The sequence below is a fragment of the Prosopis cineraria genome, unplaced genomic scaffold (genome assembly GCF_029017545.1).
Source record: "Prosopis cineraria cultivar Desert tree isolate PC_DT_omini unplaced genomic scaffold, ASM2901754v1 PC1, whole genome shotgun sequence".
Lineage (NCBI taxonomy): Eukaryota > Viridiplantae > Streptophyta > Magnoliopsida > Fabales > Fabaceae > Prosopis > Prosopis cineraria.
The window spans coordinates 53,959,080-54,010,369 of NW_026555332.1; the positions used below are offsets into that span (position 1 = coordinate 53,959,080).

The window sequence follows — 51,290 nt, forward strand, 5'->3', positions numbered from 1 at the left end:
TTTAAGATTTTTCTTAATTTTAATAAAGCACATTAGAAATAACTTATAAATAGAATTAGATGAATATATTGTTAAAGTGTGCATATTTAATAAGGGTAAGGCTAAGAACCTACTAAAATTTTAGATAGATTTAATGCGTTTTGAGGATTTACTTAATTCTAGTGAAATATGTTAAGAGTAATACATAAATAAAACTAGAAAAGTATGAGCTAATTAATAATTATGTAGTAATTAATTATATTCTCATGAGGTGCCACCATATATGCACGTATATATGTATGAACTCTAACAGTACAATGAATTAAGGTATTAAAATTGAATTGATTATTGATTCAATCAAAATATTGACTTAAAAGTTAATGATTAAAATTATAGTCGAATCATGTTAGATCAATTATAAACAATATATTTTATTAAATCGGTTAAGATATTAGTTTAACGGTTTATCAGTTCAACCAAAAACGTTAACTTGGATGTCTATACTAGGCAATGAGCAAAAGTAAATAGTAACAAACACCAAATAGATTGACACAATAATTAAGAGAAACATCCATTATATCTAATTATAATCACTCAATTACAAATGGAGGGAAAAAATTATCAAATCTTCCTTGGTCATGCAAGGTCCGTATTACATTTTACAGCCACATCGACAAGGTAAATGCATATGTATCTCAATACGTATGCTGAGGAAGCTCTAAGATACAATGAATGTGAGGAAAAGAATGAGAGAGATGAATGAAGCAAGACAAGGTAATTAATTTTCACAACATCATGACTTTAAACTCATCAAAAGTGAGGACACCATCACCGTTGAGATCGAATCTAGAGATCATGAGTTGACATTCATCGATACTTCTGGACTGACCTAATCTGCTAAGCATGCTGCTCAGACTCTTCGGAGTTATACATCCACTCCCATCCATCTCATACATCTTAAACGCTTCTCTCAAGTCTTTCACTTTCTCCTCCTCTTCCCCTCCCTCCACGAACCTCACAAAGTCCTCAAACCCCACCAGCCCATCCCCGTCCGCATCCAAATACTCCGTCGCTGCCTCCGCCTCCTCCTCCGTCAGCTCCCCACCTATCGCCTCCACACATTGCCGCAGCTCCTTTGCCGATATCCTACCGTCCCCGTCCTCGTCAAAGTGATCAAACACACGCCCATATTGCGTCACCTTATCCATATATAATTAATGTTGATGAGTCTGTATATATACACGTCGGTAATGGATCTCAATGGCATCAAAGAAATGAATTAGAGGAAGCAACAAAAGGGCTTGGAAATGGTAAGAGGTAGAGGAAGGAGATATACATATATATCAATGAATTACGCGTGCGTGGAATGAGTTGACCTGACCGGCCTGGTTGATTCAATTGTCTGTATATATATATTTTTCTCTTTCGTAAGGTGAACGAAGAAGTTGCATGGCACTTTCGTAATTAAAGGCGAATAATGGAGAAGGAATCAATTAGGTTCGAAGATTTTGGAGGGAAATTAAGGAAGACTCATTTGTAGCGATCCATGGGACACGAGGAGCCGTCGAAGACTCTTCCCCCACAAAATCACAAGAGGAAGAATAAACGCTGAAATCAACCTCGAAGATATCACATGTAAGATCAAAATAAAGCAACTATTGATTCTCCTCCTCGACTTGGAATTCAAAATTAAATAACAGTTTTCATCGCTAAAACATTTTATTCATGCATCAGAATTAATTTAATCATGAAAATATACTTCCAGCTGTACTTTTTATAAAGCCTTGTTAATGAGATTAAAAAAATTAGGTCGAAATAATTAAACATCAAAAAACTTTTACAATAACTTCGCAAGGTGTCTTTTGATTGGTATAGGAGAGGATAGAAAAACTATTGATTGAAATTGAAATTGAAATTGAAAGTGGCAAGAGTATTTTTAAACATATTAGATGAATATTTCATTAATAATCTTATATTTAAAATTAGAGAGTATTTAATTTGATAAAAAAAACTAATGGGTAGAGTTTTATAAATAAGAAGGGAGAAATTAATTGGAGCATTGAATAGCTGCAAATTAAATAGTTAACTTTGACATCATGATTGATTATGATATCTTTGCTTATAAATTATACTAGTAGTTATTTGTATTTGTTATTATGTGTGTTTTTCATTGTTGAAATTTTTACCACAAGCGACAATTTGAAGAAATAAAGCCGGATCTTGTATCACAAATACTAAATTAAGGGTGACATTCATAGAAATTCAAAATGGATGTTATTGGGTATATTTTGCATGTATTGGTTGACATCCCTCGCGTGCTAGACTGTGGGCCGACATAATTTTATAACACTGTTAGCGTGCCAGAAAGGACTTGGCAATTGCCAATTGTAGGGCAAGAAAGAGCAAAGAGGCTTCCACCGTGTTTTTTATGGTTGAAAATCTAGAATTTAGACCTTAGCAGTGTGAAAATAAGAAATAAAATTTTCATTAATTAAAAAAATAAGGTATTATTAATCAAATATCACTTTTAATATAATAGTTAATTTTTTTTAAATTAACATAATTTTTTCATACTTATCTCTATTTAATAAGATATTTCACTCTAAAATGAATATAAAGTAATTTATTTATTAGCAGTACTTTTAAAAAAATGCAATAATTATACATTAAAATATTAAACATGTCTTATATTTTTTAACATATAATCTCTTAAAAAATATTTTATATTTTTTTAATGAAAGAAATAAGTATTTATTGGTGGTATAAATTTGAGAGTATATCAATAAAATACCTTGAAAAAATTTAACAAATAAACATTAATAAATTAATAAATAAATTTATTATTTTAAATAATATTAAATAATTTTAAGATTCTTTATAAATTTTTTGATAAATTTTTGGAGATGCGATCAGATTTAATATTTAATTTTATTTTAATTAAAAAGGGGCCTGTATTTAATCAATTAAAGAAAGTGTTAATGGGTAGCTCCTGAGATATTGGAAGACGAAGGCCGGTCTGTGTACTGTGTGCTAATAAAGACTAATTGACGTGCCGCTTCGGCGACGAAAAAGTCATATGTGCATCACAGCATCACCGTACTTATTGGTCGACGGAGTACACCGCAACTTCGTGCTCCCCCCCCCCCCCCCTTTTTTTATGCGCAATATGTTGACTGCCTCTAATTCATGTGTATTCCATTTAAAAAACAAAAACGATTCAAAATTAATACAGCAAATTATTTTAGGCCCTACAGAGCCATGTGCGTTACTTAAAAAATTTAAAATAAATTATAAATATCATCACTTATTGTAACTTTTATATTTTTTATTTTTTATTTATATTGATGATATTTGTATTGAATGTCAATTAATATTTAATAGTGAGCTGAATTGAAATAATTGATCAGATCTTGTTCACACGCTGTTTAAATTGAATGAACGTAACTTCTAATGACAAGTTTAGAATCTTCTTTCCTTTTTTGGGTCGGCTGATCATATAATTATATGCTGGATATCCAAAGCAAAGCCATTTTAGCAAGCAAAATGGTTTATGATGTGGTTGCCAAGGGAGAAAAATAAGAAAAAAGTGGAATTAGTGCTACACAAAAGATGGATGGGAAAAGATTTCAAACTAACTTGAAGTCTAGCTTCTTTTATAAAAGAATTAAGTTAAACAATCAATAATTTTGTTTGATCCAAGTTTAATTAACTCGAAATTGAATGAGATCAAATTTGGTCTATATGGCCAGGAGATTGATCTCAATAATCTAATACATTACTTTGCTTCTTTTCTCCATTTTCCTCTATGAAATATAATGATTCATTTTAATGTGACAAACTTAAGTAAGATAACAAATATATTTATAATCACATAAAATTTATCATAAGACTTCAAGAGTTAATGACAATCTTCAATAAAAATACATTTCAATTATAATTCAAATAATTTCAACTCAACTCAGCATTCAGGCTTCACAACATGTTATGATTATAGTTATATTAAAGATGATTATAATTGTATCAAAATAATTTTACATAATAAGATAAACCAATTGGTATAAAATTCAATTCCCTATCAAATCCAACTTGAAGATAAAAGTTCAATCTTACTAATTTTTTTAGTCATTTGAATTCATTTTATTTAAGGGTTAATTGATAATTTAACCCAATATTGATTTGGAATCTTTGGAGAATATGTTATTTGCTTTGATTATTGCTTCTGCATTCTAGCAAGTGTCAATAGGTTGACAATAAAATTGTAATAATTTTTTTATTCAAATAGATGAAAGATAATATTTTTTTTTTGGGAATTTGCATTGAAGAACTTGTATAGCGATTTATTCATGAGAAAATGTCAAAGGGTTCTCAAAGTGCTTTGCAAAACTGAGAGACCAAAATAAAGTTAAAATAAAAAAAATTATGTATAAGCTTTATGAAACTGCTTTATTTATAAATAAATCATATGATATTTAAAAATTACAGTCAGTTTTATTGAGATTTGAATGAAATTTAAAAATGAGGTGTGAGGATAATAATGTCCCTATTAAAAAATACATTATATCAATCAAATAATTTACAACTACCTTGTAAGTAATTTATAGCTATTATTTCAACTCTTTACAACTGTGGCTTTACATATTTAATAGTTAAATTGATCATATATTACAAATTTGATACTAATTATATGCAACTACCTCATCAATAATTTACAATAATTACTCCAATATTTTACAATGATAACTTCACATATGTAACAATTAAATGAATTATGTGTTGCCAATAAAGTTTAACACTAATTATCTACAACTGCTATGTCAGTAATTTTTAACTTACATTTTAATATTTTACAATTGTAATTTTAGTATTTTTAATGAGGACAGTATTGTCTTTATATTTTAAATTCAAATTACACTCGGGTTTTAAGAAAATTTGCTGCGGTTTCTAAATTTTACAATACTTATTTGTAAATAAGTATGTTCTATGGGATATATACCTTATTTTTTTATTAAAATTTAGTGTGAAAAGACAAAATTATCTCTCTTTTATTTTTTAAAATAATTCCCCCATTGTCATCGACCTCTGAAGTTCCAATGCCAATAATCAAATAGGCAAGGGAGGTGAACTAATTTTTTTTTCAAGGTGGTTGTGGGATTTGAACTTACAGCACAAATCTTTATATATATTTTTAACTTTGTTTCACTCTTCATGATAACATTTGTTATGAACTTTATGGTTATTTGTTATTCACAAATGGTTAATTGTTAAATTAACAATGAGACTTATTAAATAATTTAATGTACATTAATTTTTATAAATGTTTACTTATTTTTATTATCAAAAGTTTACATATCAAAAGCCTATATGAACTTATTATTTTACAAAATTTACCTGTCAAATTATTAAGAAAAAATTTCAAAGCAAGTAATACCTGCCATTTTACAAATGTTTACTTGTTAAATTATTAATGAGAATTTGTTAAAAAATTTTAATATGTGATGATTCTTATAAATATTTACTTTTTGTATTACAAGAAAAAAAAATTACCTGTTAAAAACTTGTATAACTTATTATTTTGTAAAAATTTTTAAAACTTATAATGAGATTTATCATTTCACAAAAGGTTACTTATTAAATCATCAATTGAGACTTGTTAAAACACATTTAATATGCACTAGATCTTATAAATGTTTAATAAGTTTTTATTACCAAAAGTTCACACGTTGAAAGTTTACTCTTTAAATTAACAATAGGAATTTGTTAAAAACCAGTGCATATTATTTTTTTATAAATTTTTCATTGATAATTTAATAAGTAATCATTTATAAAATGATAAGTTTCATTACTATCTTTAAAATTTGTTCTTCATAACTTGGTAAGTAAATTTTAGTAAAATAATAAGTTTACACAAGATTTTAACATGTAAACTCTTAGTAACAAATCTGTTAAACATTTATAAAATCCATTGCAAATTAATTTTTCGAACAAACCTCATTGGTAATCTAACAAGTAACCATTTGTGAAATGACATTTCTCTTATTAGTTTTAAAAATTTATTTTAATAATTTGATAAATAAATTATAGTAAAATAAAAAATTCAAGCAAGCTTTTAACATGTAAATTTTCTATAATAAAAACAAGCAAACATTTATAAAAATTAATGCATATTAAATTTTTTAGCAAATTTTTTAATAATTTAATAAGTAATAATTTGTAAAATGATAAGTAATCATTGAACACTTGACAACTATTGACATGAAAGATGAAAATAAAATTAAGAATATGAACAAAGATTTGCATCACATAACTAAAATTTAGTGGTTGGCAATCATCTTGAGTAGTTAAAGAGCTGTGAGTTCAAACCTTTCCTTGACTACCTTAAAAAAAATATATCTCCTTTACTGATCTAGTGATTGTCGCTAGAGCTCCAGTGACTGATGACAATGAGGGAACTCTTTAAAGAAAAGTAAATCAAAATTAATTGGTCCTTCACATTGTTGTCATACAAATTGAATTGCGAGAATGATAGAGATGTTTCAAAATGACTAATTAATTTAACTCATGTCCCAAGCTTTAAACTCTAAGAATTTATAAGCTTGACTGGTAACCACTTCATTATAATGAGATAATTTATTTTTAAAATTTTAATATGCTTGAAGAATAAATAAATTTCTTTTTCTGTTAAAATTTGAAATATAAATTACAAATTTATTATAAAAAAGTTATAAAATTGAGAACTGAACTTTCAAATTCATGAAATTTAGCATTTGATATTTAAGTTGAATTAATCAATCATTTTGAGATTTCTCTATCATTCTCCCAATTGAATTTAGTGATTCTTTGCTTTATAAGTGACAGAGTTTTGTCAAGAGCCACCTTAAAAATGTTAATATATCGAGATACACGTGTCAGTTCCTTAAGTAATAAACTTCCAACACCATTAGACACCTCAAACAAGCTTCGCACGTGATCGCTGGTAGTATTACTTCTACTCCTTCTAGTTTTGGGGTTGGATTTGCTCTTTTGCAAAGAAGCGAAGAAATTAGAATAAATTTGGATTGTTAAATTAAATCAAAAAATTTAAATTTAATAATTTTTAAAAGTATAGAAGTGAAGAAATTAACCAAGGAGTCATGGAATCAAATTCCTTAACCACTTTTACCATCTTTGAATGAAAGTGTCACCAGTATTGAAGCTTCGATGATCGGCTGTTGATAACTTTATTAGTGGTAAGAGCTTTAGTAACCTCATTGCCAGCAGGGTCTCTAACGACCAGCATTGATGATAATGTGGGGGACTTTTTTACTATAAATTTTAGGGGCAATTCTGCCATTTTGTGTAAGAAATTAATATAAATTAATGATCAAGGACTGCATGGAATTTCAGAATCTTTAAGGTCCTTAGTTGATATAAACTTGTTAGGGTTGTCCTTAAGTGATATTGTCCCAATATTTTTTACAATTAATTATTGATTTTTTTTTTATTATTATTTTTCTCCGTCCTCGGACCGGTTGGGCTCCCCGACATCTCTGTGGGAGTGCTTTTATAACTGCCAACCAGGAATTGACAGCTGGCAACACATCGCGCGAGGCTCGCTTTCCCTCGAACTCTCCTCATTACTATGAGCATATCCTCATAGTATTTTCGTAATTAACGCGATTTTTTATGGCATGTCCCCAACTTCTAGGTGACATGAGATCGTCCTTGAGCCTCGTGTCGAAAGTCCTCTTTCCCTCTTGCGCAGCTTGCTCTTCTCGTTTTCCCTTGTCGTGCGGGACAGAAGCCCTACTGCCAATCGCCGCCGCTGCCAATGGCCGCGATCAGCCTTAGGAGACTGGTTTCACCACCCTCGCTCGGAGCCCTTGGATTCCTTTCCAACCGAGCTCTCGGATCGGCGGCTTTGGCCGTTCAGTACGACTATGATGATGACGAAGATGAGTACGAGGCGTGCAGGCCTAGAGCCATGGCCGAATCGGCGGGTTGGGCGCCGGAACGTGGAGTTCAGTGGGTAATGATTGGGGAGTCGGGCGCCAAACGCCACGTGTTTGCCGAGAGGCTCTCCAAGCTTCTTGAAGTTCCCCATATATCTATGGGCAGTCTTCTTCGGCAGGAGCTGACCCCACGCTCTGCTCTCTACCAGCAGGTAATTTCGTCTCTTGTAAATTCAGAATACGTGGTGCTGCATTTTTTTTTTCGTTGTTCGGAAAGTTGCGGCAAGAGCGTTCGAGAGGGAACAATTAACTGTTGATGCGAGGAAAAATGGGATGAGCTAATTTCCTGGATATTTCTTTTCCAAACCTATCTATCTATCTATCTATCTCTGCCTTCATCCTCTCATAAGGTTTAGTTACTGATGCTTTTATGTGCGCCTATTTTGTGAAGAGAGGAACACACACACAATAACACCTCGAGCTCGTGTCAAAATCGAGCAAGCTTAGGTGTTGATTTTGCTTTATAGTTTGAAGGTTCGTCTGGCATGGTTCAGCTCTGTTGATTTAATAGTTTTCCCTTCCAATACATGTCATGCTCCTGTATCTTACGCAAGTTTCTCCATTCCAGATAGCGAATGCCCTGAACGAAGGAAAGCTTGTTCCCGAGGAAATAATTTTCGGGTTACTGTCGAGAAGGCTTGAAGAAGGATATTCAACAGGTGAAACTGGCTTCATCCTGGATGGAATTCCTCGTACAAGGATTCAGGCTGTAAGTTTAATTTTTTCCGCTTTCGGAAGTTATAATTACTCATGATATATTATTTCTCTATCGGCGCGAATTATTTTTCTAGTAACTGATGTCATGCCCAGGAGTTAAGCGACATACCTATAATTTGACTCCTTGCATTTGTAATGATCAGTTGCTTATCTATTACAGGAGATTCTTGATCAAATTGTTCATGTTGATTTGGTTGTGAATTTCAAATGCTCGGAAGAAAACTCGGCGAAGAAAACTCAGGAGTATATTCGAATGAGCTGCTGCGGGGCTTCATCTGAGCAGTTGCAGGATGAACTATTAAAATCCCGTTGCGGAAGTTCTCGTAAAGAAAATTTCGGCAACCTTGGAGAACAGGTAACGATAACCTTTTCCTCCTTTTTAGAAGTTACACTTGGATATCAATTACATGTGGTTCTATTATGAGTTATTGCGTCTCATTATTTGTCTTGTTTTTGTCTTTTCTAGAGCAAGATGTTGGAAGATTACTACTGTAAGCAGAAGAAACTTATTAATTTTGAAGTAGCCGGTGGACCTGGAGAAAACTGGCAGGGGCTTCTGGCTGCATTGCATCTTAAGCACATTAATGCTACTAGTTCTACACAGAAGTTGACTGCTAAATAGGTCATCAATCTTCCCACCCAGCATTCATATTCCTTTGCGGCGTTCTAGTACTTGTGAATATGAGAGCCAGAGTTATTCGGAAAATTTTTAAATAATTTCCGGAAGTTTTGTTTTGTTTGTTCGTTTTTCTTTTCAATTTTTGACAACCTGGAGAGTTTACCTTCGATGTGTTGCCTCAAGTAAAGAAAGGCAGAATACGGCCCTGTATGACCACTATTATTTTACAAGTGAGCATGTTATCTTCTTTTCTGTTTCTGTGCACTTTTCCCCTTCAGCTCGTTAATTTTGGGTTCCATTGCTATCCAATAATTATGTGACGATGGCTTTTGGGTTCTAAGGATCTGAACTGGTTTGTGCCGCTCTGCTTTCCCGCAACTTCCCTATCCAGTTCCAGGATGGAATGACTTCACGCAGAAATTCTAGTGCAACAAAATGGCAGAACCAGTATTTTTGCCCCCTTTTTAACTACTTTACGGATCCAATCTGCGGGGCTATCTTCTGATGTAGGTATGGCATGGCATCCGGGGCTACTTGATGCCACTACATCTTTCAGTCAGGCAGAGGCCAAGGAGGATATCATATCACCAAGCATCCTCAATCAGGTTCTTAATTTTTTCAATTCCATTGTGTCATGCTTGCTTAGAATTAGATTGTTAAGGAATCAAAAATGCAAATGCTTGCTACCTATTTGTTCAAATAGGTCAAAGGCTCAACTTCTGGTCGGACTTGCTATCGTTTTCTTTATGCTTATTTCAACAGCGCTTGAAATAAATCATACCACCACTGATATTCGAATCTATTTGAGACTTTCATTCCACATTTCCATTTTGGGACCAGCTGTTTTCAAACAAAATTAGAAACAAGCGTATAGGATAGAACGGCCTCAATCTAACAGACGTCTGTTCTAGGACCCTGTATTATGTACTAAGCTGTATGTAGTGATCGTCTAAATATTATTAATTTACATAGTGTTATCAAGTTATTTCTGATCTGCCCAACTAAGGGGAGATAGCCGTTTCTTTTGTACAAGTGGTATATCGGAAAGGTAGCAGGCAGAGAGTAGCATCTTTTGGCAGATTCTGCGGGACTATTCGCTGTTCGCCCATACATCCGTAAGGAGTTTATATCTGACAGCAAATGAATTTTGAATTTCTTTCGACTTCCAAGTGGGTTTTGTAGAATGTGCTTTGGACATGAAACCATCGTTAGATATCAAAGACACGGGAGAGTTTAATTCATCGAGCTCATCATCGCTGGCGTATGCCTTCCTTAGAACGGAAGATCTACTTCTCAGTTTAGGTTCGCTTCCGACCTCCCCAATTATGTTTGCTATGGAAGATACAGCGGGAGTTATATAGACTGTGGGGGTCGCAATGCATGGGAGGTTTTTGACACGCACTCCATCATCCTCGAGATCATCCTGTAGAAAATTGAAAATAGAAAAAAAAATCCAGAGATTACAAACAAATTCCGCAGAAATTTTGGTACTTCATTAATGGAACATTGCATGTCAAATAACTCAATATCTAACGCGGACAGGTCTTTTACGCTGAGCATCGCTACCAGGCAGTCCAGGCTTACAAACTAGCCAATGACCAAGGAGTCAACCATATGATAGAAAGGAATGGAATTATGATGGGTCGCCACTGCTTAAGTGAACCAAAAAGCAAATTTCATGAAATATGATGTACAGTGAGGAGGAAATTCATCGCGACATTAAGCGAATTGTGAAGAAAATAAGTGCACATTTGCTTATCTAACCTCTGAATCTAGAGCTTCAAAAATAGCAGTTGGAATTGGATCAGGGCAGAACTCATCTGAGGCAAAATTGTTTAAAATCCTCTTGATTACTGGTGCGCTAAACATAGGGCATACCTTCACAAACAAAATCCGTTTCAACATGACTACCATGACTGATGAAAGAAACTTTTTGGCAATTAAGTGAATGAGGAAAAATAGAAACATCTCAAGTTCATGGCCAAACCTCTTTCCTGACGGATGCACCCAGCAGCATATCCTTAGGAAGCATCAAGAGTTCACTTAGTGCATTAAGAAGATGGAAGGACTTGCAAGATGCATTCTGGCTCCCATCATTATTAGCTAAGTCAGGGTCATCGTTGTCTTGAAGCGAGTCATCATCATCAATGCCAAATAGGTCAGTAAGCCATCTAGACCAGTTCCCAATCTGGGAAGTGCAGCCCACAAGTCAGAACTTGATTCAATACACTTTCAACATTATATAGAGTCTGATTCAATACAACTTTAACATAGTAGACTATTTTATGGGCAGCCCTCTCAAAGCTATACTGTTGGTCCATTATTAGAGCCCCGTTCAAAACAAATAGAGTTATCCGCAGAAAGAAAAACATGAATTGAACCCATGTTTTTAGGCTTAAATGAAGCCATAGGTGGATGGCCTGATATTGTAGTTTTCAGGTGTAGGAGAAATATACCGCAGTTTTTAGCTGCACACCAGCTCCGAAGCTTGATTTTCCAGGGAGAATAGGAAGAACCTTAGGATCACTGATTGGATCGGATACAGGATCAGTTGGGATTTCATCAGCAGATTCACGAAGAATAGCATTGAACATAGCCACATCTAATCTTGCCACGCATTGCTCCATTATCTAGATTTAGTAAAAGAACAGCATTTTGATGTCAGGATAGAAGCAAGAAAGAGTTTTTATCAGCCAAAACAAACTTAACTACATATTAGAAGAAAAAGATCAATTGATTTTTTTATATTTTAAATCTAAAACAAACACTTGCAGTTCAGGAGCCTTGTGCTCAAGCAATTTGCACAAATCATAAGCGTGAAGTACCTTGCAAGTCAACCACCCTGATTCAGGTGATCAGAGATTTGACCAGATATAAGGGGCAACCCTCATAACTGCCATTATCACAAGCTGATATTTTACCCAAAAGTTCCCATTAAAGATTCACTTGTTACCAGGAATCTCAGGTATTAAATTCTATAGAAAGAGAATTTTGAAATCAGGAACAGTAATAGACCAAAAGAGAAAGACCAACTGAAGTACATTTTGACGCCACAGAACAGGGGAAAAATTATAGACTGACCAATCTAGACAGCACTGGCAAACAACCACACTCATGCCCTCCAGCACGAATAGGACAGAGCTTTTCATAGGCTTCCTTAAAGGCATTCTTCCAAATATCTTGTGAAAACTTCCCCTGTTCATGATCACATGAGCTAGACATCCTTCCAAAGGTTTTCCATGAGGAAGAGCCCACACCTTTTTCGGTGACCTTCGCATCAACTTGATGCATGTGTGGAGTCATAGTCTGGATATAGACCAAGTAGAATTCAGATAAGATGCTGATAAAAAATTTTAATGTTTATCCAGTCTAGTATGCTGCTTTAGGATTGTTCAGAAGGAGAAAATAGTTAAGGGATTACCAGCCACCATATAGATTCCACAATGCGAGAGAAGATCCAAGCTTCTACCTTTTCCAGTGCTGATATGTATACAAGGGGGTCATCCCAATTACCAAAACCTTCTTGCTCAACAGTGGTGTTTTCATTGTTTCTGGGAGAGGATCCCTTCCATCGCAGTGAGGGAGTTATCTTGTCATTCCCCTCTCCCCCAATTCTCCTTTTTACGCTAGGTCCAGCAGTAACAGAAGGCATTACATTTTTGGTGGTTTGGCATATAATTGTTCTTAACACGATAGAATTAGACAACCAAAATGTCAACCTGCAGTTGGATGCCAGAGGTCAATCAGTTCGCAGAGCTTATGATGAAAAAATAACATCTCATGTAGCAAGAATTGGCAACTTCTCTGACTCATTAGATTGAACCGTTAGCAAGATATCTACTTCACTTCATTCGCCATTTGATCTTATATCCTATTAGTTGTAAAGTTTAGATGAAGCTGAGTCTCGTTTTGTAAGTATTTTGACAGAGGCATCTAGGCAAGTTCAGAAAATAAAGAAGGAAACATTCTTTAAGCTGTAGAAGCCTCTTGTTTTCTCAATTAACTGATCAAAGGAAATATTATTTTCACTGACCCCTAACCTTTTACGACGATGCAATTAGTTTTCAGGCTTGAACTACAAAGCAAATAAAAATTTTAACTTAATTGATTATATGATGTGTCAAAGGATAAATGATATTATATAATCATTCCTCATGATTATCCAGAAAAGTAGCTATTGATGATAGTTTATCTTCTGATTTCTGTGTTTATGATTATATTCATTAATATTAAAAATAGAAAGAGGTTGATGATGATCGGTTCTTAGCCTTCGTTCCTGCCCACCAAATCTCATTGTTACATTTCAACAGGTTGGTGGGAAAGCGCTTAAAATTATATGCATAGAAAATATTTAGCTCAGGCGTACCTTGGGACATCATTTCCACACGCTTTTGCAACAAGTACTAGTCCAGAAACAGCACTTTTAGCAGCTCCAGCCCTTCTTGATCGAAGATTTTCTTTACAAGCATGAAGATAGAGCCTAGAAAGGCGCCGAGCTGGGGCATATATCTTACTCATGGAGCTTCCGTGCTCAGCAACTACAGAATATAGAGCAACCTCTATAGTTGCAGCTTCTCTTAACTCTCCTTCAAGCATCTTTATCTTGCTTTCCAAAAGATTGATTTTGCGGTCTGAAATTGAACTCCTTACTTCCTTTGGATAAACCTTGGCATCTTTTTTGTCACTGACTCTGATATTCCCTCCATTATTTTGCACATCTCCAACCATGCCAGCATCCTTTACTTCATCATGATGATTACTGCCAGGTGATCCAGTACTCAATGTTGAGTCTGTAGGTGACCTTACAGACTTTACGTGCTTTAATCTTTCACTTTTCAGACTATTGTCTTTCAAAACAATATTTGTCCCATCTAAAGTATATGCACTTGTACTCAATGGGTTTTGATCTTTGACACCTTCAGTTCCAGAATTTTCATCTGTCACATGGCAGAGCTTATACAAATTAGAAATTTCATTTGCATGTTTATCATTAACAGAACTACAGTAAAATTTATCACTTATGCTTTCCACGTGATAATTTTCAGCTTCCTCACATCCCTTATAAAGTTTGTCGTTGATTTCAGAACCATCCTTGTTTGCAGTGCCAGGATTCGTTCCCACATAGTGATTATTATCTGGAGATGCTGTGTTGCAAGGATAACCATGAGAAGTGCATTCATTGCGGTTTAATTGAGCATCAGTAGTTATAGTTCTACTTGTATCAGCGTTTATTTGAACATGCTGATTCAAATGCTCGTAGTAACTGCTGCCAGTCTTGGTCCTAGGATTTTCATTTAAGTTGTCAAGTGCTAAAGATGGGGAAGAACGATGAACGATTGATGAGACAACATGCTTTTGGGATGTCACTGAACTATGATGAGAACTAATAGAAGTTTGACCATTTAGTGGACTCCCAAGATCAGATGATACATCTACTGATGATGTGTATGGCGAACTCCTCTCCAGCTTCTTATATGTATCTTGCGGTATTATATTCAATTTTTCAATCCTTTTTTCTGAATCCAGCGCATGCTCTTTATCATTCCCATCTGTGTTTTGAGTAGATCCATTCTGCGATTTGGTTACAGTTATCATATCAAATAATATAGTATGATGAGGATTTTTGTGATATTCTGAAATTCACCCAACTAGTAGACTGCATTATTAAGCATTGATGAAAACATGAAAATACAGTTTCTGTTTTCACATTAAATTCAGAAGATCAAAGATGCTGTAATGCAGTAGTGGTTCCTAATCCCTCTCCAACACAAAGCATCTAAATGCTGCATTAATCTGAAGCAGATTCATTAAGAGGAAAGCAGTTGAAGTGATGCATAGATTCATTTTCTAAATATGGATTCTGCAATGCAAATTTATCCTAGTACTGGGATGAAAGAATGTCAACACATTGAAGTTCTTGGATGCCTAAGAAGCCAGTAACTGGTTATTAGCGTATTGAATAGACACTGCCAACACATTGTAAAGATGTTCCCAATACCTTGAAAGGATGGTACTAGTACATGGACCGGGTACAAATATAACATAAGTCTGCCCCGTAAAATTCTTTTTCAGAAATGTTTGTCAAAAGTGATTAACAAGCCCCAAGTGAAAGACCCCCCTTTTCTCTATCTTTATAAATGTTCATGTTCTATCTTACACGAGACGAGGGGCCTATGTAAATAAGTATCCCCGCAATATTAACACAGTTACAACAATAGAAGTAGAGTCCCTCAATATTAACACAGTTACAACAATACAAGTAGAGTGCATGCTTCTATCAATGCAAGGAAGGAATAGAAGAAAACTACGGTACCTCTTGAAGTTCAGGAGTTCTATTTCCAATGGACTCAAGGACGGAAGTAACTGCAGCCACAGATGAATGTGAGGAAATATCGTCATCAGTAAAAGAGGCAATCTCAGCTTCCTCAGTGTATTCTTCATTCATCAATTCCGAAACAGAGTCACCAACACCACTTCCCTTTGACATAGCTTTTGACAACCTGTCCTTTGAAGACGAGCTATTGTGATCCTTTTGAACAGGCTGAATTTTAATGAACAAAAGTGGCTGATCTGTGTTTCTGTAGTTTCTCTTGCAGTTCAATGGAGCACTAATGCTCAACGCCTCTTTGAGCATACCATAATCTGCCAAATCTATGATAGCCGTTCCCAATAACTGGCCTTTAACAGCCTTATCTCTTCGAGGCTCATACAAGTTGAACTCCAAACAATTCTTTTGAAATACATCAGCATCACCGCCTCTAACAGACATATCCCTCAACAAAGTTGCATGAAGTTTAAATGACTCGTTAAATTGAATTTTTCCTTCACCGATAACAGAACCAAGAGAGGGGACAACAAGATTGGTAGAACCTGAACTGCATTCGCCATTTCCCCATTGCATTAATACAGAACGAAGGGATCTGAGGGATTGAGTAGGGGGCCAAGGTTTAATCTCCTGTATATGAACGAGGTAATCAATTTGAACAGTGGCACTTCTCCTATTCTTTCCTCTCAAGCCTAGGACCATTGCTGCCGAGATTGTGACTCTTGTATTGATGAATTAGTGACTTCAAAATGTCGTGAGATGTGCGAAATCACAAGCCCTCTGAAGTGAAACAGAATAAAGGCAGGAAATTAGGATGGCGATCACGTTTTAAAGATAACAGAACTCGGAAATCAGGAGAATGCAATACAGAAAATGAGAACATCGCGATGGATTCCCATAGAATCATCAAAAAAAAAGAAAAAGAAAAACTCTTCGACCCTTACCGTTCGTGTGTGACTGTGAGTGTGCTTCAGCAGGCTCGAGAATGAGAAGAGAGAGAAGAAGGGATGAAGCCGTGAAAATCAAGCGAGAACTACAGTGAGCTGGCTGGACAAGACGCGGGCATTTGAGAATTTATCTGAGACTTGGACCCTGAAGCCACCACGCATACTATTTGAAAGTTGAAAACGAAGTAAGGAAAAAAACCTCCCGCCTTTCAGAAAATGATTGCATTGAGCATGTAAACAAGAGTTTACGAGCTGGACCAACAAACAAATGCAGAAATTCTCAGAACCAAAGTAAGAGTCATTATATCCACCGATCAGAGAATGCATTAAAAGAACCATGCAAGTTGAGGCTTAAAGTAGGCAGAAATTTCATGAATTTACTTGCAAGTTAAATAATAAATACATAAATACAAATGCATCGGGGGGAAAAAAAAGAAAGGCGTAAAACATAATAAGAGGCGGACCAAACTTAATGTAAGCTTACCGGAAAAAGCAGTGAGTGGAAGTGGTAGCCTGGTAGGAATGACAGAACTGCAGACGCTAGCTGGAGGAGTTCGTTGTTATGACTTCAAAATGGGTCCTCATTTCGGAGACTCGAAGATATCTGAGCCTGTGGGACTCACAAGCTGACAGTGAAAGATTACTTAAAAAGCTATGCTTCCACAGAAATAAAATAAAATAATAACAATGAATAATAAAAAGGATGACGGTGAATTTAAAGAACATTGTAATCTATTATTTTGTATCATCAGCGTTCAATTTTCATGATAAGTGTGCTAAACAGCCAAAACAAAATTTATGGACACAGTCCCAAGAAAATGGATCGAGAATTTACGGCGCCCATTTGCAACCTGACCTCCTTTCTTTTTTCGAATTTGTCAGTGGCTAGGCTCGTCTTGCCATGGTTCTCACATGCATATTGTCCTGATATCATTATTTCTCTTTTTGTCCTCTTCCGAGTTTGAAGCACAATGCTTAGGTATAAGGCTTCAGGTAAATGTTCGAATTTCAATTCCAGTGTCTGTAGTACGATTCAATTCAATAATGTTATCTTCTTAATATTAGTATAACAATTCTTGATACATGAAATATACCCCAAAAAAAAAATAACGAAAAGAAAAGAGAAAATAATAATTAAGGAATTTTATATGAAATTTATATCAGTAAATAATTAGTTATTATCAAAATTTAAATAAAAAATAAGTCAGACGAATTGTTATCAATTTAAAATGAATTGACAAAACTCGGGTGAATACTTGTTGATAAAAAATTAACTTAAATTAATAAGTATTTATTTAAATTTTGATAATAATTGATTGTGCCATATTTTTTCACAAGAAAATGTGACTTTATGGGAATCTGAAGTTAGTGGCCTAGTGCCGCGTTTACATTACTATGTCAATAAACATAATAGAAAGTAACAGCAGGAGTTTCAATTGAAATGTTTGCAATATCCGAGAGATCAAAAACCATGTTTTGAATCAAGATTTCCAAGAGAGGTTGCATGGGTTAAGGTAGGGCGCTCTCTAATCTCGATATCTGTGTGCATGGTTACGAATTTAACTAGCAGTCTTATTCTCTCATTAATGCTTCCGATTTTTTTCCGTTTATATCGGCCAATGTTTTTCCTCTTTCTTCGAGGTTAAGTTCTGTGAGATTTGTGCTTGTTCAAGGGAACAGAGAGAGAGAGAGATTTGGTTGGCTGTGTCCAATATTAGAGCTAATATCGCTCGCTTAAGATATGTTAATTGAGTGGTCTGCAATTTCGGACTGCAGGATTAAATCAAGCAAGCCATCCCTTCAAGGAAAGCAACATTAAACTTGTTCTGATGGTTAGGTTGAGTTTTTCAAAACATCACCAAGAAGGAGAGGTCTATAGAAAGTACAGCTCCCTATTCGAGTTGGGACTTATTAAAGTGAATTGAATTTCAAATTGATCTGAGTGTGTAGCAATCAACGTTAGAAAGTAGCAAAAGCACAGCTTACATGCTATTTATCACCTAACACTCCTTGCAAGATTGGGTGCACCAATCGCCATCGTAATAGCACAAGACCAATATGCAGTTAACTAGTTTGCCTTGTGAAGCTCAACCTACAGATCCGCTTTATTTCTTGTCGCATAATAATGTTAACTTCATTCTCCAAAGCCGATAGTGGCATGGGTTGCGCTGTCCACTTCCAGATCACGACCGACTAAAGTAAACCTTAAATATATGATATTTTTTCTTTGCTTTTACGTTATGTATTTTACTTTTTGCCTAGATAGTGTGATAGTTTTGTTTGTCGTTGGGGTAGGATTTGACAATCCTCCATCCTTTTGCTTTTGCTTCAGTTCAGCAATGAGATGTTCCATCTGTCCCTCTAATCTGATAACTCTTCTTTATATATACAACTAAAAGGACAGACAAGTTCCTGTTACAAGTAGGGACAGGAAGCTGATCAAAGCTAGTTATTAGGGAAATATACCAATCCTCTTACTTCATATGGTTACAACCTCGTGTTAGCAGCAGTTAACCAGGTTCATGACTGGCTTTATTGACCTGAAGTTTAACTCTTGTTCCTGTTTCTGAAAAGAATATAAATCCTTTCTATCTCTAGCCTATCAAAACCCTAGCAAGACATGAAAAACAACGTTTACAACTTCACATCTGTTAATGAAATCTGACACTGCAGTTACTTATGGATCCCGATACTGATTCTGGGGTTTAAAAATCTACTTTGTTGGAGAAGGATATGAACCAATTGAATCCCATGTTCTGCCCCTTTTGTAATCTTGATTCTTGAGTTATGACGTAGACTCTGATTTCTGGTCTGCATCTGCTGTGGCCTGCACTTGAGCTGCATACTGTAAGTTCCACAGGACATCCTCAAATGAGGGGCGAGAAGATAGTTCCGGGGATATGCATTTGGTTGTTATAGCTATTGCGATTGATAAGGACTCGTGACAGCTAGATGTCAACACTATGGGATCCACAATTTTTCTTCTGCCATCTTGACTTCCGAAGGATGCCTATCATTCACATAAACGTATCAGTATCCCAAAACTGCTGAATTTTATCATCTATCCAAGAAATTTCAAACTCTGACGTCTCAGGAATTTGACGGAATTGAATATCACAGGCAAGGAAGAAAATGTAGAAGAATTGGAAGTCTCCTTACGGTGAAGATCGAGGAATTTGAAAAAATTTTACACACTAGAAGATTACCCAGACATTTAACATGTTCAGCGAGACAGAAGTTTCCAAAAGTTTCCTTGTTACCTTCTCGTTCAGAAAATACGCTTGCCCTTTTCCGCTAGCTATGGGTCCAACAAGTGATTCAAGCAATATGAATCCAAAGTTATAAACATCATCCTCAAACGGTTCCCTTTGGCTGCAAGAACAATTGGGTAGAATGATTTGTTTGTCATTGACCAACAACACAAATAGAACCAAAGCAGCCAATACATCATTGACGAGAAACGATTTTAAACTATATTTGACAAATTCCGCATTCGATTTTTCATGTCATTGATAATGGTCACAGAAAAGGGAGATAATTATTGATTCAACAACACACTGGCACAAAGATAGAGACAGTGATAAAAGGGTAATGAGGTTTAAAGTAAAGCAAAGGAATATTGCAAGAGGTTGAAGAAAGGTCAATAAGAGCATAATGGCCAAAGAAGTCAAGGCAACTAAAATAATCGTGGGAATGAACATCATTTTATGATGTTGTATGTGACAGCGGAGCTATTAAAGAGAGCAAAGTTTATGGTGATGGTTGTGGCTCTGAGGACTGGATATAAGTTCATTCCATAAAGACGCCAATAGTAGGGGCGTAATTGAACCGGGCCAGAAAGATAATTTAAGATAAAATTTATAAGCTGCAACTGTGTAAAATAATCTATTATCAGCATTCATACCATGATTTTGAGTCATGTCTCATTGCCTGTAACAATTAGAAAGAAACGAGTCACTCAATGATCATTCATATTGCGTAAAGGTCAGCTAGCTGAGTTGAATAGCGAGCAAACATACCTCAAACCTTTCAATTTCTTCTCCAAGGATGGATATTCCATAGTCGCTTAATTTGGGAATGTAATGCTCATCAAGCAAAATACTGTTCGTCTTTAATCGGTTGCTAAAACAACCTGGAATAACCCCAGTATGTAAAAAGTGCACAGCCTTGGCAATGCCAATTAAAATTGTCAATCTATCAGACCATTTGAGCGGCTTCTCTAGAGAGAACTCTGCATATGTCAATAAAGCTAGCTTAGTGGATCTAGGCTTTTTAGATTAAAGTTATGACATATAAAGAGAGGCAATGAAAATTGGACAAGAGTTCTCTATACTAAGTTTCACCCTGAATAGGGCGTTCTACATAATTGTAGTTCCAGATAAAAGAAACAAGAATGATGAGCCAGAGAGCAACAAAAGGTGATGTTTCATGCTCTCAACGATACACTATGATGTCACAGTCACACCAACCTGACAGATAGGCACGGTAAGTTCCATGGGGCACATACTCGTATACAAGATGAAGTTTGTTGGTGGTTGAATCACGTTGTTCACAACTATCAATACAGTGACCCAAGAGGCTGACCAAATTTGGATGGTGAAGCTTTAAGAGTAAATCCAACCGAGCTTTAAGATTTTGAATTGAGCATTTCTTTGACAGAGCCAAAGATCGTATTGCCACATAGGATCCATTCTCCAGTTTACCTTTGTATAGCTGGAATGCGGAAGTTACGATGAATTGGAAACCAGAAACCAAAAAAACAAAAATCAGTCTTTTAAAGTAATGTTTTAAGCAGTTGCAGGGCACCTTTCCCAAGGAGCCTTCACCGATAAACGCTGACGAGTCAAAGTTTCTGGTGGCTTCCTTCAACTCTTCAACTGACATTGGTCGACAGATTGAAGTAGTTTGTGCCCCTAGCTTCACCGCCTGAGAAATGAACCCTTAAAGAAATTGAAAGTACACATTAACTATTTGAGATGTGCATATCCAATAAAAAAACTAGAGACTTGAAGACTTAAAAGTTTTCTTACTGGCATTTGCGAGGAGTTGAGATGAAAGCCGTGTAGTGGAATTATCTTGCACAGTCTTTGACAACAAATAATGCTTAGCCGTCCTTCTCCTCTGACATTTTCTACAAAAGAAAACTCCCAGTACCGAAAGCCCAAGGGTAAGAACAAGTCCAATAGTAATGGCCCCTGCTACAGTTATTTTCCACGCCATCGATTTCTTCCTGTCCGTCTTGGTTTCTTCACAGTAAGACCCTGGCTGCTGACCTTGAGAATCGAGAGTCAAACAATTTCCATCATATTTGACAACTCTTCTGTCCGACGTATTGGCCAAGCAAGAAGGAAGTCCACCAATTATTTTGTTATTAGCAATATCCACAAAACCAAGTTTGCTGCCACAATTCAGTCGATCTGGAAGTGACCCACTTAGCACATTGCTACCTAAATTTAAATAACTGATGTTTGGCAATGAGAACAGGGAAGATGGAGGTATTCCACTCAGGTGATTTGCCGAAAGATCTAGATGTTGAAGCCGACCCAATTCACCGAACTGCTTAGGTATCTCGCCAGAAAATGAGTTACTGCTTAGCAGAACTGTGACCACTCCTGTGGGCATCTTTGGCAGTTCAGAACCTAAATGGTTTTCTCTTAAATTCAGAACACGCAGGCCACTGAGAGCGCTCAAATCAGGCAATTCACCAGATAGCTCATTGCGAGACAAAGAAATATCGGTGAGTGTCTTTATTTTGCACAACGAAGAGGGGAACGAACCACGCAAGGTGTTGGTTTTCAAACTCAAGACATTCAGATTAGACAATGAATCGAACCAATCGGGCATTGTGTTGTTGAAATAATTGCCATCGAGTTTCAGTGTATGGAGCTTTACCATTGCGGAAATTTTCGGTGGGATAGAACCGAACAAGAAATTTGAGCTCAGGTCCAGAACTTCGAGCAGAGATAATCGGTGAATCTTGTCCGGAAGATGACCCCAAATTCCCAAGGACACCAGGCTAAGAACCCTTAAGTTGGTCAACTTCGTTAATGCGGTGATAAAAGAATCAATAGAGAACTTCGTCGACAGCGTTTGATTGGGAATTGCAAATCCATTGAACTCATCAGACTTCGCAGTTTTGTCTCCCCTAATTTTAAGCTCAGATACAGAATTATCTTGACATTTAATGCTCATATGTGTAGAAGAAGAAAGGTTACAGAAGTCACCGTGATAATTTCCCCAACTTTGCAGCGAGGCGGGGTACTCAAAATACGTCCTCATCTGTAATAAGACTTGGGTCTGGGCAACTTGTAGTTCATGGGTACGTGGGATAGACAAAATCCACGAAATAAGCAGAAGACAGAGGCACATATGCCTCATTGGATCGGCCTGTGGCATCAGGCACTAAATTTAAGGAATTTGAACGTGAAAATTAGCTGAGATTTTGAGCTACTAAAGTATTAAGTTCAACGGAAGAAAAGACAACTCACATGAATGTATCGAGAGACTCTAAAGAAGATCCTTATGGGGAATAGGGAATAGGGAATAGAGAATAGGCCTCAAATTTAGAATGCCCTGAAGCGAGGAGGGGATCTCTCCCTTTTTTTGTTTTTGTTTTACAGACTCCCATACAAAAACCCGAGACGAAGCTGCTTATCGTTCTTTTTAGAGCTATGAAGATTGTAGACCATAGGTTAAACAGGGCCAGATTTCCCCGAAAGGGCAAAGACAGCGAGAAATTTGCCAGAGGACCTGAATGATGCCTTCTGCTAGTACAAACTCAATCGTAAACTCATAGAGAAGAACACGGCAGCATGAACAAGGGAACCAAATAGTATAATATCTAAATATAAATCAGAGATCAATGCAGAGGAGATAGGAGACAAATCCTCGGGATGTGGGACTTAGCATCAGACCCTACGGCTTCGCTTTGATGAGGAAGTTTACTTGTGAAATAATGAAACGGGCGATGAGTGTGACGGTTTAAAAGGTCGTACTAAGGAGAGTGTTGATGAAATAAATGCGAGAGTGAGTGAAATGGCATGGGTGCCATTAATGGCTTCGGTTGATCTCAGAGAATAACAGGGCAAGTTGGGTGGACCAAACAGATAGAAGACGAGTCGAGAATGTTGTTTGATGCGCAGAACCGTGAAGGAGAAGAGCAGTGTGTCACAGAAGAAAATGACTGCCAAGATATAACAAATCTGCCTGCAAAACTACGAAGGAATAGGACAGGGTGCCACCGAGGAAGATGACTCCGACGATAGAGTACATAGCAAAAAAAAATATTCTTCTCCTGTGTATGTTTCCCTACCCTTTAGTGTCCAATGATTTTGCACGAAATTGCATGAATGCCATCATATTCCCAATGAGTGTCCTTTTTTAAATGGCCATCCCAATGAGTGATAATTACTCAGTTTGTGTTCTGCATTTGATTTTATTTTTCAATTACGTTGCTTGGTATTTGCGTGATGCTTTTTAATAATCAAGATTAAGAAGCGGAAAATCTTAGTGTGCTGGACTAGTTGATTGCTGAGGCACGGGTTGATTGCCTTTAGTTCTAATTACCATCTAATTTATTGACTACTACACAATGATGTAATTAGAAAATATCATGCAATTATATGGACGAATGGTTATGCTAAAAGCCAACGTTTGTGAAGCGGGAATTTAGTCAACGTTTCACTTAATAAATTATAAATTGTAAGTATCTGAGTGGGATGATACTTGTATTGCACTACTTCTTCCTAATTAAAATATTAGTACTATTGATGATCAACTATTACTTTACTATTTAAACCCTATAGTGGGACCGGATCAAATAACAGAATAACTTGAGTTACGTCGCTTTTTATACTAAACAAAATCGAGGTTGCTCAAGTTCAATCATGTTTCTTGTAACAAAATGCCAATGATATGGATTTCCTCCTGCCACTCCAATAATATAGATTTAATTAAGGGCAAATTTTGTTTTAAGGAAGTGACGGAGGCGAATTAAATACTTACCTTTTTTTTTCTTTCAATTTTACCCACGCACACCCTATCTTCACATTAAAAAGGAAAGTTTACATGCATTTCATGACTCATTGTAAGTTCGTACTTTACAATTTAATGTTCTTAATAGTCAATTATTTTTTATTGTCCCAATCACTTGAAAGAGTTTTCAAATTTAAATTGATCTTAAACATATCACAAAAATAGTGGTTAATTTTTTTCAACTATACCCTCTTTAATTATAATAAGTTGACATGCTTTTAATTATTTTTATACAGCATTTCATTATGTTCTTTAATTTTAATTTTTCGCTCAAAATTTCTTTAATTTTAGTAAAAGACAAAATTAAAAGTTTAAACTTTTTTTAAGTTTAAATATATATATATATATATATAAACACTCATTAAAAACTATAAAATTAGTTAATTTTATCTTATAGTTAAAATTGAGGATAGACTGGATAGTATATTCTTAAAAAAAAAAAAGGTTAAGCAAGGCTACGACAGGCATAAAAACAAAAGGAAGTGCCATTTGCCCGTTTGAATTAGGGGATAAATGAGAGGTGTGGGCCGCGAGGGCCCATTTGGTGATGAACAGCCTGTCGTGAAGATGAGGTTAAAACAAAAGAATATCGATAACGGCTCTCTCTCCCCCTCCCTCCCCCCAGATAAGAAAAGGTTTGCTGAGCTTCAGATGTCTAAATTGAATCCTTAAAGATTTATTATTATGAAAATTAAATTTGTTGGTAAAGGAAAAACTTACTCTACTTATTTTTATGTTTTATTTTTATTATGGTTGGGTGTTTTTACTTATTTATTTTTTATATCAATTTGTAGTAAATGGACTTTTATAATTGATTTTTAAAATAAAAAAATTCACCCAAATGGCTTTTGGTTCCTTGATAAAATTTTTGGAAAAACTAAAGTTGTGATCAAATACAAAAGTAAATGATTCATAATCTAATAAGAAATTCTTAGATTAGGAGCACTATCTCATTCATATTCTGTCAAATAAAATTATATGAATTCAATCAAATAAAATTTTATGTTTCATCATTTTTAATAATTTTTTCAAAAGAGTGCCCGTTTCATTTATTATCTTTTCTCTCTTTATTATCACCATAAATGAGGGGAGAGAAAAATACAAAAATTTAAAATATTTTAAAATAATATAAATAAGGAATAACACATGATATTAAATTAATTTGACATAATAAATTTTTATTAGATAAAACATAAATAAAATGATGGACTGGAGCTATACATAAATTTCTCTCATCTGATAATAATGTTCCAGTGGTTCAGTGGTACAATGTTGACAATTACAATGCCCAGCGGTCTAAATAAAAGAATGGCCAATCTAAATTTAAAGTGAAGGCTGGATATCAAAAATATTACATGATTTTGTTGTTAATGCAATCCTACTTGACTCGATCTATGAATAATAGGTAATTGTATAAAAAATGTTTTAAAATTAGTTGTATCTTGCATTGGTTTTCCAATCAAAGTAAGTATATAGTGAGTTCGATAATCAAGTTGATCCTTAATTAGCCTTACAATATGGCACATTCTATAATAATTTTTTTAGTACTAAATATAAAGTGTGTAAAGAGTCATTTAATATTATTTTTTAATTTTTTGATAATAATAAAAGTTTAGGTAAGTTAAATCATAAAGGCTTGCTAGGTCAGGGCATTTGCTATTTTTAATTTTACCCCCATTATAAATTTAATTTTATAACTCATCACGTATCATACATCACTCTTCCCCTATTTCTAATACAGGTGAAGTTGATTTTTTAAAATTTTAAGACACATTTAATGAGTTGACGGTCATTCATGGATTCCGGTAAAGTAGTTAAAAACACCTTGTAATAAAACCTAAAAGAAGCATATAACCTATCTCTCACCAACAAATTCACGTGTTAAGGGCACAATTCAGTCAAACTCTTATTAAGACCTGAACAACACCTTCTTGGTCACTTTAATGTGCATTGCAATGTCTCTATGAAAATCACCATTAATTCACTATCTTCTATTCATAGAAATGTTTTTAATCTGAAGATATATCTTAACATTGATAAGTCTTGGGACTTAAGTCACCTAATTTTTTGTGTATAAAAAACATTTTCATACTATAAAATTGGTGTGTTTGAATCTAGCCGCATCGTAACTAATCGAACTAAAAAAGGGGTTGATTGAAGAAAAGTAACCTTTTAGATATACTAATGAGTTATAACAATTAACAAGTTCCATGAGATACTATGGTTAAGTTTTGTAATGGATCGAGCCATGATACAAATCTTGCAAAGTTTGAAGCTTCCCTATTTTTAAAATGTGAATTCCATCATGTTAAGGATTTGAGTGATTATCTGGTAATTAGGATCATTAAGGATCTAGGTAAATATCTTGGCATTTCCCTCCCTCACCAAAGAACTTCTAAGAATGTTTATCACCCCATCTTACAAAAGGTTCATAATAAACTCTCATCCAATAAAGGTAATTTTCTTTCTCTTGTTGGTAGAGTCATTTTAATTAAATTTATTATCTTTGCAGTTTCTAGTTATTCATCTACTCTTTTACATAAGGGGATTTTGAATGACATTACAAAAATTATAGAAATTGCTATTAGAATCAAGGCGAGGGGGGTAGGAAGATGCACCTTATTAGTTGAGACACTCTCAAGAAGGATAAAGTGAAAGAGCGTTTGGGGTTTAAGGACTTGTATTGACAGAATTGGCTTTCATTATGAAATTATGCTAGGGCTTAGTAACCAAACCTAAGGCCCTTTAGGTCAGAATCTTAAAGACTAAGTATAAACATGGTAATGGGATTTACATCTATGTCATGAAAAAAATGAACTCCTCCGTTACTTGGAAGAGCATTGTAGTTGTTTAGGAGAAGTTTATATTTATGGTGGGTAGAAAAGTTTATAATGGTTGGAGCATTAAAGCTTGGTGGGATTTATAAACATCTTGAAAATCCCTTAATCCATTATGTGGACAAAAATCACCACCTCTTTGACCTTAGAGTATGTGCAAATTTGTTTATTCAAAGTAATGGGGATTGGGACTATAGCGAATGGCTCAAGTTTATACCTATGTGGGTTGTTGAAATGGAAACCAAGTAGATTTCTTTTTTTTAGAGAGTGTCTTCCAATGGAAATTTTAGCGTTAACTTTGCTTACCTCTTCCCAAGGCCTTTTAGCCTACTTGGAGGAAGCTATGGAAGTGGTCAATTCCTAAGAAAAATACTTTTATGTCAAGTTCTTCATGAAAGATTCCTCACCAACCCTCTTGGAGCAATAAGAGGGATAACTATGAGTGCAAACTAACCTTTTAAATGCAATGGCAAGGAAACAATTATTCATATACTTTGAGATTGTTAGATAGCTCAACAAGTGTAGTCTTATATTACTAACCCTTTACATGTTCAATATTTATTCTCTTTAAATTTGTAGGTATGGATAAGGAAGAATATTCAAAACAGTTGTGGTTTTAGAACAAACACAGATCAAGCTTAGCTGATTACCTTTTTGAACCATTTAATGGCTCTTATGAAAAAATAAATGCAAATATGCTTTGGAAGGGATATGTCTCGAAGCAATTGATATTATACATAGTGCCAAATTGTAATTTGATGAGTCTATGAAAAATGGAAGACTCAAGCACAAGATCTTTAAAGGGGTAGGTAGATTATAAGTTGGATGGTCTCCACCTCCTCGAGGCTATATTCTACTAGACATGGATTGCTTAATGGACTGGTAGGGACATGCAATATGTGGGGGAGTCCTAAGGGATCCTTGAGGTAATTGGGTTTTAAGTTTTCAAAGTAGATTGAGTTTTATTCCATCTATCATAACATAACTCTTTGCCTTACATTTGGGTCTTAAGCTTTGTAAGCAACATCAAATGGATAAAATTGCTTGCAATTCAGCCTCTTTGGAAGCTATTCACTTGATCCAAACAAGTGGGGTCTTAATCATCCCTTGAGGCTTGACGTTGCATAGATACATAAGCTTTCTGTCCTGGATTAAAATGTTAAGATATATTGTTCTAATCATGAGATTTCACAAGTCACTGATTTTTTGACCAGAGATGCCCATAATGGGGCTTTTGATTTTTGTTTTTTAAATGACTTTGTTGTTGGATGCGTGGCATAACTCGAGATTGATAGATAATATGTAATCTATTAAGCTGTTGTAACTTTAGGTCTCTTTGACTTATCTTTTATTAAAAAAAAAAACAACAAGAAGTATGTTCTAGATTGCATTTTGACATTAAAAAAAGCGTGATGTTGACATATCTAATTTTCACAATTTCTATTATTATTATTATTATTATTAGGCCAAAATAATATTTGTCATGAAGGAATATTGATAGAGTTGATTTTTTTTTTCTTGTAAATGAGAGCAAAAGAGAAATCACCGTAAATTTAAACTGTTAAATTGAATTTAATAATTTTTAAGAGTATATATTTAATTTAAACAATTTAGATTTATAGTAAAGAAGCAGTGGATGAAAAAAAAAAAAACAGTGGAGAGAAATTCACAAGCAAGGCAATTTACCTTCTCAATTTTTTGCCTGTCGAGATCATTTCAGCTGTAAATGGTAAATAAAAAATTCTGGTGAGCTTTCGATTGACGGAAAGCCCATCAACAAGCCCAAAAGCCCAGAAAATTCTCGTGGTCAGAACAGGGGCGTTGTGTCTCATCTTCCTCCCGCATGAGTAGGCTGTCACTGCTGCTCATCCTCCGAATTCTCTCTCTTTTTCCTCTTCATTGATCTCAGACCTGCCTCTGTTCCTTTCACCACGAGAGCTCAATTAAGCTTCATCTTCGGATTTATCGCCTTCCCTTGGTGAGTAATTTTTCTCCCTCTCTTCCATTTCCTCACTTCCTCGGATCTATGAACTACTTTGGAATTCTGTGTTCTCCGATTTTGGTTATTTATATTTTAAATGTATGTCCTTGAGCTATGAATCAGTGCATAACTATGTCTATTCGCACCTGTCCCATTGGAAGCCCGGGGGCTTCGTCCTTTTGATTAATCCCAAGTTTCTGCTCTTCTAATACATCGGCAGAATATTGCGTGATCGATTCGAATTACCGGCGATTGTGTTGGAGACATTGCTAGATACCGAGCTTGTTATCCTTCGACCCTCTCTTTTGCTTGCCCTCGTGTATTTGTTGTATCTATGTTTAGCCAGGAACTGAAATGCCTGAAATCCACTATATTGTGCCTGTGCGTGGATTTAGGTTGCCATTTTATTTTAAAAGTATTTTACATGAAGAATATGGATTAACAGTGATACTATTTTATTTTAAATATATTTGATCGGCACGGTTAGGAAGATAGGCTTGATCATCTGTGTGGTCACTTGCATGAGAAGTTTGCCTGAAAAAAATTTGACAGTGATACTAGTAGGGCTTAGAAGTATGTATATTTGGAAATCTTTTTGTGAACTGTAGAGGATACAACTTATTACCGGCTTTGCCCCCCCTTTAGGAGTAAGAAAATGTTCTTTGATGTTGAGGGTCAAATTGATGAAATGTATTATTTCAAGTGTTTGATCCTCTTTAGCATTAGTCATGTGAAAATGTGAAGTCCGCTGTCAATCTGGTTGCATATTCTGCTCTTGGACCCATGCGTTAGGAAATACACTGAAAAATATCATCTATTGAATATCCAGAATCATTTCATGATAGTAAAATTATGATCTAATCCTTTTAGTTACAACGCTTGAGTGGAAGCAACCCTGCTCAATTTGTCGCATGGGGGCCTGATGAGTTATCCTTATTCTATGTCCCACTTCCCTTTTTAAATGCACTCTTGAAAAGCATTTGATCTTTCATTTCCATGGCCGTTTGTTTAACTTTTTTTTTTTTAACTCAATTCTGGACCTATGACTCTATCATTGATCTTAACTAGTCAGACTGCATTATGTATAAGGTTAATTTTTTTAGCAGCTTCTCTTTTCTAAGTTCTGCTTGGTGATAATTAGATATTAAAATTTTGGAGAACATATAATCCTGACCATTAAAATTGCAGGCTCTGTGGTATTTCGTACTACTTATTTTCTTAATATCTGTTATGTGGTACCTATGCATGAACGTTCAAAGCAATTTTTACTTCTTACATTGTCTAGACATGATCCTACATTCATGAATCTCCCAGGCTCCAAGCACTTCTCATGGAAATCTTCATCGTAGGGTTTATTAATATTTATGATTTCGCAGATAATATCTGATGAACAGTGTTATGTTGTTATCCAGGCTTAATTGGCGATTATCTGTGTCATTTTCCTTATGCCTATTTTGATTACTTTATCATTTTCCTTATGCCTATTTTGATTACTTTATCTCTAGTTAGTATGGATTTATTATGCACTCATTTATAATCTATGTATCTACTCTTTGTGAATATTTTTGCAGTGCAAACTGAGACTGAGATGGCTGTAGGCGTTATTCAACGGTTATTGAGGAGGAAACTCCAGTCTCAATCTGCTGTAAGTTTTGCTGCTTCTTCTAATTCTATTTTGGTGCTCTTGGGACAATTTTTCTGGCCCCTGTAGCATGTGCAAACCAAAACAAACACTCTTAGTTTTAGATAAAGAGTGGGGATTAAAAAGGGAAAAGACAGTGCTCTGTTGATATGCACAGTTGTGAAAGGAAACATTTTTTCTTTTCTTTTGTTTCCTCTCCTCCCTTTTCAGATATAGGGAATTCAGAATGATGCATCTATTTTTCTTATATTGTATGGTTGAGCAACAATATTGAGATAATGTTAGAGATATACATTTGAACGAATGATTATGATGTTAATATTCTATTGATAAAGGGGAAAAATGCTACATATTTATATTTGCTGATTGATTAAAGAATTCATCAAAGTTGTATTTAAGGGCCATAGAGCGTTATTGTACTATTATTGATATTGATTTGCAAACATATAGTTGTTATGTTGAGACTAAAATGTTCTCAGTTGACAAACTAATAGGTGTTTCTACAGTATTAAAACACATACTTGAACAAAGAGGAAAGTCAAACTAGTAAATTTTTGTACATCTTATGAATAAATAATGATTAAGCTAATTTTAATTCTTTTTACCATAAAGGATTGCTTTCATTCTTATGGCCTGCATCCATGTGTGCTTGCCATTTGTCATTATTCTATTTCTTGGTATTTGAGGGAGACTTGTGTAGTATGGGATGCCTAAGTCCTATATTGAGCATTATGGGGATGCTCAATAAGGTATTTAAGTGAGTTGATACTGCAACAACTAGTTTTTGAGTAAGGATTCCTTGATCACTTGAATAATTGGTGAAGGGTTATAACCAAAGAGAAAGTCAAGTGAAGTGTCACATTGTGCAACTATTAGGATATCACCTTTTCAAGGGGGCCAATTGATGGAGATTTAAGTAGTATGAGATACCTAAATCTCATAGTGGGTATTATGAGATGCTTAATGGAATTTTTAAGAGGGTTTTGTTATCACCTTAATAACGCCTTTGGGAGAGGGTTTCCCATCCCACTTGAGTGCCCATTATTATTGCTTTTCTAGAAAGCAAATATACTTTCTTAACTGCGTGGCATTTTGCTATTGGGTAGTATGGGATGCTTAATTAGATGGCCACTTGAGTACCCATTTTGCTGTGTCTTGAATGAGATCTTTTGGTTAATGGTATGTCCAAAGATTTGGTTATTAATAGAGTGTAACGGCGTCATACAATCTATGCAACTAACCCCACTTAGTGGGGATAAGCTTGTTGCTGTTGTTTTTTGTTTTTGGTATGCATAATGCATTTTGGACTCTTTGGAATTTAGACAGCAGCCGAATCACTATTAAACATGTCCCAGTTCTCACTCACTAGATTCAGCTCTTTATTTCTGCTCCATCTTCTAATTATTTATATGGAAAGGAGGAGGTTTAGGATGTTCAAGTTATAACTGTCCACGTTCTAGTTGCTATGTTTTCCCTGTTGATAAGGCTGAGAGCTTTGTTCCAGTTATATCTCAAAAAAAAATGCATACAGTCATTGTATTTTACGTACTCATGCAGATTGATATAGTGGGATCATTTCAATAAGCTTTTTGATGAGTCTGTAACTATTTTCTTCCCAAGAAAAAAGGTTTACCATGCTGTGCGCTCATGATTGGATTTTACTTTGAGCAGTCTTCTTCCTTTTTATCATCGGTCATCACGAAAAAAGATGATGCTGGCTCTACTGGCAGCAGGTCCTTGAGAGCACTTGCATTAATCGGTGCCAGTGTCTCCGGGTTTTTGAGTTTTGCTACGACAGCTTCTGCTGATGAGGCTGAGCATGGCCTGGATTGTCCAAGCTATCCATGGCCTCACAAGGGAATCCTCAGTTCATATGATCATGCATCGTAAGTGCTACTTTGCTTTCTTCTATAGTTTTTTCCTTCCTTACCATTAATGGTAGCACGCAAGTTTGAAGCCATAGACCTTCAATATATGTTTATATTTATTTCCTGGGATAGAATTTTCATCCTTTTTATCTTATTCCGATGCTGCATTTAGAGTATATTACTGTAGTTGTAGTAGGTGCTTGTCAAATTCATTTATTTTTTCAGTTTAGTGGGCACTGCTCTCATCTTTCCCAGCCTTGGGTCAATCTTCCTCTTGCTTTGTTATCCTCACATCTTTGATGTGATCTCACATGGTTCATTGTTGGGGTTAAGTATCATTTGTCGTTAGCTCACCTGCTGAAGACTGCAAAAGCAATTTTCATCGTAGTTTTTTTTTTTTTGGGGGGGGGGGAAGTGTTGAGAAATAATGGATAGGTTGGACAACCAATCTGTTTTATGCAAAGTGTTTTGAATTGAAAACATATTTTACATGAATGCTATAATAACTGTTTCTACTGATTTTGTTCACCAGAAAAAAAAAAAACTGTTCCTATCACGTGCTACTGTTCTTAATTCTTCAGACTAATTTCTCATGGGCAGGATTCGTCGTGGTCATCAAGTTTATACACAAGTCTGTGCTTCCTGCCATTCTATGTCCCTGGTATCATACCGTGATTTGGTTGGTGTTGCTTATACAGAAGAAGAGGTAAAGGCTATGGCAGCTGAGATTGAGGTGGCTGATGGCCCTAATGATGAGGGTGAGATGTTTACACGCCCTGGTAAACTCAGTGATCGCTTTCCCCAACCATACGCAAATGAAGCAGCTGCTAGGTTTGCTAATGGGGGGGCTTATCCTCCAGATCTTAGTCTCATAACCAAAGTAATGCATCTTCCTGCCAGTAATGTCACTAGGGTTTTTCTATTTTTATATTTGTATACGAAATATCTTCTTATCTGTTCTTTCAGGCCCGCCACAATGGTCAAAACTATGTATTTGCCCTTCTTACTGGTTATCGTGATCCCCCTGCTGGTGTTTCGGTAAATTCTTGACCAAGATCTCTTTTGAAATTCTACCGTACCTGTTGAGCATTCAGCAAACTTTCAGGGTGTAAAAATAATATTAAGGCTCCCATTTGCTGAAATTGTTCACATATGCTAGGTTTAGATGCAACAACATTCCTCTACTTTGATGCATATAAATGGGCAATATGTGGACATAGAAGAAAGAAGTGTCTCATGCTCTGGGATTCTTTGTACTTGACTCCAATTATCAGTGATGTGCATAAACCATGGAGTGATGAGCTAATATTTGGTTCTTTTTAATTATAAATATTTGTATGACTTCTTGAATGCCCCATAGACCCATACTGATATGCAATATCATGGTTGAATTTTTTTTCATGATTCACTTTATGAATAAATATGTAGATTAGAGAGGGACTACACTATAATCCTTATTTTCCTGGTGGAGCAATTGCCATGCCTAAAATGCTTAACGATGGAGCTGTTGAATATGAAGATGGTACTCCTGCCACGGAATCTCAGGTATATTTGGCTTGTAACTGCATTCTAGCTTGAGGAATTTAGTAGGTTTCACGAGTGCTGTTTACGGATGTGGGGAAATATGAAGCTCACTCGTTTACTTGATGTTTTTGCTGCAGATGGGAAAAGATGTCGTGACGTTCCTTGCTTGGGCTGCTGAACCTGAGATGGAAGAGAGAAAACTGGTTTGGTTACCTTCTATGTACTTTTTCCCTCGAATTAATGAAGGCTATATTTTCTGACAAGAATGTTACCCAATGTAGATGGGTTTTAAGTGGATTTTTGTGCTGTCGCTGGCACTTCTTCAAGCTGCCTATTTCCGCCGATTGAGGTGGTCAGTTCTGAAGTCTCGCAAGCTGGTCCTCGACGTTGTCAACTAGCCATCCTCAACTTCTATTTTCACTTCAGAAGAGATTTCCGTTGGCAATAATTTTGTCAGATCATTATGCTGTCGCATCATGTCTAATTCGTTCGACACAATTAGTGGGTAATGGAGCATCCAGAACCGGAAGAGTCTTGGATTTTTGTTTGGCAGTAATAAGCTGTAAAAACTTCTATCTATGCGAGACACTAATACGGTTTTCCCGCTTGCCTCTTGTGCTACACCGCACCAACGTAGTTTGATTCATTCTCTCTATTTATGCAAATGGCCTGATAGGGTGGCAAGTGACCTTTATCTCTTAGGGCAAAAGAATGATATACAATAGGGTCGATGTGGCCTCCGTGGAAACAACGGTTCTTTCTCTTTCTCAGTGTCATCTGAATCTCGTACTTCTACGACATTTTTCCTCGACCATTACTTGTACTCTATTCTACTCTTCCTCTCACTTAGTTTTAGGTGGCTCTTAACAGCCTGATTTGAGTTGTTTCGTTACTCTTTTAAACACGTAATAGGAGATTGCACCGGATTTGGGCAGCACATTTTTATATAATATAAAGATTCTTACAGGTTGTCATGTTGATGAGCTATCAACAAAGTGGTTTATTTTTTAGAATTAATAAACGAATGTAATCAACACAAAGTTCAAAGACACCGTCAACAGATGCCAAGTAGGTGAGCCGCCTTGTATGATGATAAAGCTATAATTGTAGCAGGTGTCCGTTTTATCCAAATTTTCTTATCTTCAAAACAAAATTATCGTTGGTAAAAAGAAAATTAAAAATTATCTAATAATAAATATTTATTAAACATAGTAATATTTAACAAAACATGAACGACGAAGTCTGTAAAATATAAAATATGTAATGAACAATACTATTATTTGTTAGTGAAACAATTTATTCTTCAAATTTCATGCAAGTGCACAAAAAAAATTGTTTGGTCAAACGAAAATTATGTTATTTTTAATTATAAATTTAGTTATTTGATTTTTGAAGCTGTGATTCAGTTGTAATTCTGTCTAAGCTTTAACTCTGACTTAGTTTTTATGTTTTGACTTTGTTAGAATTTAGTCCCTTACTATCAACTCAATGTAAGTTAGCCTCTACAGTTTCAGCCATAAAATATAAAACATTAGTTCTTAAAGTTTCAAGAAATAACCCTATTTTTTATAATTTTATTTTTCAAAATATAATAACCAACATTCTAAATAATTACAACTATAAGAATTAAGTTGTACCAAATCAAAATTCAGAGAATAAAATTTAGCAGAGTCAACATTATGGAAACTTTGTGGCACCAAATCAAAGTTGAGAGACCAAAATTAACCTAGCCAAAATTATTTGGATAAAAAAATTATTTATTTTTTTTAAAAAAATGAAAACCAGCACGGGTGAGGATTCCAGCATGTGCCCATAAAAATTGGGTTTAGGCCCATGAGGCCCAACGACAGTCTCATCGTCAAAAGAAAAGTCGTTGTCGCTCCTGCCGCATCTATGGGTTCTCTTTGCTGCTGCTTTCACCCTCCTCTTCATTGATCTCAGAACCAAGCTTCGGATTCGGACTTGGCGCCTCTGTTTCGTGAGTGCTCTTTATCTCTCTTTGAATATCATAACTCCTTGGATCCATGAACTACTTCTAAATTCCTTTTCCGATTTTGATGATTTTATATTGATCATGCATATTCGGGAGCCATGAACCAAAATCAGTGAGCCTCTTCCATTTTTCTGGTCACCTTTCGATTTGGGGGATTGGAGCTTCGTCATTTGGCTCATCCCGAAGTTTCTTCTTTTTGAATGTTCTCATAAGATTGTCTATCCGGGGATGCTGCATTTAGTGCTTATGTTCTCCACTTTTTCCCGTTCCTGCACTTGCGTGTTTGTTTATATTATATCTATTGCAAGATGTGTAAAAAGAAACACCAGAAATCGACAAACTTGTGTCCAAGACTAAATTCAAGGTGCGGGCTTTGTTCCCTCTGAAGTTAGGAAAAAAGAACAAGTATTGCAATCAAATAATTAGTGGTCATCGCATTCATTGGAAGGTTTTGTTTGATGGAATTGATTATCTGTGTGCACGTTTTCATATCACGCTGTCTAAATGAACTAACAGGAATGCTATTAGGAGTTATAGGGATGACTATGCTAGAAGTCTGTTTGTGAACTATCAGTCTATCACTCATACAACTATCCTACTATCCTTTTTTTTGGCACCAGGAATACAAAGGGTATAAATTTTGAGAGTGATCTCCATAACATGTTTTAAATTTATGTTCTCACCTTATTGGGATTTTGATGTGACTTATGTGAAACGGGTGAAAGCTACTGTAACAATAATTGTGTAATCTACACTCGGACCTATGTTTTAATGAATTTGAATTATCTGGATAATATCACCTATGATTTAGTTGCTTATTTATAATCCAATTGTATATTCTTTTATGAATATTTTACAGTGTGGACTGAGATGGCTGGAGGTGTTATTCAGAAGTTATTAAGTAGAAAACTTCAGTCCCAACACACTGTAAGCTTTTGCCTTTCTTTTTATGCTGCTTTTATGTTTTTTTTTTTTTGGGAATTTAGTAAATTGACTTTTCTGGCCACTGTAGCCTGTGACCCAAAATGGACTCTTAGTATAACAGTTGGGGGTTGGAAAGGGGAAAGCAGTGTTCAGTTGTTATTCATAGTTGGAGAAGATGCATTATAGATTGGTTTGCTTGCAGATGAGGGAAGCTCAGTGTTTTGCATCTTTTATGTTTTCTAGAATTTTATGTTTCCTGTAAAGTCGTAGTATTGCTACTGATTTGTGAAAGAATTCATCAAATCTGTCTTTAGGGGTCATAAAATTACAAGAAGTATCACCATGAACTTTATTTTACCATCAATGATTTGTGAACAACTAGTTCTCCTGTTGGAACCGGATTTTTCTTAGTGGACAAACAAATAGATATTTCTATTCATTGTTAAAATTTGTGATTGGTGAGAGGAAAATTTCTTGCAATTTACAAAACACAAAATTCAAGCAAATCCTTATTCTTTTCACAATTATTTTAAGAATTTTCTTCTGTCTTATTACCTATGTCAATATGTCGTTACCATTTGTAATCATTCTCTCTCTTTGTGTACCTTTACTACAATGCAGATGACACTCTCTTCAAATGAATGGCATATAGCAATGTGTTTATGTTACCCAAGTTGTTGCTAACTTGCCAATTGTAATCGTTCTTTATGGACTCTTGATGTTTTATATGGTTGTTGAGTTGCTATTAAACACTGCTTTATTTTGATTCAGTAAATTTATTTCTACTCCACGTCCTAAGGTTTATCAGGAAAGATGGCTTTGTAATATTTAAGCTATATTTGTCCCTGTCTGACAATTTGTTTCATAGTCAGTTATGCCTTTTTGCTGATGGTTGCTCTATTCTGTCCGCAGACCCCATCCCTTTTGTCATCCATCATCACAAATAAAGATAATGTAGGCTCTAGTGGCAGAAGTTCCTTAAGAGCACTTGCATTAATTGGAGCTGGTGTCTCAGGATTTTTGAGTTTTGCAGCAACTGCATCGGCTAGTGATGAGGCCGAGCATGGCCTGGAATCTCCAAGCTATCCATGGCCTCACAAGGGCATCCTCAGTTCATATGATCATGCCTCGTGAGTCTTTTTTGAACATACGCTATATTTTTCCTTCTTTTTATCCAACAATGCCTTTTAGCAAGTTCACGACAATGTACTCTCAATATGGTTCTATATATGATTTCATGAGACAGATATTGAATCCGTTTTGATTTATTCCCATTCTACGCTTTGGAATTGTATAATGTACTTGGCAGCAGTAGGCAGTTGCTACATTTTAATTCTTGTATTTATATTTTTGGGAAGGTTAGGATGTGCCTTCTTCTTTATACTGGTATACTGAGTTGTGAGCAACTTTCACATGAACTCTATAGTAACCTTTTCTGTTGTACGCTGCTGGCCTCAATTCTTCAAAATAATTTTTGATGAGCAGGATTCGCCGGGGTCATCAAGTTTATACACAAGTCTGTGCTTCATGCCATTCTATGTCTTTGGTATCATACCGTGATTTAGTTGGTGTTGCTTATACAGAAGAAGAGGTAAAGGCTATGGCAGCTGAGATTGAGGTGGTTGATGGTCCTAATGATGAAGGCGAGATGTTTACACGCCCTGGTAAACTCAGCGATCGCTTCTAGATTTGCTAACGGAGGCGCTTATCCTCCAGATCTAAGTCTTATTACCAAAGTATTTTCAATTTTTCTGTTAGTGATGTCATTAGAATTTTGACGTGTATGTATGTAAAATATTTCTTTTCTTTTCTTTTCAGGCCCGCCACAATGGTCAAAACTATGTATTTTCCCTTCTTACTGGTTATCACGACCCTCCTGCTGGTGTTTCGGTAAATTCTATTCTGAAGATTGCTTAAAATTCTTTCTTTCTTGCTGAAGTAACTTCGTGCGTTAAGCAAAATTCTCGGATGTAAGAATAATGTCAAGCCTTTGACACATAAATGTGTATATGCATCATGTATGATGCATTTTTATAGTGAGGGTGGGCTGCTGTTCAAGAACCCTTGCCCTTTTGGCATTTCTTTTCTTTACAGCACTTCATGAACAGCTCATCTTTTTAAATTTTGCATGATCATATTGGCAAATTATTTTGCTGGAAATGTTGATATTTGCCAGTTTTAGAAACAGCAGTATTTTTCTATGTTATAGCAGGTAATATTTAATAAGTAAACTTTGTTTTTCATATTCTGGAGCATGATGGGATTTGAAAAATGCTTCTTCATATGCTCATGGAACTACTAATGATCTGATTCAGTGAACCTACTAATCCAGTTATCAGTCATTTGTATATATGGACATAACCATGGAGTAATAAGCTAAATAGAATATCTGTTTCTGTTTGAATCCTATTATTATTTCAAGTTTATGAATGTCTCTACACCAACTTGCGATGTTGTGCTTCAACTCTCAATCATGATTATCTCAATAAATTTGTAGATTAGGGAGGGATTGCACTATAATCCTTATTTTCCTGGTGGAGCAATCGCCATGCCTAAAATGCTGAATGATGGTGCTGTTGAATATGAAGATGGTACCCCTGCTACAGAATCTCAGGTATATTAGCTCTTAACAATATGTTAGCTTGAGGAGTGGCTTTAGTAAATCTTTTCATAATGCAACATCTATGAATTCGGGAACTAGGAATCTCATTTTCCCCCGTGTTGTTTTGCTGCAGATGGGAAAAGATGTAGTGACATTCTTGGCTTGGGCTGCTGAACCTGAGATGGAAGAGAGAAAAATGGTCTTGTTTCCTTATATAAATCTTTTTTCCATCCGATGAACGTAGAATGTCATATTTTCTAACCAGACTTGCTAAATGCAGATGGGTTTCAAATGGATTTTTGTTCTGTCCCTGGCACTGCTTCAAGCTGCCTATTTCCGTCGATTGAGATGGTCTGTTCTCAAGTCTCGCAAGCTGGTTCTTGATGTTGTCAACTAGCTCCGTTGCTTACTTTCAATCCTTATTCTTTTCAACTAGCCTTCATTATCAGTTCAGAAATTATTCCCCATTGGGTATAAGTAAGTTGCCCCAAATATGTTCAGTTCCGGTGGTTCATGAAGCGTTTGGAAGCGCGTTCAATTTTTGTTCAAGGCAGAAATAAGAAACGTTTATTTACTCTTTTTTTTTTAAATCCCTTCCCGGACTTGTGATTTTTACACTTTCCAGTCCCTGCATTCACTTTGATTTTTGCAAATGGATCGCTTTTGGGGCTATTGTTGACGTTCATCTTAGAAGAAGCAAAATAAGTCGATGAGACACTTTTTATTGCATTTAATTTTTCCCCCCATTTAGCGGTGTATGTGGAATAACTACATGCGTTGTAATAGTGCTCTGTATCAATTTAATTAAAAAAAAATACTTCTAGGCCCCACAAAAAAATGAAAATACAGAAAAATATCATGAAATTATAAAATTTCTCTGAAATTTTGTTTTTTATTTAAGTTATTAATTTAATATATTGAAATTGTCAATTATTGCTTAATAGTTATTAATAGAATTACAACAATTAATTATCTAGCGTTAATTGACCCCTCTTTTCTCTCTCAATCGCCGTCTAATTTTATTTTAGGTCCTTGCCTTTTTATTTTTAAGAAATTATTTTTTTGGGGATTTCTCAGTTATGCTTTCTGATCAACACCTACTTCAACACGTGACCATGATCGACGGTGAGAAAAGGAACTCCATACTTCCAAACTTAGCAGAGCTTCTTACTTTGTCGGAGTTGAGAGAGTATTCTGATTTCTGCACGATGCAGATCGCACCATTACACAAGTAACAAAACTTCCAATTTTGATCAGTTCAAGCTCTCATTAGTTTATTCAGCATATCCTCCAGGGAGGAGTCGCTTGCACGGCAGCCGCTTCAGGGGATGGTTTGTTCGATTATCAAAAATGTGAGCACTAAAAGATAACATGCCAAAAGAAAAAGAGATGATCTCATTTTGTGGGGAGGTGAATCATATGGTAACCAACGAAGAAAAAGAAAAATCATTGCAAGAGGAAAATTTAATACATGAAGTGATGAAGGCGTCACTGAATTAAGTGGAAAAAAACGTCACAATTTATGTTTAGAAAGAAGAATTTGCAAGGTTGAAAAGTTTTCAAAGACCTTTAGGACAATGTAAAGAATTTCAGAAAAGTTCAAGACCTTAAAGAAAATTTTAATATGTTTCAAAACATTTTAAAAGCATTTGAAACAGTTTATAAATATCCTAAGTAATCTAGAAGGACATGGAAATATTTGTAAGGTTCTAGATTTTTATGGAAAAATATAGAATTATTTAAAATATTATGAGATATTCTAGAATGTTTCATATATATCTTTAAGAAAAAGTTTAGAAAAGTTCTTGTAAATATCTAAAATATTTACTTATTTATTACAATAAAATATTCTCAAGAAGTATTGTAGGCTCTTAGATTGGATTGATCATCATCATTTATTAAGAAGGTGAGAAAGTTTTGAAACAAAGAAGAAAGTTTATAAATACCTCTACATCCCTCATTTGTAATTATCAAGCAAAGCAATAGAATTTGCAAGTTTTCTATTCTCTCACGAGTTCTAAACTTTTTAATCTTTTTACTTACATTTTGAGGGTTTAACTAATTTAGTCAATATTAAAAAGTTGATCTAGATAACACTATGAAAAGAAAATTCTAAGAACGTGACACATTGCTCCTCGTCAATGCTGTTGGAACTGAGTTTAATCTAAAATGAAAAAGGTGCTTTATGATGAAAAATGTAGCCCAACTTATAAGTACAAAGGATCATCAGACCCATTGACAGGCCAGGGGACAATGAAAGAAGTGATGAGAAGGCTTATAAAGCATATAAGATACAGAATAAATAATTCGATTAGTCGAATTTATTTGAACCAAATTCAATTTAGATTGAGCCTATTCAAATCAAACTTAAAATACCTAAATTTATTAAAAAAACTTATATAATCAAATTTAACTCTAACACCTTTGAGTTTCAAGCTTATTTGAAATGGCTAAATACCTAAAACTTTTTAAAATTATGTTTTTATCTTTTTAAACTAATTTCAATTTTTAACTTAAAAAATGAAAATTTTCCAAACAATATAAACACAACAACTCATACTAAAATACATACACATATACATATAATAAAGATAAGTTGTGTTTCAATGAACACTGAACATCCATGAGAAAAATATATTATCATCCAAAAAAAAAGTAAAATATATTATATCAGAGTTCTATTTTAATTTTATTTCGTAGAGCATTTTTATTGTTCCAATATTCTGCAATATCCAAAAGTTAGATAGAAAGAGAATGATGGCTTTCGCTGGTTTGCTTATATTTATTCCGACTCGGAAACTGCACAAGAAAAAACAAAAAGGATATAAAAAAAAACAAAAAAAACACACCCCCCCCCCCCCCAAAGGTAAACTGATGGAAACTGGCCCAAAAAACTGTCGAAGAAGTGAAGAACGATGGCATGGCAGCAGAGGAAATGCTAATGGAGATCTGAGTTCTGAGTCTGGATCTGACCTCGTGGCTGTGCATTCTTACTTCTTAATTAGATATGAAGTAACGAACTGCGCAAGTAAAGAAGAAGAGCAAGGGCAAACGAAGACGAAGCCTCAGCTCATGGGCTTGCCAAGTGAATGTCCAAACTCTGAACGAACGAGCCGTGAGCAAAGAAGAAAGAAGACGACGACCAAGCGAAGGAAGAAGGTGAAGAACGAACTAGAAGAGAGCAAGACTGTGCGAGATACTGAGTGATCCGAGAAGGGAGAACAGAGAGAGGAGCTGAATTGGATAAAAGGATGAGAGAGAGAGAGAGAGAGAGAGAGAGAGAGAGAGAGACGGTGAGATCAAAGTCCAGAGATGAGAGTGAGAGTGAGACTGAGAGCAGAGGGGCTACTGCAAGCGTGACGCTGTTTTTTCAAAAGAAAAAAAAAAAGAAGCTAAAGTAGATATTCGGCTTGGCCGGAGTTTTGTCGAGCTTGTTCGGGGCCCCAAGTATAGGAATTTTCTTCAATTATCAAGTCCAAATTTTTCTAAAAAGGAGCCAAGAAGGAGTGATGGGAAATGGCATTGAGCCTGAAATACAAAGGGTTCTTGGTTGCAAACCTTAACGAATACAGGGAGTACACACAACTTTGTCAAATGTGAAGAACCATTAAGCTTTAAACTTCCATGTGCATCAGTTGAGTTTAAGGTGGGCACAAATAGTGGGAAGTATCGAAGAGCTCAACTAACGTCTTCAAGACCAGTATTTTGGGATTGACTTCTGTGGGTTGGCAATGGAAGGGATTGAACTCAGCTAGGAATGCAATATTCAGAGCGACTGAGGTCTGTCACGTTCAATTCCCGCGAGCTCTCAATGACCCCGAAGAAAGTGAGAGGAAGGGTGCACAGGAAAGTTGAAGGGCTTTTGCAATCTAAGCTTGTTGGTTGCAGGCACTTGAAAATGGAAGGGAAGCCATTCTGCGAGTCTCTGAGACAAAATGCAAACCTCAATCTTGAACCCAAGGGGCGGGGGTGAAGACTGGAAAGAGGGACCGATAGGGAACATGGTTCCTTCGACTTTCTATTTTTTTAATAAAATATAAAATTTATACATTTTTTATTTTCACAAGCTGACACACATTATAAGAGTTATGAAACATTAAATAAAATTTTTATTTTAATTTTATATGTAATTTTTTATTTATATATAGAGCAACTATTTTAATAGCTTAAAAATATAGTTATTATTAAATTTATTTATTTTCAACAAGATAATATTATACATGCTTTTAAAGTATTAATGTTATTTTATTTTGCTTTTTTTATATTTAATGAAAAAAATTATAAAAATTATTATTAACAAACTTTATTAAGCATTGCAATAAAAATTTTAACATATATTAAATGCTATGTGCTTGATATCTATCATAAAATTATTTATCCAAAAGGTTTGGTGAAGATGTTCTTATAGAAAAAATACATTTTAAAATAATCAAGTTATTAAAATTTATAATATGAATAATTTTTTTATGGTATAATTCGATCTCATTGACATAAAGATTTCATAATAATTAAATATTATTAATGTGTTGATATATTTATTTACTACGATTATTAATTGAAAGAATTAAATAATAAATTCAACAAGCAAGTAATAACATTTATTACATTAAATAAAATTTTAGATTCTAATGATATATTTAAATTATTTAATACTCATAAAGATGATAAATTTTTTATCAATTTAATGATAATTTATATTGAGAAGGAAATTGCTAAAATATTTATCATAAACATAATGACTAATGATTTTTATATCATAAAAATAATGAACAAAACTTAAAATATGTATATATATAAATAATACATGCAAAATTGAATATAAATATATATGTTAAAATATTTATATTGTATTAGTAATATATATACTTAACTTTTTTTTAATTATTATATATATTTTGTCATTTCGATCTTCTTTAATAAAAATTCTTAACTCCATCCCTGTCAAGGGAGTGATTGTCTAAACAAAATGATACAGCATTTTTTTGGCTATAGAACTTCTAAGAGGTTTGATGGACCCTTCCAGATACAGGGTCAAGTAAGGAGGACAACATGTAGGTTAGTTTTGCCAGAAAAGAGCAGAGTTCAATCCTATTTCCCATGCGTGAACGTTAAAAGAGCTTAAAGGGGAAATGCCTTTGTTTATCGCAAAATAACGGAGCAATTTGTTCACTATCAACCCTATCAGTGGCTATCAGAAATGTGACACTACTACAAAAACGTAAATATAAGATGTCATAAAAAATGACGATAAAATAAAAACACGTCATATATGAGATAGGCGGGTGATGATGACCAAACAAATGATGGGCCTTAAACAAAATTGTCATATATTACTAGACTTTAAATGACAGGTATTAAAAAATTTTGTCATTTATTTCAGCCCAACATTTCATTTACTGAAAGAAAAAAATAAAAAATAAATTTAAACTTTAAATGACGGGTATTTTAAAAATCAGTCATATAAAGTTTAAACAATATATGACGGTTATAGAAAAAACTATCATATATTAGTGCCCGCCATTTCAGATTCTTAAAATAAAAAAATAAAAAGTTTTAAAACTTTAAATGATGGGTGTTTAAAACACTCATCATTTAAAGTCTAGAACTATATATGACGGGGTTGTCGTGGCCAACGTTTGATTTTTCTCATTTAAAAAAATGTTAGGCTTTAAATGACAGTTGTTTAAAACAACCGTCATTTAAAGCCTTCCTTATATATGATGGTTGTTAAAGCACCCGTCATATATTATGGAATAAATAACGGGTATATAAATACCCATCATTTATTCCCTTTTTATTTCAGTTTTCAGGTTCATTTTTTTATTCCGCCCATTCGTCGTCCCTGTTTTCTCTCTTCTCCTCTTATACAAGAAATCGATAGAAATCTCTCAATCAGCTTTCATTCTTGCCGTCGACCACCGTAGTCCCTCGCCGGCGTGAAAGTACTCCTCCTACACCGTCCAATTCCTCTCTCATTGGCTTCTTCTTTGTGTTTCATCCTCTCTTCTCTAAGGTACATGGGTTTATGATTTCTATGATTTTTCTTCATTTTCTTCCAATATGCTTAGATTTATAGATTATGGAATTGATTTATTTGAGATTATGGATTATTTTATTACTTGATTTTTGTTGTTTAAATATCTTCTCATATTTTGCCCATTTTAATATTGTGGGTTGTTGAAAATTACTAATGTTTGGTGTTTTATTGACTTGAAAATGATTGTAGATGATTTACTTTGCCTTAGGATGATTATTAAGATGAAAATTAGTAATCAAAATGAGATATTTGTTATGATTATATTTTTCTATGAATTTTGACTGATTTATTTCAATAATTTTTAATTTAAATTTCATGCATTGTTTGATCAGAGTAGTTTTATCATTCAAAACTACATATTAAAATGTATTAGTGTACCAGTTTTTATTACAATTGGAGTTCATTTTAGTGACAAAAACTGACGCGCGGTTTCTGTAAAAATCATTGCTATTTTATTGAAATTTTTACATTTGGTAAAGAATGATTTGTTCTTGACTTGAGATTGCTAATATAGGATATGTGTAATCTTAGAATAATCAATGAGATAGAAAATATTAATTCAAAATGATGTTTATAGTGTTTTTCTTTTTTCTATAAATTTTGAACGAATTTTATATATAATTTTATAATAATTAGAGTTAATTTGAAAATGCTATTTTGTAAGAATTCGTTGGTTTTGTGATTGTATATAGTTGGAATTAGTTTATTGAGTAAGATGCCAATAATGAAAAGAGGGTTTTAGCCTGAGAAATACTTTCTTTATGTTGTCATGCTGCCGAATTTTTTATCGGCGGTTGAAGGAGTATGTAAATGCTCATGCATTATGACTCATGATTCATTAATTACTCTATCTTATATGTAAAGTAGTCAATTTCTTTATTGATAATCTTTCTATCATTCCTTTCCTATCTCTATATTCATGAGTCACTGATCACATTTTCTTGAATGAATTATCTTTTAAATTATAAAGTTATGGAAGTCTTCCAATCGATTAAGTAGAGAATATTTGAATGGTGTGAAAGAGTTTATGAAGTTTGCTCTTGAGCATGTAAAAGACCCTAGAAGAATAGTGTGCCCTTGTGTAAGATGTGGTCTTTTGAAGCAAATTAGTGCATCTGAGATGGAAGACCATTTAGTGTACTATGGAATTGATGAAAATTACAAGTGTTGGTATAAGCATGAAGACACTAGAGGGGATGAGTCTACTAGTAATTGGGAGTATAAAGGAAGCTTTGAATCAGACGATCATGACTCAGATACTTATAAGGGTGACTGTTTTGAAGAGATGGTCAATGCAATTGAAAGGGAACTTGAGGATTGTCCTTAAATGTTAGAGATATTGAAAAGTGATGTAGAGAAGCCCTTGTATGCTGGTTGCACTGAATTCACAAAGTTATCAACAGTGTTGAAATTGTACTACTTAAAAGTGAGCAATAGATGGAGTGATAAGAGCTTTACAGAAAATCTTACACTTATAAAGACCGATATGATATGCTTTCACTTGATGTTGTTGATAAAGTACTTAACATGATATGACCAGTCTCACTATTCTCAGCTTCTACATACGGTAATTTTTTTCCATATATGAATAGTTAATATTTTAAATATAAACTAATCTATTTCTTGTATTTATAATAGGTGCTTGTATGACAAATTTGTTGTCCCTTTCGATCTACAAATGAAATTCGTCTTTGTTAATCCTTATGAAGTGGGTGCACATGCCTTAATTAAAAGCGACAAAATTTTAGAACAAGCAAAGGCATTAAGCGAAAAATTCAAAGCAAGGGCTCGAAAGGAAACATTATTCATAATACCGTACTATCAAGGGTAATAAAATTCTCACTTATCTTAATAATTTTTTTATTTTTAATTTAATAGATTAATTATAATTTTGCTACACTTGTTAATACTATTAGGAACCATTGGATGTTGATCGCCGCCGACCATTCGGCAACATTCCAAAGATATATTATCTCGATTCTCTTGGAGGGGAACCAGGGAGGAGATAAATTTTATTAGAGTTGATTAATACGTAAGTGCATATATAAAGTATTTTACATATTTATTTAATTATTTAAATTTTATACTAACATATTTTTTATTGTTTCATTAGTGCGATTGTGTTATACCGCACTAACACACAAAAATTAATTCCAAGATCCTTTACAAATTTTAATGCAGCCTACACTTGGAATATAATTAAGGTAATGGAATCATTTATTAAATTAAAATTTAATGCATTAATACATATTCATATATTTTTAATTTTTAGTGTCCAAGATAAAAGAAAAATAGCTTGGATTATGACTATTGCATCATGAGGTTCATGAAAGACATCATTATCCATAACGAGAGCATAATTCTCGAGATGGTATGTCAAAAATGTTAACTTTTAAATTATAAAAATATTCAATGTATTAAAATTATATTAATATATGTTGAATCATTTATATATTACAGTACTATGATGATTCTTATGTTAAAGAATTCAGGGATGCAGAAATAAATGAGGTAATTGAAGAATGGTGTCAATATATTTTTTAAATGTGAATTTCATACAAAGAAGATTAATAGAACTACCTTGAAGAAGTAGTTAGGAAGTTTTTTTTTAATAGGTAGTTTATTTTTGAAAAAAGGTTACTTTATGTAATTACATTTATTTATTGATTAATTTTGAAATTGAATACAATAAATTTCATTGGTATTCAAATCTGGAATGGTTGACTGCTGCTATTTTAATTTCTTTTTACATGGGGGCTGGTATAAAAACAACTCATGAATTAAAAAAAACCACATAAAAAATAACGATTATATAAATAACCATCATTTATACTGACTTTTAAATGACGGGTATCTCATTTACCCGTCATTTAAAATATGGTCATAATTTTTAACATCCTTTAAATAACGGGTAAATTATATACCCGTCATTTAAAGTAATTATAAATGACGGGTATATCATTTACCCATAATTTAAATTTCAATTTGCTTCTTCCTTCATAAAAATTTTATTTTAAATGATAGTTTTATATTGAGAGTCTTTAAATGTCAGCTGAATAAATGACACTTATTAATCATCATTTATAAATTAAAATTACCGTCATTTATTTTCTTTTTTTGTAATAGTGTGAAATGTGAACCAAAGAGGAACGCTTCAACATTGAGCCACAAGGAAATATCGAGGCAGCTACACTCCAGTTTCCCTTTACTGCTTTAGATTAGATTCATAAATTTTAATCTACATTCCAAAATAGACACGTGATTCTCACCTGCGCACTTTTGACGCCGCGAACCGCCAATGATTACGATTTACGCAGTCATTTGACTCTGGCAAGGAAGAATTTTTTCCCTCTCGTAGAACGAAAAAGGTTAGCGCTTTCACAATACTCCTCACGTTTCAAAAATTAGTATATTCTCCATTATATCCATTTGCTGGTAATTTTTGTGAGAACAGTTATTGTATGAATTTTGATTTTTAATCTCCGTTAACTTGGCGGTCGTGATTCTGTTCTTACTGTTTTCTTAATCACAGTTATTTGATACATACGTATATTCACTTGTCTTCTCTCATTTCATACTTTTGCATATGATAGACATTTGATGAGAAGCAGAAGGCTGGGTTTGGATAATTTGGTCAAACTCGGCCACTATACGTGGAGCTCTTCTGAAAGTTGTGAAATGAAAAATGGGGAAACGAACAAAACTACGAAAATCATATGATAAGCTGGGAAGACAATTATTGAGGTTAGAGACAAATGAAATAAAAGAGGACGATGAAAATAAAGGGTTCGTTTTGGTCTTTTGGATTGATGTAACAACCAGAGGGCCACAGCACTTTGTTCATGTGACCAATAACAATAAGCCATCACAGGTTGGGATGTGGCAGTGTCTGACCTGCAACGAATTTACTGTTAGAAAAATTCAATTCTTTGAAAACCGCAATATCAATCAAGCCCTTCATTTTTTACTTATTTGGTAGTGGTTTCATGTTTCCTAAAGTGTGCCGTGTTGTGGATCCCTATCTGTTTTAATAATTTTCACGATAAAAATAAATATACAAATGAAAAATAATAACTAAGAATCACTAACCAAAATTTATATCAATTAAAAATTATTATTATTAAAACTCATATGGATAATTAATAAGTATCGTGTAAGTCTTAACAATAACACATTTTAAATTAACAACATTCTGTTTGAGTCTATTTTTCATTTAAATTTTGATAACAATTAATCTTTGGTTAATATAAATTTTGGTTGGTGGTCCTTAATTACTATTTTTTTCTCTACAAATTATTTAAAATGGATAAGATATGCCCTTGTACTCTTTCATTTCAAATTATAAAATACTTTTAAAAGAAATTTGACATCTTAAAATATAAAATTTGTTAAGAATATTAAGGTTTATTTGAATTGGCTTATTTCAATAGTAGCATTCCTATCTTTTTGTTTAATTCCCGCCTCTCTCTTTTTCTCTCCTCAATATGTCAAGTAAAAAATATTTTTAAAAATTTATATTATTATTTTAAAAAATAAGGCTATTGAGTAAATTTAATAAGGTTTATTTATATATGAAATTTTGCCTGTTTGATAATTTGAGTTGGAGGAAATATCTCATATATTCCTTTACTACTTCCTCTGTTATTAATTAAGTCATCCTAGTTAATTTACCGAAATTAAAAGGAAAAAGTCAAATTATTAAAATAATGTAAAAATGATAACTTCTAATTTTTCCCTTGTTTTCATAAAAAACAATATTTTTTTACCAAGTAAAAAAAGATAAAGACATTTTATGACCAAGATTTTAACAATTGACAAAAATACATCTAACCACATCCTGAAACCATTAGTCCATATGAATTGTTATTCAGTTAAGTAATTTTTTTTTTCATATTTATAGCCACATCGTTTTCAGCTTGTATGCGTAATTCTTTTAATTTAGCTTTCAGTGTTTTTTGAAATTATATAATAAATATGAAACGAAAACGGTTTGATTAAAAATTTTTCCAATTAAAACTACTAACATTTACAACATAACTCTAGAAATTTGTAAAACTTTCAAGATTTTTAATTGCATGTGATTTTTTTGGCCAAATTTTTGCTTGTGAGTAAAATATTGTTGTTAACTGACTTTTTTGGGGGAAAGATGTCAGCAAAAGATTAAAGTCCTCACCTGATATTTTATAATTTTGGAGTCTTAAAATGTTACTCCTAAAAATTATCTAATTTATATTCCCTTCGTTTAAAAATATAAGATATTTTTTTAAGAAGTT

At 34.1% G+C, this 51,290-nt stretch overlaps 5 protein-coding genes and 1 pseudogene across 10 annotated transcripts; 3 read left to right on the top strand and 3 right to left on the bottom strand.

The window, feature by feature from the left end:
* Positions 1-525: 525 nt before the first annotated feature.
* LOC129304692 (putative calcium-binding protein CML23) lies at positions 526-1,340 on the bottom strand. Its single transcript, XM_054944442.1, has one exon. The coding sequence runs from the start codon at positions 1,185-1,187 to the stop codon at positions 765-767; it is 423 nt and encodes a 140-aa protein (XP_054800417.1). The 5' UTR covers positions 1,188-1,340; the 3' UTR covers positions 526-764.
* A 6,309-nt stretch (positions 1,341-7,649) lies between these two features.
* Positions 7,650-14,824, top strand: LOC129314044 (probable adenylate kinase 7, mitochondrial). Of its 5 annotated transcripts, none has more exons than XR_008594054.1 (7): positions 7,650-8,119; positions 8,536-8,676; positions 8,845-9,039; positions 9,151-9,533; positions 9,645-9,908; positions 13,614-14,069; positions 14,388-14,824. XR_008594054.1 is itself a non-coding variant. In XM_054957432.1 (4 exons), exons 1-4 carry the CDS (start codon positions 7,787-7,789, stop codon positions 9,304-9,306), a joined length of 825 nt encoding a protein of 274 aa, XP_054813407.1. In that variant the 5' UTR covers positions 7,650-7,786; the 3' UTR covers positions 9,307-9,555. The 5 variants fall into 5 exon arrangements, 1 of the variants encoding a protein (XP_054813407.1); XR_008594056.1 differs by having other exon boundaries at positions 14,406-14,824; XR_008594055.1 differs by lacking the exon at positions 13,614-14,069.
* On the bottom strand, positions 10,091-17,317 carry LOC129314029 (uncharacterized). 2 transcript variants are annotated; one of them, XM_054957420.1, is made up of 11 exons: positions 17,060-17,317; positions 16,573-16,827; positions 15,617-16,408; positions 14,322-14,874; positions 13,670-14,240; positions 12,725-13,022; positions 12,385-12,609; positions 11,760-11,933; positions 11,291-11,491; positions 11,068-11,181; positions 10,091-10,726 (listed from the first exon to the last, which is right to left on the bottom strand). In XM_054957420.1, the coding sequence occupies exons 3-11, from the start codon at positions 16,328-16,330 to the stop codon at positions 10,394-10,396; spliced, it is 3,183 nt and encodes a 1,060-aa protein (XP_054813395.1). In that variant the 5' UTR covers positions 16,331-16,408; positions 16,573-16,827; positions 17,060-17,317; the 3' UTR covers positions 10,091-10,393. The 2 variants fall into 2 exon arrangements, with proteins under 2 accessions (XP_054813395.1, XP_054813388.1); XM_054957413.1 differs by having other exon boundaries at positions 13,670-14,874.
* A 1,684-nt stretch (positions 17,318-19,001) lies between these two features.
* Positions 19,002-23,958, bottom strand: LOC129292949 (probable inactive leucine-rich repeat receptor-like protein kinase At3g03770). Its single transcript, XM_054930685.1, has 7 exons — positions 21,606-23,958; positions 21,382-21,515; positions 21,045-21,288; positions 20,595-20,806; positions 20,480-20,505; positions 19,836-19,947; positions 19,002-19,585 (listed from the first exon to the last, which is right to left on the bottom strand). Exons 1-7 carry the CDS (start codon positions 22,969-22,971, stop codon positions 19,361-19,363), a joined length of 2,319 nt encoding a protein of 772 aa, XP_054786660.1. The 5' UTR covers positions 22,972-23,958; the 3' UTR covers positions 19,002-19,360.
* Positions 23,959-29,263: 5,305 nt separating this feature from the next.
* LOC129313253 (cytochrome c1-2, heme protein, mitochondrial) lies at positions 29,264-35,231 on the top strand. The gene is made up of 8 exons (XM_054956216.1): positions 29,264-29,424; positions 30,999-31,072; positions 32,741-32,955; positions 33,538-33,817; positions 33,904-33,975; positions 34,366-34,482; positions 34,599-34,664; positions 34,743-35,231. The coding sequence occupies exons 2-8, from the start codon at positions 31,016-31,018 to the stop codon at positions 34,857-34,859; spliced, it is 924 nt and encodes a 307-aa protein (XP_054812191.1). The 5' UTR covers positions 29,264-29,424; positions 30,999-31,015; the 3' UTR covers positions 34,860-35,231.
* A 1,089-nt stretch (positions 35,232-36,320) lies between these two features.
* LOC129313263 (cytochrome c1-2, heme protein, mitochondrial-like) lies at positions 36,321-40,714 on the top strand (annotated as a pseudogene).
* The last annotated feature ends 10,576 nt before the right edge of the window (positions 40,715-51,290 follow it).

Coding starts and splice junctions, on each gene's coding strand:
- LOC129313253 (XM_054956216.1), top strand. CDS start 31,016: ATGGCTGTAGGCGTTATTCAACGGTTATTGAGGAGGAAACTCCAGTCT. Junction 32,956..33,537: donor AGTTCATATGATCATGCATC/GTAAGTGCTACT, acceptor TCTCATGGGCAG/GATTCGTCGTGGTCATCAAG. Junction 34,483..34,598: donor CTCCTGCCACGGAATCTCAG/GTATATTTGGCT, acceptor TTTTTGCTGCAG/ATGGGAAAAGATGTCGTGAC.
- LOC129292949 (XM_054930685.1), bottom strand. CDS start 22,971: ATGCCACAGGCCGATCCAATGAGGCATATGTGCCTCTGTCTTCTGCTT. Junction 21,516..21,605: donor TCAACTCCTCGCAAATGCCA/GTAAGAAAACTT, acceptor AATTTCTTTAAG/GGTTCATTTCTCAGGCGGTG. Junction 20,807..21,044: donor TTACCGTGCCTATCTGTCAG/GTTGGTGTGACT, acceptor TGACATATGCAG/AGTTCTCTCTAGAGAAGCCG.
- LOC129314044 (XM_054957432.1), top strand. CDS start 7,787: ATGGCCGCGATCAGCCTTAGGAGACTGGTTTCACCACCCTCGCTCGGA. Junction 8,677..8,844: donor CTCGTACAAGGATTCAGGCT/GTAAGTTTAATT, acceptor TATCTATTACAG/GAGATTCTTGATCAAATTGT. Junction 9,040..9,150: donor TCGGCAACCTTGGAGAACAG/GTAACGATAACC, acceptor TGTCTTTTCTAG/AGCAAGATGTTGGAAGATTA.
- LOC129304692 (XM_054944442.1), bottom strand. CDS start 1,187: ATGGATAAGGTGACGCAATATGGGCGTGTGTTTGATCACTTTGACGAG.
- LOC129314029 (XM_054957413.1), bottom strand. CDS start 16,330: ATGGTCCTAGGCTTGAGAGGAAAGAATAGGAGAAGTGCCACTGTTCAA. Junction 14,875..15,616: donor GAACTCCTGAACTTCAAGAG/GTACCGTAGTTT, acceptor ACCAAATCGCAG/AATGGATCTACTCAAAACAC. Junction 12,610..12,724: donor TGGAATCTATATGGTGGCTG/GTAATCCCTTAA, acceptor GTCTATATCCAG/ACTATGACTCCACACATGCA.